The sequence below is a fragment of the Enhydra lutris genome, unplaced genomic scaffold (genome assembly GCF_002288905.1).
Source record: "Enhydra lutris kenyoni isolate GAN:26980312 unplaced genomic scaffold, ASM228890v2 scaffoldscaffold7, whole genome shotgun sequence".
NCBI classification, from domain to species: domain Eukaryota; kingdom Metazoa; phylum Chordata; class Mammalia; order Carnivora; family Mustelidae; genus Enhydra; species Enhydra lutris.
In genome coordinates, this window is record NW_019154091.1 from 36,457,969 (window position 1) to 36,530,057 (window position 72,089).

Below are 72,089 nucleotides of genomic sequence, written 5' to 3' on the forward strand. Positions count from 1 at the left end.
AAAAAGCATCTATACAAAACATACAACTGATCTCATATTTAATGGTGAAAGACTAAATTCTCTCTCCCTGTTATTGGGAAAAAGGGAATTATATCCTGTCTCACCACCAGCATTTAACATCATAGTGGAAATTCTAGGTAGTGCTATAAGACAAAAATATAAATGAACAAACAAAAATAAGCAAGACATAAAGGATAGAAAGGAAGAATTAAAACTCCTTTTATTTGCAGATCACAGATTGTCTACATAGAAAACCCAAGAAAAATGAAAACAAAACAAAGCCTTCCTAGAACTAATGTGATCTCAGCAAGTTTGCAAGATACAAGTTCAACATACAAAAATCAATCACATTTCTATATACTAACAATTAACATGTGATAACAGATTAAAAACACAATAGCAACCACAGTCATTCCAAAGAAAGTGAAACACTGATGTAAAAAAAATGAAAACATATTCAGGATAAGAATGCTGAAATTTTAATATGCTGATGAAAGGGGCGCCTGGGTTTCTCAGTAGGTTAAGCGTCCAACTCTTGATTTCTGCTCAGATCATGATCTTAGGGTTGTGAGATCAAGACCTCCATTGGGCTGCACGCTCAGCAGGGAATCTTCTTGAGATTCCCTCTCCCTCTACTCTTCTGCCCATTTGTGTGTGCATGTGTGTTTTCTCTGTCTAAATAAATACAATCTTAAAAAATAAAGTGTTGATAAAAAGTAAAAGAAAACCCAGCTAAATTGAGATACACACTGTGTTCATGGATTTGGAGACTTTGCAGGTGTTCTATAGGTTTGATGTAATTTTTATCAAAGTCCCAGTAGGATTTTTGTAGAGGTAAATTATAGACAGTCTTATTCCAGAATTCAAATGGAAAGGCACAGCCCTTAGGAAAGCTAAAAATAATCTTTAAAAAGAAGAATAAAGTGGGAAAATCCTTCTATATGATGGAAGATAATTAAAACAATATTTTCAGAGTGCTGGACACATAGATTAATATAACAGAATACAGAACTCACAAATAGACCCATACAAATATGACCAACTGAATTTTCACAGATCTACAAAAGCACTTAGTAAATGATGTTGGAGCACTTGGATATCCACTGACCAAAAAAAAAAAAAAAAAAAAAAAAAAAGAAGAAGAAGAAAAAGGAAAGATAAAAAACATCTTGAATTTTGACCTAAACCTTACATCTTAAAAAAACATTAACATAGGAGGGGCCATAGGCTTAAATCTATAATATAAAACAAGAAAACCTTTGGGAAAAAAAACATGGAATAGTTTTGGATATAGAGCTGTACAGTGAATCTTAGTTTGACACCAAAAGCATGATTCATAAAAGGAAAAACTGATAAACTGGATTAATTTAAACTAAAAATCTTTATTCTGCATAATACCCTTTTAAGAAAATGAAAAGCTGGGCTGGGAGAAAATGTGTATACCAGATGCCTGACAAAATACTAGTATCTAGAATATATAAAAGACTGTTAAAACTCAACAATAAAATCCAATTAGAAAATGGGTGCAATGACTTTTTTAAAAAAGGATTTTAGGGGCACCTGGGTGGCTCAGTGGGTTAAGCCTCTGCTTTTGGCTCAGGTCATGATCTCAGGGTCCTGGGATTGAGCCCCACATCGGGCTCTCTGCCCAGTGGGGAACCTGCTTCCCCCGCTCTTCCTGCCTGCCTCTCTGTCTACTTGTGATCTCTGTCAAATAAATAAACAAAATCTTTTAAAAAAAAAGGATTTTATTTTTTTAGAGAAGTTTTGGGAGCATGGTGCAGAGATGTTCCATACACCCCCAACCCCACACATGCATAGCCTCATTATCAGCAGCACTCACCCTAATGGAATAAAACACCAAGGAGGAACCTGCATTGACACAGGCTAATCACCCGAAGTCCGTAGTTTACCTTAGGGTTTCATTCTTGGTGTTCTGCATTCTATGAATTTGGACAGAAGTATAAAGACATCTATCCATAACTATAATATCAAACTGAGGATTTTCACTGGCCTGAAAATCCTCTTTGCTCTGCTAATTTATCTCCTTGTATCCCATCAGCACTATAACCACTGACATGTTTTCCTTTCTCTCACTGCTTTAAAAATTCTCTGTCACTACTTTTTGCCATTTTAATTATTGCGTGTCTTGGTATGGACATCCTTTTGATTTTTCTTAGGCTTTCTTGTACTTCCCGGATCTGGGTTTCTGTTTCCTTCTCCAGATTAGGGAGGTTTTCAGCTATTATTTCTTCAATTAAATTTTCTGCCTCTTTTCTCCTTTTGGGATCTCTATAATGCAAATGTTATTATGCTTGATGACTTTGCTGAGTTTTCTTAACACATTCATATTTTTTATTACTTTTCTCTTTTCCTTGTTCAGCTTGATACATTCCCATTACTTTATCTTCCAGCTCCTTGATATGTTCTTCTGCTCTCTCTAGTGTACATTTTTCCCTTTAGGGTATTTTTAATTTTAGTTATTGAGTTCTTTATCTCTGTCTGGTTCTTTTTGACTTTTCTGTCTCTTTGTTGATGGTCTCATTGGCTCTTTTGCTCTTTTCTCAAGTCTAGTGAGTATCTTTAGGACCAACCTTTTGAATTCTTTATCTGGCATATTGCTTATCTTTGTTTTGCTTAGTTTTTTTTTTTTCTTTCTGTGATTATGCCCTGTTCTTTCATATGGGACACATTCCCCTGTCTCCTCATTTTGTCTATTTCTCTGTGTCTGTTTCTATGTGTTAGGAAAGTTGACTATATCATCTGCTCTTAAAAATAGTGGGCTTATGAAGAAGAGCTTCAGTAATGCCCTGTAGTGCAATGTTCCTTGTGCATCAGAACTTGGTGTGTCAGGGGTGTCTCCTAAGTGTGTTGTATATGCCCTACTGTTGTGGTTGAGATGTTTTTGCTTTCATTCCAGTTGTCTGCAATGCTCTCTTTGTCTATTATAGGCAGAGTTTGGTCCCTGTGCTGTTAAGAGGCTAGTCTTAGGCCACCTTGGGCTGGTGTTGGGTCGGACTAGATGCCTGCCCTCAGCCCATTTCTGGGGCTATAGTCATACCGGTGTGTGTGGTTATCTTACCCTCTTCTCAGGGCAGGTCACTGTGGAGTGGTGCTGGTCATTGTTGAGGATGTTTGCAGGATAAGACCAGCAGCCACTTTAGAGGGACTCTGCTGAATTGGGATGGTTGGATGGTGCAGTTTGCGAGAGAATGCAGGGACAGGGCACACTGTTAGCAAAGCTAGGTAGAGAGTGTTTGGACCGATTCCCATAGGTATCTGTGTATATAGGCTAGTGGGCAGGGGAGAGAAATGGCACCACCCAGCTCCTTTGTTATTGGAGAAGTCTCCCAAAGGTATCTGCCCCTCTTGTGTATGCTTTGAGACTAAGAAATACATCTTCCTGGGGCGCCTGGGTGGCTCAGTGGGTTAAAGCCTCTGCCTTCAACTCGGGTCATGATCTCAGAGTCCTGGGATTGAGCCCCACGTTGGGCTGTCTGCTCAGCAGGGAGCTTGCTTCCCCCCCTCTCTCTGCCTGCCTCTCTGCCTACTTGTGATCTCTCTCTCTCTCTGTCAAATAAATAAAATCTTTAAAAAAAAAAAAGAAATACATCTTCCTGTGTACCCCATATGCTCTTCAAACTGCTGCTTTTATGCTATACTTAGGCAGGCTTGTTTGTTATACTGTTTCTTTAAGGGTTGGGACTCAGTTTCTCATCACCCTCAGGCTCTCTCAGAGCCAAGCCTGCTGATTTTTAAAGTTTCTGGTGTTAAGCCCTGCTGATGGAACCATGTGGTAATGGAACGGTTCTGTATGCTGACGGTGTCAATGTCATTATCTTGGCTGTGATATCATACTGTAGCTTTAATTAATTGGTTAGTTAATTAATTAATCAATTTTAATGCATTCTTCTTGATTCAATTTTATTTTAGGGTTGGCACAATTTCCTTTTCTATATGTGTGAATGTGTATATATAAATACTGTATGAGGTTGGTGATTTAATGTTTGTGAGATTTTTACTAAGCAAAGACATGGAAACCAAACATACTGTAGTTTTTTAAAATGTTATTCTCAGGGAAACTGGCTAAAGGGAACATGGGTTCTTTCTGTAAGATTTCTCATAACCACATATGACTCTATAATAATCTGAAAATTTAATAAACCCATTTAAGTAAAAAATGAAAGCTCTGTTAGGTGAAGTCAAAACTAATTCACCTCTTTCATGCACACAGAGTCAGGACCCACTACATAATTTGTAGGGTGAAGTGCAAAATAAAAACACAGAGTGTCTTGTTTAAAAAGTAGTAATAATTTGAAGACATTGATGGCAGCATATTAAACAAGTGGGAAGCCCTTTTGAGCATGGAGATCTGCTGCTGGACAGACAGCATGTCTGTGTAGCTGGTCCTGTGCACAGTCATTTTTCAGTCCAATTGCAATTCATCATTGACTACTTATGCTCAGTGTGTTTGCTTCCTGAAGAGGGTACTTCCTTTGCTGAGCTACTTAACAATAGTTGCTTTGCCTAGCAGGCTTCCCTCACTCCTCTCAGAGCCTAGCATAATGCACTAGGATGAAACACACCATTTCTCCTACATATCAATGAAGAAACATTGATATTCAAAGTATTTAAACGTAGGCACTGGACTATCAGAAAAATCTCTGGCCAGTGTTCTGCCCTTGAGGGAAATGGTGTTATCTGAAACTAGAAGAAAGACCAAGAAAAGTGGGGCAAAGGTCAAGTAAGACTAAATAATTTTCATGAGATTTTGCTGTTTTGTATAATTTTTTTTTTTACCAGTGATGTGTTTCAACAAAACAAAATCTGGTAAGATTACTTTTATTTTATTTATTTATTTTTAAAAAAGATTTTATTTATTTTTTTGACAGAGAGAGGAGACACAGTGAGAGAGGGAACACAAGCAGGGGTGTGGGAGAGGGAGAAGCAGGCTCCCTGCTGAGCAAGGAGTCTGACATGGGACTCAATCCCAGGACCCCGGGATCATGACCAGAGCTGAAGGCAGATGCTTAATAACTTAGCTACCCAGGTGTCCCTAAAATTACTTTTACATTACTCACTTGGAGTAGTTCCTTCTATTGACTAGTAATAGCCCTGAAGGGACTTTTTTATTTTCACAGATAATTAGTCACTTATTTCTGTCTCTTAAATATATGCCTAATTAAAAAAAAAAAATCTTGTTTCAGAAAAGGAAAAATCCTTTTCCTAAGTGAAATTAAAATAGCTCTCTGTGTCCTTTGTCCTTTCATCATGTAAAAAACATGCCAGTGTATCTTAAGTATGGTGTCAGCACAGGGTTTCATAAGAAAGTGAATAGGATCTTAGGGCTTAGAAGTCATGAAATTCACAGTTTAATATAGAGTTAATTAGAAAGTTATTTTCTCACATTTCACCCTTCACAGTTTGTATTCCAGCCATCTTAAATATCAGGAGGTTTCTCAGTTACATTCCATGTTCTGTTCTCTTTGGGCATAGATGAACACAGTTCCCTTCAACTGGAGCCCTTCTGCCATTTCAGCCTCACTGTTTTATTCAGCTAACATATCATCATGACTGTAAGAACTAAATTTTCTGTTTCTGTTCCTCATAGTGAGGAGCTGTTTCAGGAATAGAAACTGAGATTTTATGAGTGTATGACTGACTCATAAATGTCAGAGGAGTCAGGCGAATCAACATTTGACCGTTACTGACTATGTAGGGTCTTAAACTTTCAAAGTAGTTTCTAAATCAATCTAAATGATTTAGAATAATTTCTAAATCAAAGTAGTCTGTCAGTATCTGTGAACTTAAAGGCAAATTAGTCTTTACTCAAGAAGCTTATTTTAAAATAAAAGTGGTAATATTAGCCTCATTATTTAGTTGGACCAATTAAATGAGAACACATATTTAAGTCTTTCATCCATACTTCTGTATCATGGTAAGGGACAATAAACCATAGTTTTATGTTATCACACCATGAGAATAATAGTAAAAGTATCATTATTAGTTCTGTCATCTGTGTGGGAATTCCAAGATAATGTGAAATTTATCAAGGTTTACTTTCTGTCCTCTTTGACAACAAAATCATGAATAAATGCAAAATAGGATAAACCTGAAAATTTATATTTACTTCTGCCGATGTACAAGTTGAGAGTTACCAAATTTATGCTGAGAACCAGAAGAGGCATTTGCTGTAGCAAGCGGTTTTCGGCATCGTTTCTTTCTATTTCCTTTTTAGTCATGTATAACGAAAGCCAAAGCTTCAGTTAGAGGAAGTTCTAACCAGAATGTGAGTTTTTCTCGTTTTTGTCACATTCTGGAGATAAAATTGCCAACTGAGTGAGCTATCCTGTAAAAACTGAGCACAAAATGCATGACGGCAATCGATTGAAGAAAGACTGTGAACCAGTGGAATTGTTGGCAGACTCAAGTAAGAAGCTGGACTGTATGTCATGAATGTGGGCACTGAGGTGGTAAGATTATAGCAGTGATGGGATCTAGTTTCTGCACAGGGACTTTTCAAGGATGAGAGGTGGAGTGCTGAAGGTTATAAATTAGTTTATAATTTGTGTAAAACTATTCAGTTACTTAAGTGCACTTGTCCTAACAAGTAAGGAGAGAGAACTATTAGAGAAAGTTGTAAGAGAATGGGGGTCAGGTTAAATTTATGATTGAGAATAAATATTTTAAAATTAATGTCACTGAAACACATACTATTTTATTGATATTAATATTATTAATAACCCATCAACCAGCTGTTAAATATTAAAATTCAAGATATTAAATTAAACATTACATTATGAAATTAAAAATTAATAAACATTAATAAAATTAATTTTACTGAGGGGCACCTGGGCGGTACAGTTGGTTAAGCACCCTACTCTTGATTTTGGCTCAGGTCATGGTGTCAGGGTCATGAGATGGAGCCCCACATTGGGCTCCAGTTTCTGCATGGAGTCTGTTTAAGACTGTCTCTCTCTTCTTAACTAAATAAATTCATTATTTATTATAAATTATTCATTAACATTATTTTATCAACAATATTAATATTAATTCTAGTTATTATTTTAAATATTTATTCATATTATTATGAATATAAATTTATTATACACTTATTAATTATTAAAAATAATTTTACTGAAAAGAGCAATACATAGTTGAAAGTGTTATATTGACACATGGTATTATCATTATTAAATAAGGCAAAAAGGGGGACGCCTGGGTGGCTTAGTCAGTTAAGTGTCTGCCCTGGCTCAGGCCATGATCTCAGGATTCTGAGGGATTGAGTGCCACATCCAACTCCCTGTTCAGCAAAGAGTCTGCTTCTCTCTTTCCCTCTGCCCCTTCTCCCAGCTCGTGGACTCACTCTCTTAAATAACTAAATAAATAATATCTTTAAAAATAAGTAAGGTAAAAAATCTATAATGAAATCTCATAGGAAAGAAAGAATTAAAAAGGAAAGGTTAAATAAAGAGTTTAACAAATAAAAAACATAAACAGAAGTCAAAGGAAAAGCAATAGAGCATTCAAATAGAATTATCTTACTTTGTACAATAAAAAGAAAATATGTAAATATACATATGTAATCATATATATTATGCATTTATACGAAGCTTGAAACCTTTTAAGATTTTATTTATTTATTAGACAGAGATCACAAGTAGGCAGAGAAGCAGGCAGGGGGCATGGGGGAAGCAGCTCCCCACCGAGCAGAGAGCCTGATGCAGGGCTTGATCCCAGGACCCCGGGACCATGACCCAAGCTGAAGGCAGAGGCTTTAACCCACTGAGCCACCTAGGTGCCCCCAAAGCTTGAAACTTTAAAAAAAAAAAAAACACTTGTATTTGCTTGAGATCTCTTTCTGTCAAGTAAATAAATAAAATCTTAAAAAAAAAAAAACCTTGTATTTGAGGCTTTATATGATGACTTAATAAGTGGAAAAAAAAAGTATTTGGTACCAGTTGGGAAAAATTGAAGTGTCATAATTTAGGACTGAAAAAAATATTTTTGTCTTTGGTAGAAGTAGTAATCAATTTAGAGAGAAGGCATTTAAGATGAGGAAAAGATGATTCCTAATTATTGTTAAATGACTTCATTTATTTCTTTATTCATTTGGTATTATGAGTATTTCTACAACACCTGCTTTAAGGTATATGTCAGATAATTCCAACATCTGTGTCATCTCACCGTTGGCTTCTCTTGATTGTCTTTTCCCATGGAAGTTGAAATTTTCATGGTTATTCATATGCTGAGTAATTTTGGACTGTATTCTGGACATTTTGAATGAATATTTTGTTGTGAGACTTTTGACTTTATTTAAATTTTTGGTTTTAGCAGGCAATTACTCTGGCTAAATTCAGACATTCTGTTTGCTTAGATTCCAAAGTCAGCTCACTTTTTGGATTCTTTGTAGGGTTATTCACATCTTTCCTGCACGTATATCAACCAGTGGTCAATCTGGTAAACGTTAATGAAAAGCTTTCTAGTGTGGATAGAATATATTTTTAAAGATTTTATTTGTTTATTTTAGAGAGAGAGAGAGAAAGAGAGTGAAAGAGAGGGTGAGAGGGTAGAAGGTCAGAGGGAGAAGCAGACTCCCCATGGAGCTGGGGGCCCGATGCAGGACTCGATCCCAGGACTCCAGGATCAGGACCTGAGCTGAAGGCAGTCACCCAACCAACTGAGCCACCCAGGTGCCCCTAGTGTGGATAGAATGTTACAGAGAAATATGCCTGTTTAGCCAAGAACATCTCTAGATGAAGTAGCTAAGAGAGTGTGTGGTAGCTAAGAGATGGAGTCAGAAGTTCCAATGATTTAAATTTTACATTATTTTAAAATTTACAAGAGGTTTTAGGAGTACCTGGGTGGCTCAGTCCTTAAGCGTCTGCCTTCGGCTCAGGTCATGATCCAGGGTTCTGAGATCAAGCCCTGCATGGGTCTCCCTGCTCAGTGGGAAGCCTGCTTCTCCCTCTCCCACTCGCCCTGCTCCCTCTCTCAGCTGTGTCTCTCTCTATCAAATAAGTACATAAATAAAATCTTAAAAAATTTACAAGAGTTTTTAGATAATGCAGAATGTTTTGAGCTACAATGCAAATGTAGAAAATTGTACAAAACAAATACACAGCTTAATGAATTATTCTAAGTTGAGCATCCTTATTAAATACTGTCTTTGTCAGACAAAGAAGCTTGCTACCAAGTTCAGAGGCCCACCGGGTATTCTCTTGAATCAAACTAAATTGACTTTTAGGAGAATCATTATCTCACTTTAATTTTGACTTAAAAAAAAAAGCCTTTTAAGTCCATTTTAATCAAAAGATTCCCCCATATTGCTTTTTAAAATTTGCTTTTCACTTTTTTCATTAAGATACAAGATAATTAATTACGTAGAATTACGTAGAATGTTTTTTAATTGACGTGATTCTCTATCTCTTGTATTTCTATTAAATTGATACCTGGATCTGGACCTTTAATGAGATTTGTGTTTAGTTTTTGGGAGGGGTGCCAAGCTGTTCATGGGTTGTATGTTAAGATCAATTTTAATTTCTGTGAACAATTAAATCCAGAACGAAAATTGTAAATTCACAAAATAACAGGACAATTGCCCCCTCTAGTGGAAAGGAATGAAGTGGAAGTAGCATTTTGATGGTTAGTTCTACTAGTCTGATGTCTATTCTGCATTTAATATAAACAAAAACAAAAACACATTTTCAATTATATTTTTTCCAGGTAATCTGCATCCAAGGAAGCATTCTATTACCAATACTCTGAATCAAGTCTTGGTTTTATCCATAATCATATTGCTCATAATTACAGTGATTGCAATACTAGTGGGTTTTTTAGGTAAGTGAATTGTAATCTTTGTTCATCTAGAGAAGTTCAGTTTCCAAAAGAAGAGAGGACTTATAGATAATTTTCCTGTTCTTTACACTTCCTAATTTTTAAGAAATTTCACTGAGTTAAATTCTAATTACCTTGGAAGTTGGGTCTTTGATTTTAATTGTGTAATATAGAGGTCATATTATTGCAAGCTTAATAGAAGGACCAGAGCCTGCATAAGGTAGAACCCAGTTTCCAACCATATTGTGCTTTAATTTATATTATTGCTAGGTCTTTTATCATGTAGTTTTACTCTACAGGTATACATATATATATATATATATATATATATATATATATATATATATTTATTTATTTATTTATATACTCATATATTTTATTTACAAACATGTAATTATATACTTTATATATTTTATATATAAATTTACTCTCAAATTACATTTTCTTTTTAATAATTTTTCTTTGGATTAAGGATATGTGAAAAATGAGCTATAATTGACATATAAGATTATATTAGTTTCAGGTGTACAATATAATTGAAATTACATTTTCAACAAAAATTACTTCAAAGGTATTGTGTGCAGATCCTTATGGAGAACACATCAAAATAGAGCTGTATAAGCTGAGTGTGTATGATTTATGAAATTGTGTTTATGTTTGAATATTGGCCAAGAATTCAGTAATTTTAAACAATATGTTAGTGAGGACAGAGGCTGAGATGATATTAGAAAGAAGAGAGGACCTTACAAAATATAGACCTCTCTGGCCTTTCAATAATCCTGTCACTTATGAATAGGACTGGGGGGCTGTTATTTTCCATTATTCCCTATGATATCACTGACTTTATCCTCATAGGACTATTTAGACATATATCTGGTGATTTCATCTCAAAAAACCTTATTCACAAATAAGGAAAGAATCTAGAGCTCTTGAACTATCTGTTCTCTAAGGCTGATAAAATGTTGCTATTGATTACCCAGCATTAAGGAAAGGTAACAGTAGTCCAGAGTTTAAGGCATTATTAATTCTTTTTCAATCAACGCACTAACTAAGACATTAGTTGAACCTTAGCTTTGACATTTATTATGTAGTGTATGCAATGACTTTCAGAATTCTATTCCTCATTTGAAAAAGAAGGACAATACATTTAGTATTTCACATGACCATTGAAAAGTGTATTAAAAAGCACTTGATAATATATATAGGAAAATATAAAAGCAAGTTGTTTTTATTTTTAGTAACCGGTAGAAAATTGCATCGGATGTCATCAGAGTGTCTTGAAGCTGCATGCCCAGAAAGCTGGATTGGTTTCCAAAGAAAGTGTTTCTATTTTTCTGATGACTTCAAGAATTGGACATTCAGCCAGAGGTTTTGTGACTCACGCGGTGCTGATCTTGTTCAAGTTGAAACCATCCAGGAACTGGTAAGAAAATAGTTTTACCTAGAATTAAAATAAAATGGCCCCTCCAAACAAGTACTGTTTCTGTAAATCCCTTGGAAATCACTTCAGTTGGTAGGAGTTGAAGAAAAAATGGCAGCCCATCTCTGTATCTTCCCCTCAGCAATGAAAAGCAGCAGTAGCTCCTGGAACCTGTACCTAACTCTGTACAACTATTGAGCTAGCAGAAACTTCTTCAAGTAACTATTTTGGAACTCTGGAGTCTTGTAGCATCCAAGGGATAATTTAATGAAGAGGTTAGTAAATTTCACTAAATCCCAATGAGTTTCAACTTTCCCACTCAGTGGCTACCATTCCCCACACCTCATCATGTCTGGGAGCCATGGATACTTCTGGCCATGTTCCTGGTAAAACTTGCTGGAACCAGGATGGCCAATAAGAGCATTGTTCTTCAAATATTGTGGTTATGTGTTGTGATTTTTGAGTGCTGCTTTTCATTTTTTTTAAGATTTTATTTATTTATTTATTTGACAGAGATCACAAGTAGAGAGGGAGAGAGAGAGCGAGAGAGAGAGAGAGAGAGAGAGAGGAGGAAGCAGGCTCCCCGCCGAGCAGAGACCCTGACGTGGGACTCGATTCCAGGACCCTGGAACATGACCCGAGCCGAAGGCAGAGGCTTTAACCCACTGAGCCACCCAGGCACCCTGAGTGCTGCTTTTCATTGTTGAGGGGAAGATACAGAGATGAGCTGCCATTTTTTCTTCAACTCCTTCCAACTAAAGTGATTTCCAAGGGATTTACAGAAACTGTACTTGTTTTTTTCCCCCTTTTGGGAGCCAGGCATTTAAGAAAATCTTTGGCTGGTAACTGGCTGACTTTAGAAATAACAGAATAAAAATTTCAGTGACCACACAGAGTTGGGAATACATTTTTTGCAAAAATTATTAGAAAAGTCACAAACATATGGCTCCAAATCTCAATAATCAAAATTCAACAATCTTTGAAGAAAATAATTATATTCCCAGAGTTAACACAATAAAATACTCATTATATCTGGTTCTGAACAAAGAAATTGCAAAGCATAAAGATGAATAGAAAGGCATAGCCTATTCACAGGGAGATATATCTGACAGAAATATCTGTCAGAGATATATCTGACAGAGATATATCTGACAGAAACCATCCCCAAAGGAGCCCAGTCATTGGAAATATTAGTCAAAGACATAAAATCTACTGTCCTAAATATGGTCAATGAACTAAAGAAAACCATAGACAGAAAAAGTAAAAGAAATCAGGAAAATGGTATATAAATAAAATGAGAATATCAATAAAAAGGTAGACATTATTAAAGGAATGAAATAGAAATTCTGGAGCTAAAAGTACAATGATTGAAATGAAAAACTCACTAGAGGAGTCAAAAGCATATTTGAACAGGAAGAAGAAAGGATCAGCAAACTTGAAGATAAGACAATTGAATGTATCCTGTTTGGGAATAGAAAGAAAAGAAAAGAAACCAAAGATAAATGAACAGATCCCGAAGGAACTGTAGTGTCATCAAGCAAATCAATAAATGCATTGTAGGGATCTCAGAAAGAAAAGAGAAAAAGAAGTAGGAGAAATATGTAAAGAAATAATGGCCCAAAGCTTCCCAAAGTTGAGGAAGGAGATGAATATACATGTCCAAGAGTCTCAACAAATTCCTAAGCAAGATAAATTCAAAAATCCCCACGAAGACAAATGAGAGTCAAATAGTCAAAACCCAAAGAGATAAATTTGAAAGCAGCAAGAGGATGGACTAGTCAGGTACCTGGGAGCCTTAGTAAGATTAACAGTTGATTTGTCCTGAGATACTATAGAAGCCAGAAAGCAGTGGAATTACATATTTTAAAAATTCTGGGGGGCACCTGGGGTGGCTCAGTGGGTTAAAGCCTCTGCCTTCAGCTCAGGGCATGATCCCAGGGTCCTGGGATGGAGCCCTGTATCGGGCTCTCTGCTCAGCAGGGAGCCTGTTTCCCTTCCTCTCTCTCTGCCTGCCTCTCTGCCTACTTGTGGTCTCTGTCAAATGAATAAATAAAATCTTTAAAAAAAATTCTGTGGGCACCTGGGTGGCTTAGCAGGATAAGCCTCTGCCTTCAGCTCAGGTCATGGTTTCAGGGTCCTGGGATCAAGCGCTGCATCGGGCTCTCTGCTTGGCAGGGAGCCTGCTTCCCCCTCTCTTTCTTCCTGGCTCTCTGCCTACTTGCGATCTGTCTCTCTGTCAAATAAATAAATAAAATCTTTTTAAAAAATTCTGCAAAAAACCCTGCTGATCAATAATTCTGTATCTATTGGGACACCTGGTTGGCTCAGTTGGTTAAGCGTCTGCCTGTGGCTCAGGTTGTGATCCCTGGATCCTGGGATTGAGTCCCACACTGGGCTCCTTGCTCAGAAGGGAGTCTGCTTCTCTCTCCACCTGCTTCTCCCCCTGCTTATGCTCCATCTCCCTGACAAATAAATAAAATCTTGAAAAAAATAATTTTGGGGGCACCTGGGTGGCTCAGTGGGTAAAGCCTCTGCCTTCAGCTCGGGTCATGATCCCAGGGTCCTGGGATCGTGTCCTGCATTGGGCTCTCTGCTCAATGGCGAGCCTGCTTCCCCCCTCTCACTTTGCCTGCCTCTCTGCCTACTTGTGATCTCTCTATGTCAAATAAATAAATAAAATCTTAAAAAAAAATTTTGTATCTGTTGAAACTGTCTTTCAGAATGGGGAAAAATTAAAACACTTCTAGACAAACAACAGCTAAGGGATGTTCTTAGCAGTAGACCTATCCTTAAGCAACTATAAAGTCTGAAATTAAAGTACATTAGATAGTAACTCGGAGCCAAAATAATAAAGAACACTCATAAAGGTAACCACACAGATAAATTATAAAAGCCAGTATTACTATACTCTTGGTTTAGTTTGTAACTTCTCTTTTTTCAGAAAAGATTTACAAGATGAATTCATAATACAATATTATAGATCTATGTTAATGTGCATACAATGTATACATATATAATCTATGACAATAATATAAAGACAAGGTTGGAGATGTATAGGGGCAAAATATTTATATAGTATTAAAACCAAGTTCAGGGGCGCCTGGGTGGCTCAGTGGGTTAGGGCCTCTGCCTTCGGCTCAGGTCATGATCCCAGGGTCCTGGGATCGAGCTCCCCATCAGGCTCTCTGCTCAGTGGGGAGCCTGCTTCCTCCTCTCTCTCTCTCTGCCTGCCTCTCTACCTACTTGTGGTCTGTCAAATAAATAAATAAAAATCTTAAAAAAAAAAGTTCATATTATAAACTAGATTGTTATAAGTTTAACTTTAATTGCAACCCCCAAGGTAACCACTAATAAAATTACTATAATCCATACAGAAAAAGAAAGAGGGAATAAAAATGGCACTTACAAAAGCTCAACTCAATAAAAAATGCAATAATAGAGGAATTAGAGAATAAAGAACATATAAGAGGTATAAAAAATAAATATGGATTCCTCACTGGGAGTGGAACCTACTCAAAAAAAAGAAGATAAATGGTAGAAGCAAGTTCTTCTTTATGGGCAATCACATTAAATGTAAATGGATGAAACTACCTGATTAAAAGGTGGAGACTGGCAGTTGGATGAAAACAAAATGAGATCCATCTGTATGTTCTCTCTCAGAGACTCACCATAGATATAAAAACACAAGGAAGATTAAAGTGAAAGGATGGAAAAAGATACTGCATGCAAATATTTACCAAAATAGAGCTGCGTGACTATATTCTTGTTGGATGAAATAGACAAAAGCAAAAAAATTTATGACACAAAGAAGGATATTGTATCTTGATACAATTTTGATACAGTAAGATCTAACAATTATAAACATGTGGTACCCTAATAACACAGTCCCCAAATATATGAAGGAACAATTGACAGAAGTGAAATGAGAAATAGTTCTATTATAATAGCTGAAGACTTCATGATTCTACTTTCAATAATGGGTAAAACAACCAAAGAGAAGAATAGTGAGGAAATAGAAGTGTTGAACAGTTCTGCAAACCAATTAGATGTAGAAGACATGCAGAAAACTCCTCCCAACAACAGAACACATATTCTTCTCAAGTGCACATGGAATGTTTCTTTGGGATAGATAATATGATAGGCCACAAAACAAGTTAGTAAATTTGAAAAGATTGAAATCACATAAAGTTCTTTTTGCAGTCACAATGGAATGAAACTAGAAATCAACAACAGAAAGAAAACTGGAAAATGCACAAATATGTTGAAATTAAACAACCCACTGTTAAATATCCAGTGAACAAAAAAGAAATCACAAGGGAAATTAGAAGATACCTTGAGACAAATGAAAACACAACATACCAAAATTCATGATATGTGGTAGAAGCAATATAAGAAGGAAATTCAGAGCTGTAAATGCATACCTTAAAGAAAAAAAAAATATCAAAAGTCAGTATCCCAACTGTATACCTCAAGGAAAAGAAAAATAAATACGTTTATGACTTCAAAAGAGTAAAAATTTTCCTGAAGTCATTAAATCACTAATCCACTAATCATAAGGGAAAATCATACATTTAATTATAGTGAAATTAATACTTGTAATAATAAAAAAATACTCTAAGTGTTAACAAGGATGTATAGCATGGAAAACAGGCCTATAATGCTGGTGTGAGTGTAATTTCTTACAATGACATCAAAAAAGAGTTTGGTGTCATTTAGTAAAATTGACAGTAAGTCTCCACTGTGGCCTGACAGGTGCCAAGAATGTCATTACAACATTCATAATAACTTCAAACTTGAAATAATCCTGGTGGAAACCAATAATAGAATAGATAAACAAATTGTGGATTATTAATACAAAGTAGCACTACACTGAATTAAAAGTGAACAAATTATCAGCAATTTCTCTTAGTTTTAATATTTGTGTGTGTATGTTGCTGTAGCATATCTAGTCTCTATGTATTATAAAACAATATACAGTTAAAAAGGAGGAAATCATAAGAGCAGTTAAGAATATAGCATACAGGTGCTCCTGGGTGGCCCAGGTCATAATCTTGAGGTCCCGGAATTGAGCCTCACATCAGGCTCCCTGCTCAGCAGGGAGTCTGCTTCTCTCTCTCCCTCTACCTCTACCCCTTGCTTGTCGTGTCTCACTCTGTCAAATAAATACATAAAATATTAAAAAAAAAAAGAACATAGCATAGAAGCAACACTTCTTCTGGGAGAGGTCAGATAATGACAGGTTAATGCATATCATCTTTGTTTTCTAAAAGAATTTCCTACTGAGGTATAAAGGCCCTTATGACCACTGGATTGGGATCAGCAGAGAACTAGGCCAACCATGGAAATTGATAAATGGTACTGCATGGAGCAACTGGTAAGTTCTGAAAGATATGATAGCACTATTTGTATTTGAATTTACTTTGCATGAAATCAAATGTGTTCTCCAGTTATATCCCTTAAGAATTTTTATTTTAGGATTAGTTATAAAGAAATAAAGTGAAAAATTGTAGGCGGTAGAAGTTTTGAAACCTCCTCCAACCAATACCATGTGGCATGGTAGAATGATGAACTTAAAAACAGCCTCCTGTGTGTCATTGACCAACTCTTTCACGTTGAGCAAACTACACACTATCTTTAGTGTGTGTCTTACCTCTACAACAAAATTAATTGTACTTGCTCTATTGATCTCACAGGGTTGATGTGAGAATCAGAGATTTTGATGTATATGGCTGCACTACTTAAACTTTAAAATCTTATATAAATGCAAGTTAAATTATATTAAACTATCACTGCATCAGTGTTCAACCATTTATATAGGGATGAGTGATGGTAATGGCATCCGTTATAAGATCATAAATATAATGGTCAGCACAAGTATAGTTTGGCATTGTCAAATTTAATCTCAATCTTCTATCTATAGGGTCTTTATATTACTGGGAAAATTTCAGATAATGCTGGAAGACTTGGATTCAGACAGTTGTGCTAAATGTTTTCTTGTCTGAGCACATGAGGAAGTTTTGAAAAGTTGCTTTATGAGGTTATGAAAAAGTCTTCAGCATCGGAAATATCACTTTTCTTGGTGAAAAGGGCACTAGGTAGGACATTCATAGTTTTGAAAACTAGTTCTTACTTACTAGCTTTTTGATCTTAGACAGATACTAAGTTTTAAGAGTTAGAACTTATGTTTATACACTGTTGTATGTGTAGTGCCTAGCACATTGTGGAAACTTGTTAAATATTTCGTTTTAACCTTTACTTCTTCCTCAGCAATACTGAAATAATAATATTCACTTCACCTAATTCTCTAAGTGTTTAAAGGAGCAAATATATTGTTAACTATTCAGTTGCTGAAAATTATTCATCACACAGAAATGAAAAATATATTTTATTAAGGGCTAGCATGTCTCAACCATAGGCAAATCAGGTCACATGATAACAATTTCACACAGTACAGAGGAAAAACTTATAGTCTAAATGCTGACTGAGATGTCCGTGGCAGGCCATTTAAATGCTGATGAACACCACAAGAGAAAATAAAGTCCCAAGAATAGCAGCAACAACAAAAATCACCTGCAATATAACAGCATTTCTTCCCTCTTTTCTTTCTCAAAGTGAAGAAGGTGAGAATAGAATGGGCCCTATATTTTCATTGATTTAGGTATGAATCTTAGTTTTACTTGTTATAAGAATCTTGGTAAATTCTGTTGTTTTGGTTTGGTTGATGTTGTTTTTGTCCATGAAAAGAAATGATATAGATCTCAGAGGGTAATTTTTAGTATTAAAAGATGACATGTATAATGTATCTTACATTTAGAGGCTGATTTAATGTCAGTTTCCTTGTTTTCTTATCTTTATTCTCTCTGCTTTTGGAGAAATATCTGGTGGCCAGCTGATTGACTTTGCTTCTTCCATTGCAGTTTTCCTATCAGAGGAGGAGGAGAATGTGCCTATTTGAATGACAAAGGTGCCAGCAGTGCTAGGCATTACACAGAGAGGAAGTGGATCTGTTCCAAACCAGACGCGTACGTCCAGATGCAGAGACAAAGCTCTATCTGATCTTCATATACTCATCGTAACGTACTACTAAATTTTAAAGTAGCAAGAGAATGGGGGTGCCTGGGTGGCTCAATCTGTTAAGCATCCATCACTTGATTTTGGCTCAGGTCATTATCTCAGGGTTGTCAGATCAAAACCCACATTGGACTCTGTGCTGGGTGTGGAGTCTACTTAAGATTCTCTCCCTCTCAAACCCTCCTACACTGTTGGTGGGAATGCAAGCTGGTGCAACCACTCTGGAAAACAGTGTGGAGGTTCCTCAAAAAACTGAAAATAGAGCTACCATATGACCGAGAGATTGCACTACTGGGTATATGTCACAGCCAACGCGACAAATCGACCAGGAAAACATGAGGGTAAGAGGATGGTGAAAAGAAATTAAGAGACAAAGAGATGGGGGACACTGAGGAGGATGTCCAATAGTGCCAATTTTACTCCACATCTTACAATCATTTATAAGGCAGACCACAATAGAAGGAGTAATACATCCGTACCTAGTCAGATGACTGCAAGTTTCTATAACAAGTTTACATTAACTACAAGCAAACCTCGTGATGCCAGGTAGTCTCAGCTAAAGCCATTAGCAAGACAATCAACTAGGAAGTGGGTTATGGGAGGTACAGGAACAACAAGGACCAACTAAGAATTCATGACCCTGACCACATTGTTCCCTTCTGTAGGGAGAGTGTGTGGGAAGTCACGTAGGCGAGTGCACGACACATAGCACAGACCCCTTTTCTCAGTGTTACTCAACTTTCCCGTCCTTAACCCCTTGTCAAGGTGTCCAGACTTTGAAGGAGACACAAGTCAGGGCCTGGTTTGATCCACAACTCCAACTGTGCCGTGGCCTCCAACAGGTATATATCCTAAAGATACAAACGTGGTGCTCCAAAGGGGCACATGCACCCGAATGTTTATAGCAGCAATGTCCACAATAGCCAAACTATGGAAAGAACCTAGATGTCCATCAACAGATGAATGGATAAAGAAGAGGTGGTATATATATATATAAATGGAATACCATGCAGCCATCAAAAGAAATGAAATCTTGCCATTTGCAATGACATGGATGGAACTAAAGGGTATTATGCTTGGTGAAATAAGTCAATCGGAGAAAGACAACTATCATATGAACTCCCTGATATGAGGAAGTGGAGATGCAATGTGGGACCCTCCCCCAGTAACATACAATGGAAACCCTATGAGGCTATCAGCTGATTTTTCAGCAAAAACTTTGCAGGCCTGAAAGAAGAGGCATGATATAGTCAAAGTGCTAAATGGTAAAAATGTGTAACCAAAATTATCCTTTTTGGCAAGGCTATCATTCAGAAAGAAGTGGAGATTAAGAGTTTCCCAGACAAACAAAAATTAAAGGAATTCATCACCACTAACACACCCTTAAATTAAAGGGGATTCTTTGAGTGGAAAGGAAATATCATAAAGAGAAATAAAAGTAAGAAAGAAAAATATTTCACAGGTACATACAAACATAATAAAAATAGTAGATTAATTGCTTATAAAACCAGTATGGAAGTTAAAGCACAAAAGCAATAAAATTAAATATATCTGTAACAATCAGCCAAGGGATTCACAAAACACAAGGATGTAAAGTAGGACACCATGTGCCTAAAATGTGGGGAGAACTGGGGTAAAAATTCAGTGATTTTAGAATGGGTTCAAATAAGCAACCTCCAAATTAAGATAGAATAATGTAAGCTATAGTAATCAAAACAGTATGGTGTGGGCACAAAAACAGACAGATAAATAGAACAGATTAGAGAGCCAGAAAGAAACCCACTATTATATGGTCAATTAATCTATGACAAAAGAGGCAAGTATATACAATGGGAGGAAGTCTTTTTAACAAATGATATTGATAAAACTGGACAGCTATATGCAAAAGAATGCAACTAGACTCCTTTCTTATCCAGTACACAAAAATAAACTCAAGATGGATTAAGCACCTAAATGTGACATTTAAAACCATAAAATTCCTAGAGGAAAATACAGGCACTAATCTTGAAATCAGCTATAAAAACATTTTTCTAAATATTTCTCCTTTGGCAAGGAAAACAAAAGCAAAATTGAATGATTGACTCTGTACATCAAAATAAAAAGCTTTGCACAGAGAAGGAAACCATCAACAAAACAACAAGATAACCCACTGAATGGGAGAAGATATTTGCAAATGATATATCCAATAAGGGGCTAATAGCCAAATTATATATAAAAAACTTATACAACTGAACACCAAAAAACCCCCCAAATAATCCAATTAAGAATGAGCAGAAGACATGAACAAGCATTTTTCCAAAGAAGACATACAGATGGCCAATAAATACATGAAAAGATGCTTAATATCACTCACCATCAGGGAAAAGCAAATCAAAATTACAATGAGGTATCACCTCACACCTGTCAGAATGGCTATAATAAAAAAAAGAAGATGTGGAGAAAAAGGATTCCCTGTGCACTGGTGGTGGGAATGTGAACTGGTGCAACTATGGTAAAAAGCAGTATGGATATTCCTCAAATATTAAAAATAGTATCACCATATGATCCAGAAATTCTACTACTGGGTATTTTACCCAAAGAAAACAAAATATACTAATTTGAAAAGATATACACCCTGCTATTTATTGCATATTATTTACAGTAGCCAAGATATGGAAGCAACCCAAGTGTCCATTAACGGATGAATGGATAGAGAAGATGTGCCATATATAATGGAATATTACTTGGCCACAAAAAGAATGAAATCTTGCCATTTGCAACAACATGGATGGATCTAGAGGATATAATAATAATTAAGTGAAATAAGGCAGTCAGAGAAAGACAAATACTGTATGATCTACTCATATGTGGAATTTAAGAAACAAAATAAACAAAGAAATAAAGAGACAAATGAAAAAGCAGAATCTTAACCACACCAGAACAAACTTGTAGTTGCCAGAGGGGATGTGGAATAGGTGAAGGGGACTAAGAGAACACTTATCATGATGAGCACCAAGTAATGCATACGTTTGTTGAATCATTATATTGTACACCTGAAACTATTATAATACTGTATGTAATATAATACTGTATATTACATAATACTGTACGTATATGTATAATAATTACATTGTAAAGTAAAATAAACAAAAATTTTTAAAAATTCAAAATCCATGGTGATCTGATATCTTGGTTGTGGTAAAGGTAAAATTTGGTAGTACTAAAATAAACCTGTTTAGTGAGATTAAAATATGTTTACTGAGTTAGCTCTTATTAATAATCACCTATTTCTGTTGAAAAATACATTTCAGCAGATATATGGGGCTTCTAATTCTGTGTTGAACATTAAAATACCAAAGTTATGGTTTAGAAATATCTACTCAGGCACTTGAGTTTTCTCAGCAGTCTTTTGTATTGTTTTTTGTTTTTTTGCATCAACAACTATTCCCAAGTAAGGGTTCAGTTAAAAACAAATGCGGTAAGAGAATCTTATATTGAACCTGGCCAAAGCACTCTAATTTTTCCATATGCCTATTGTGATAGAGCACCTCCACACATCTGACTTCAAAAAATATTATTTTTGTCCTAGGATCCAATATTTCTTACAAGTGAGTCAACATTATATTTTAACAAAGCTCTATTTTAGCTCCATTCTACTTTTTTTGTAGAAAACTAATGGGAGAAAAAAGAAGCGCAATCATTTTGGACTTTAGATCTTAGCCTCCTGCTGAAGAAATTATGGATTATTTGTGATACAGTAGTCAGTTATATAGTTTATGGACAAAAGATTTAGTTTCCATTTTCCCTTTTTTGTATACTCTGTTCAATAGATATGAATGGGGAATGCATTCCTCCATTTCTCTTTAGTATCCCTCAGGTTACAGAAAACACCTATTTTCACCAATAATCTTAAGATATGATGGTGTGTTAGTATTTGAAGGAGTCAAATAAAGATTTACACTAGTTTACCTTTCACATTCTTAGTTAAATGGTAGAGACTTGCAAAATAACCATACTACCTGGAGGGGCCCAGAAGCCTAAAGGAGGCATCAGCAAGAATGCCAGCTTGTAGCCAGGCCTGCTGCAGTGAAGAGGGTTCAGCCATTCTGAAATTGCCTCATCAGGAAGCCATCTCATTCCAAAAAAGGAGTTCATATGTGAAATTTATCAAGTGTTAGAGAAAGATGAAAAAATTATTTGTATCTGAGGAAATAGTCCAAATAGAAGAATTTATAAAAACAAACAAATGGAAAATAATCTCATTCCCCCTAAAAAAAACTTTAAAAATGATTATATTTATTATTCCTGAGGAGATAAAGGAATAGGGCATAAAATAGGCAAAACAATCTAAAAGACCTGATCATAATCTTGAAAACAAAATTTATTGTTGAAATATACTCAATAGAAGAGCTACATCTATGAAAGGACCCAGATGACAAACAAAAGAGTGAAGGAGTAGATGGGGTTGAAGATATCACTGAGAAATCAGAATGAAGAGATGAAGAGTTGATGAATATTAAAAAATTAAGAGACACATGATTCATGGAGAAACTCAAATATACATCTATTAGGAATACTAAAAGGGCACAGCAGAGAAATGAGAATAGAATCATCTGAAGAACTTATAGGGTGTATGTAATACCATGTCTGGGACTGAACCATGGGGTTTTTTGACCAATGTTGAGGTTCCAATATGACAAGCATAGGCGATATATTTGCTATGAGCTTCAGGAGACCATCTGAGTTAAAAGAAAAACAGGGGAAAGAAAAAAGAAGAAGGAAGAAGAAGGAAGAAGAAGGAAGAAGAAGAAGAAGAAGAAGAAGAAGAAGAAGAAGAAGAACAACAACAACAACAACAACAACAACAACAACAACAAGAGGGAGGAGGAGGAGGAGGAGAGTGTACAATGGCTGGTTTTATTTTCTGTTGTAAATACCTTTGTTGGGTACAAACTGAAACATGGAGAAATAGTAACTTTTGATTACAGTAGGGGCTTACATGTAGAAATTGAATAGAATAGTATGTAGACTAAAATGCAGAATCATCAGCTACATCCTATGGAGTATGAGTGGCCAAGAAAAGCAATAACTTCTATGGCTTCACCAGTTTCAAAACAAGTACAGTTTTGTATTTCATCATTGGCTCTAATGGTACAGAAAGGGAATGAGAAACTAGCAAATATCTTGAGCAATCCTTGATGAACTTGAAATGCTGCATTATTAGCTTTTGTATACAACAGATATTCCCAGATCATAAAACAGCTAAAATCACATTCAAACTAATGCTGGGTTTTCAATACCATATAAAGCGACACATTGAAGCCATCTGTATGATCATTAAGTCCAGGCGATATGGAAGACTAGCTACCCCTAATCTTTTAACTCATAATTAAAATATTTTCTCCTTATACAAGTTTCTCCCTAACAGAGAGCAGTCACTCTCAGTTTGTGGCAGGTATCACGTTAGTGTCCTATTTACAGTTCATGCTTTCATTACCCGTTCTGCTTTAATGGGCTAGACTCTAAGCTTTTTTTCTTTTTGAAGGGATATTGCAGCAGGACAGGGCTGCTGCTGTTGCTTCTTCTCTCTGTCTCTCTCTTTCTCTTATTTATTTATTTTTAGTGACCAAAACAAAACAGATCTATAACTGCAGCTTCTGGAAAACCATTTGTTTTTGCCAGTCTTGTATCTCTCCTTGAACTTGACCTTGGCCTCTTGTTGGGCCTTGCATTTAAGAACAGGGTCTTTGAAGACATCCTGTTGATGATAGTTTTGTCCAAGGGGATATCCACAGAGTATCTCATGGGCATGAGGTGATTGTAGTTACAAACTTTCACAAAAGACTTAATCTTTTTTTTTTTTTTTAAAGATTTTATTTATTTATTTGACAGACAGAGATCACAAGTAGGCAGAGAGGCAGGCAGAGAGAGAGGAAGGGAAGCAGGCTCCCTGCTGAGCAGAGAGCCCGATGCGGGACTCGATCCCAGGACCCTGGGATCATGACCTGAGCTGAAGGCAGCGGCTTAACTCACTGAACCACCCAGGCGCCCACAAAAGACTTAATCTTTGACCTCTTGGTGATTTTCTCCTAGCCAGCTGGAGGAATGGTCTGAGGTACCATCATCAACGTTCTTCACGATGGCCACTTTGCATCCAGAGTAGCATCAGGCCAGGACCAGCACCACCTTTCCAGGTTTCATGAACTTGGGGACACAGCCACTTGAGTCTACAGCAGAAAAGAAGAAATGGCCAGAGCTTCCCTTCTTGATTCTGGTATTTCTGTTTTGTTCTCTTTTTGCTCTTGCTACACTGGGGCATGAAACTGACACAAACCAAAAATGAAACTAAACTATTAATAACCCTGTGGCAACAAGAAGAGACAAATGTGAAATTATTTTTGGAGTTGGAATATTATTTAGACATAAAAAATGAAGTATTGGGGCACCTGAATGATTCAGTTAGTTAAGCATCAGACTCTTTGTTGTACCTTAGGTCGTGATCTCAGGGTCATGAGATTGAGCCTTGTGAGACTGAGCCTCACATTGTGTTCCGTGTTCAGTATGGAGTCTGCTTCAGATTCTCTCTCCCTCTGCCCCTCCACCTATTCATTCTCTCTCTCAAATAAATAAATAAATAAGTAAAATCTTTTTTTAAAAAATGAAGTATTGATATATGCTACAATGCAGATAATCCTTGAAAACATGATGAGTGAAAGAAACCACACAAAAAGATCACAAGGTGTGTGATTCCATGTACATGAAATATCCAGAAGAGGTGACAATATAGAGACAAATGCAGATTGGTTGAAAGGGGCTATGTGTGGTGATGAGGAGTGGGGAGCAGCTGCTGAATGGTATGGGGGCTTGTCTTGGGATGATCAAAATATTTTGAAACTAGATAGAAGTGGCAGTTGCACAATATTGTGAGTGTACTAAATGTCACCAAGTTATTCACTTTAAATGAGTTAATTTTATATTACACCAATTTTACCTCAAATTCAAAAAAAATACTCTGGAGTGACCCTTCCACAATGTGGGAAAATCCATACACGTATCTAGTTCAGAGTAGAAAACCAAAAACACCACCTGGGAGAGTCAACAGAAGCAACAAACACGAAGATTATAAAGAGAAGAACCCAAAACCATGTTTAAGTAATGACATGAAACAGTATAGTAGGAATTGATGGAAATTATAAGGAAAGAACAAGACTCTATGAAAACAAGAATTTTTTTTTTTACATAACTACATAGGAATTTTAGAAATGAAAAGTATAATAGTATTTTTTTAATGAATTGTACAACTTATTAAGTTAAACTGAAGGGACAATTAGTGTAATGGAATTTAAATCTGGGGATAATAAAAAGATTAAAAATATGTAAGACATTTAAAAACTCAGAAGATAAAATGAGAATATTCCAGAACATATCTAATAAGAAGTCTAGGAGCAAACAGTAAAATAAAAAAAAAAAAGAGAGGCAATATTTGAGGAATCAATGACTAATAATTTTCCATAATTCTCATTTTTAATAAAATATACATTATTAAAATTACTTTTAAGAAAAATTGAAGTTGAAGAATATATATATGCTTGCAATCCTACTTGTACTTTTCTACTGGACAAAAGTTCTTAGAATAAGTACCTGTGTAGTGATGTACCTTGCAGGCTTATTTGTAATAGGGAAAGATAGAACCCTATTAACTGAATCATTCCCAGGATGTCTTTGACTCTGCTTTTACACATTAAGAAATCTGCATTTAGTCACTAAAGACTATATAATATTCAAGAATTAAAACATTTGATTAATTAAATTTTATCTGTGGAAAAAGTCCCATAATGGCATTTAAAATAAAATACATAAAGTAATAAGTAGAGACATAAATACTTTATGTAAAAGTCTGCTGAAACAATATACTCAAAATAAGGCCAATATGTACTATTCAGAAGAATGTCCCATTTGAACCCTGATTCAAGATCAGTTATGTAGTTATATTACACACAATTCTAATGGGTTTGACCAGTTCACAAGCTATCAATAGTAGATGAGAAGGAAGGGATGAAAATATGTCTAGAGATGAACATGAGACTGAGCAGCAAGGGATGACAGTGGGAAGGAAAAAAAAACAAGCAATAAAAAGCAGACATATTTAACATAAAAACTTACCACTTTGAGTCCCTTAGTTTGGAGGTGTACAGCCCCATGTATGTATTCTTCTTGAAGTCTTCATCATCATGGTATGGTATTAAAATCTATGGTCAAAGTGGATCCTTAGCACAAATTTCCTTTTGTTCCATATGCTCTCTTTAAGACAGTAGGTTGAGAAGAATGGAATAGAATTTACAGACAATAAACACGTGACTAAAGAAAGATAAGGGGGAAGGTTCTTAGTAGTTACACTGTCAGTCTGACCTCAAAGCATGCTGCTGGGTAGGATAACTTCAGGAGTCATGTGCCCTAAAAGGGTTGTCATTCTCCTAGAGTAACACATATATAGGGCACGGGTGAGATCAAGGAAATCAGCTGTCTGCCCAGCTTTCAAGGAAATAAGAAATGACACAGAAATAAGAAATGATGTATTTTTTTAAATGGTGTAGGCTATGCACTGTGAACTTCTTTAATGAATCTCCCTATAAATCTCCAGTAACACATGTGTTCTGCTAGTGCTTTGGAATGAAGGATTTGTTATGGTGACTGGGGATGGTGTTGAGCCCTGACCAACACAGGGTGACAGTAAAAATTGCCTGCAGGTATAGCTAAGAGCCAAGTTCTGGTCAATGCTTTGTCATGGAACTGAGGACATTCAGAGAGAAGGCCCACTGTGAAGAGCAGGTCATACTCCTAAACTTGAAAAAAAAAAAAAGCAGAATTAAATTGTCAGCATTTCCAATAGTATATTTGAGTGATTTTCCGAGTTTCTGAAAGAAAAAATCCTTTACCAATTCTCCTAATTCACCCCATGATGCCTAGGAGATAATACTTCATTACAACCCTATCTAACTGACCCATGGAGATACAAAGCCTTTGGCATATATGGGATTTTCTAGAAATGTAAAGGAACAAACTTAATTCTATGGAAGGAGATATGGGACAGGAAGAGAGGAATATGAGGGGTTGGGTTATTTGGAAAAGGAGATTATTTGGAAACCACTTGATTTTTCTCTCCCTGAAAAACCCCTTCTATACTCACTTTCTCAGATTTTCTTTCATTGTTATAGAACAGTAGCAGCTTAGGTCTGCCCTAGCAATGAGGGAGGTGACAGAAACATAGCTTCCACAACTCAGAAAACCCTCCTCCATTTCCTGCACACCAATCCACCTTGAAGTGTTTTCCAGTGAAGACTTCAATTTCATCTCAGGCTTTACCTCTTCAACTTGGACTCATGCTTACCCTCTTGTGTAAGTACTGTAGGTAGAAGGACTTGTCATGTTTCCCAGGAACAAAAGATGAAGCAACCAGGAATTGCTCAATGAATGACTCAAAACACCCTTCTGACAATAGGTTATTATTGTTTTTTGGTTATGTCACACAAAGGAATAACATACAAATATAATTGCAGAAAAAAATTCCTTTTCTAATTAGCCAACTAAGAACTGTGGACATTGCCAGGGACTGTTCAGGTCCTCATCTTTTTGTTTGGATCCTGGGTCATGACTACAGCAGTATGTCTTTCTTCACAGATTATTCTGCTGGCCAGCCAGGCATTGTTTTTCTGTGAACACCACTAGTATGTTTCCTGGTAAGGTTTCCTCTCTGATGAACAGAGTAGAGATCTAGAGGCCTGCGGTGGCAAAATGTAAATAAGATAATGAGAAGATTGTCAGCATGGTATGCCTTGGGAAAGCTCATGAAGAACATTCTGTGGTTTTCTTTTCTTTTCTTTTTTTTTTAATTTGTAAGCATATTTTATTTTAACTTTTATTTATTTTTTAAAATTTATTTTCAGTGTTCCAGAATTCATTGTTTATGCACCACACCCAGTGCTCCATGCAATATGTGCCCTGCTTAATACCTACACCAGGCTCACCTAACCTCCCACCCTCCTCCCCTCCAAAAACCTGTTTGTTTCTCAGAGTCCACAGTCTCTCATGGTTTGTCTCCCCATCAAATTTCCCCCAATTCACTTCCCCACTCCATCTCCCCATGTCCTCCATGTTGTTCCTTATGCTCCACAAATAAGCGAAACCATATGATAATTGACTCTCTGCTTGACTTATTTCACTCAGCATTATCTCTCCCAGTCCCAACCATGTTGATACGAAAGTTGGGTATTCACCCTTTCTGATGGAGGCATAATACCTCATAGTATATATGGACCATATCTTCTTTATCCATTTGTCCGTTGAAGGGCATCTTGGTTCTTTCCACAGTTTGGTGACTGTAGCCATTGCTGCTATAAACATTGGGGTACAGATGGCCCTTCTTTTCACTACATCTGTATCTTTGGAGTAAATACCCAGTAGTGCAATTGCATAAGGAAGCTCTATATTTAATTTCTTAAGGAAGCTCCACAATGTTTACCAAAGTGGCTGCACTAACTTGCATTACCACCAACAGTGTAAGAGAGTTCCCCTTTCTCCACATTCTCTCCAACACTTATTGTTTACTGTCTTATTATTTTTGGCCATTCTAACTGGTGTAAGTGGTATCTCAATGTGGTTCTGATGGCTAGTGATGATGAACATTTTTTTATGTGTCTGTTAGTCATTTGTATGTCTTCATTGGAGAAGTGTCTGTTCATGTCTTCAGCCCATATTTTGACGTGATTATCTGTTTTGTGTGTGTTGAGTTTGAGGAGTTTTTTAATAGATCTTGGATATCAGCCCTTTGTCTGTAGTGTCATTTCTGAATATCTTCTCCCATTCTGTGGGTTGCCTCTTTGTTTTGTTGACTGTTTCCTTTGCTGTGCTTTTGATCTTGATGAAGTCCCGAAAGTTCATTTTCACTTTTGTTTCCTTTGCCTTTGGAGACATATCATGAAAGAAGTTGCTGTGGCCATTGTTGAAGAGGTTACTGCCTATGGTCTCCTCTAGGATTCTGATGGATTCCTGCCTCAGGTTGAGGTCTTTTATCCATTTCAAGTTCATCTTTGTGTATGATGTAAGAGAATGGTGGAGTTTCATTCTTTTACACACAGCTGTGGTTTTCTACTGCATTTCAGCGCTACTCCTTGGGGCTCTCCTTTCCGGTTCCTACTACCCACGTGGAAACTTCCATGGTCCAGTCCTGCCTCTGTCCTCTGAGACCAGGAATAAAACAAATGGTTTTTAGCTAACTGATTTAATTCCTAAATAAGTTAACATAAACCAGGGTCTAGAAAAGCTAAGGATCGTTTTGGGTTAAATAAACAGCTTTAATCACGACTGCGTTGTATTGATTACAGTTCCCAGTTGTTCTGGTGCATAGCTCTTGAAAAGAATGTCTACAGGCCCCTCTTCACATCCCTTCCGTTCTCTCCTGAACCCATTTGGCTAAGTGTTTGCTTTTTCTCTTACCCCTTCACCCAAACCGGCCCTGTCCAGATCACCTGTGGCTTTCTTTAAGGGGAATCCAGAGCGGGTATCTCCCTCCGGGATTCCTAGGCGCCTCCATGGTCTCGCCAGGCCAGCCCCCAGCTGCTCTCAGGGGCAGTCGGGATGCCTGGGCATCTGGGCCCCCAGCTCCAGACAGGGAAGATAGCTGAAGGCCGGCAGGGGGCCTCGCAGCGCCCCAGAGATCCGGGGAACTCGCCTGACGGGCAGAGCTCCCAAGCCCCGGCCACTTCCTCTCCTCCTCCAGTTTCCGCTGCACAGCGCCACCGCAATCAAACGGGTCGCGCGGGAGGGCGGGCCCGGGGTGCGCGTCGGACCCGGGGGCACCCGATGCCGCTGCGCAGCCAGTCCGCCCCCACCCCGGCCCCTGCTCCCCTGCCTCCTGCACCCTTGCGAAGAGAAAAATCGCTACTGTGGGTGCACCACTTCCTCCAGCTGAGACCGGAGGTGTTTCTTCCCCGAAGGGTGACGATTCTGCAGAACCGTCTAGTTTATCACGGAATGGAAAGAAAACACGATAGAGCATTGTTTTTGTTTCTTTTTTTAACCGGGAATATAATCAAATCTACTGCTGGTCCTGGCGGTACCGTGGTGGAACTTGGTATTCCCCTGTGCACAATATCATTTAATCTTTATGGCTACACAGTCCATATGTTGTTGGCAGTTGGAAAGAATCTCTGTCTCTAAGGCGAAATACTCTAGCTAGAACGTTGTCCGTGGCCAAGGTACTTTTAAAGCAAACAATTTTGGATTAAAAAATAAGCTTACATCTATAATGGGAGAAAACAGAGAGAGGAATGGTCAATTTTAAGAAAACCCAGAAGTCTTGCATCCGGGTGGGTTATGGGTGTGTGTGGGGGCGGGGGCGTGCTACCTCAGGCCAGAAGGGGGACATTTTGTAATTCCTCAACTCAGAGAAGATATCTTCTAGAAAAGTACCCCCACCCCCTCCATCCCCAACCCAGGGTGCTTTTTATCCTGTGGATAAAAAGGATACCACATGACTAACTGTGGTTCTCTCAGCTCCTTGGCGTTCACAAGGATGAATCTTGGTGGTTAAATTCTCTCCAGTCATATTTGACGAGACAGCTTCAAACCGTGGGCTCCGCAGGGCTTTCCTGAAGGAAGTGCCTCAACAACAGCACCTTAAAACCAGCAGGGAGGTGAGGGACTGTGGAACCTCAACCTCTAGGGATTGGGAGGGCTCCTTTCACTTTGCTGAGGAGGTGAGTGGTTTTGCCAAAAGCTCCAGTACCACCTAGGCCCTAGACGGTAGTGTGGGATTAGGTAAGTGTAGGAATCAGGCTGCGTGTGGGAAAGCCTTGACTTTGAGCTTATTTCCTGTATGACTCTGGGCAAGCTACTCAACTTCTTGTAATTCAATTTTACCTTCTAGAACCATCCTGGGTGAAATAATAAACATTTAATGCATATGTGTAAAAAAGGTAAAAATCTCCCCGGAATCAAATTTGGGAAGGGCGACCTTGTGAATGCTGACTCTCTTCTGTAAAAAAGAGAGCTTGCAATATTGTGATTTGGGCACCAAGGGAAAGTATGACCAGGCATATGATCTACCTAGTAAAGATTGAGATATTTGGGGTAATAAAAATAGTAACATGCTCAATTTTGCTTCTTTTTAAGCTATCAATATAATTTTAATGAAAGTACATTTATTGAAGTAAAAGGGTCCCTTTTGTAATAACATATCTCATAATTAATAGAGCAGTATTGTAGGATAAGAAGAATGCTGGAAGCAGACTCAGGTACACTGTGTGCCATCTTCTTTTATCACAGCTATCTGGGTGACCAGTTAACACCTTTACATTTTTTTTCTTTTCTTTTTCAAAAATGAACTATTAGTTTAGATCAATGGCTCTATATTATGATGTGTGTCACAACAATCTGGGGATTTTTTTGTTTGTTTGACATATATATCCCTAGGGGAGCCTCAGTGGCTCAGTTGATTAAGAGTCAGACTCTTGATTTTGGCTCAGGTCATGATCTCAGGGTCCTGAGATTGAGCCTGGCATTGGGCTCCTCACTGAGTGTGGAGTCTGTTTGGGATTCTGTCACTTTCCCTCCCTTCTGCAACCCCCCCCCCCAAATGCTCTCTCTGTTTCTGATTCTCAAACAAAACAAAACAAAACAAAACAAAACAAAACTATCATTTATCTATCATCTATCTATCTATCTATCTATCTATCTATCTATCATCTATCTATCTACCTTCCTATGTACTGTCCTAAGTCTATTGGATTAGAGTCTTCTGGGTTGTGGACTAGTAATCTGCATTTTTTTAAAAGTTAAGAAGACAAATTTGGAGCAATGCTTATATTTACGATTGATTTCAGTTCCAAAGTAACAAACAACTGTAGTCCATTTCATTATCTCTTCCCACACTCAAATTCTATGATTTCTTTAGTTACAAAAGTATGTTTTATAACACTGTAATTATTTCTACATTGTTTCAATCTATATTGCCATCTCAGGGTCAACAACTCAAATTGTTTATGTTAACAGGTTGTTACCATAGGAGTTATGAGACACAAGTCTAAAAACATGTTTTAGTTTTGGGTTAGCTTAAGATTTATTTTCAGTGTCTTAAGTTTTCAACAACATGAAAAGAACAAAGGAAATTTTTACAATATATGGTGAGTTGCTATGACTATATCCTGTACAGCTTGTGACTAAGCTCTTCTTTTTTCTGGTGATCAGGTAACACAGGTTACGTGTGAACAGGAGATGCTATCTTTCCTTTTCACGGAAATTGTGCTTGATTCTTTGACAAGGGTTTCCTTTCTCTACTACTCCAGAAATCAACTCCTTCATTCAGAACTAGTATTATTTCAAAGATGACCATGTCATTATCTTTCATAAGATTATTCAGAATATATAGTAATGACTAGAGAAAACAACTGAGAATATTTGCACTTGTTTGCTAGAGAAAAAAAAAAAGCAAATTAATAGTTCAGGTGCTCACTTCTGACTTGAGACTTATAGACCTTTTTGTTTTTTCCCCAAAGTATAGTGTCAAAATGTATCAGGAATCTGAATGGACATTTTAAGTTAAAAAAAAAAAAGTGCACATATTTCTGATCTCATCCTATGTATTTCCTTAATATAGTCCAGTTATTAAAAGTAGTCATTCTTTCTATTTGTGTAATGTAAGTTAGGATTTATCCTGGAAAAATAGGTAGCAAATAATTTTTTTGAAGGTTTTTATTTATTTATTTGAGAAAGAGAGATAGCGAGTGAGAGCAGAGCAGGAGGGAGGTGTAGAAAGAGAAGCAGACTCCCCGCTGAGCAGGGAGCCCAATGTGGGGCTTGATCCCAGGATTCTGGGATCATAACCTGAGATGAAGGCAGACACTTAACCAACTGAGACATACAGGACCACCCCTACCTTCCTGCTAGCAAATATTTTTTAATAATTTTCCAAGAGGAAAGGCATTTCAGGATAAAATAAGAAATCAACAAAAAAATTAGAAACTACTTGTAAATGAACACAAACATAAAAATTTGTAAGATGCTAGTAAAGTGGTATTTACTGAAAATTTTACAGCTCTAAATACCATGTTAAAAAAGAAGAAAGATCTTAATGAGGGATTATAGTTTTCATCTTACAAAATTAGAAAAAAAAAGCAAGTGTAATCCAATATAAGCAAAAGAAAGGAAATGGTTATGATAAAACTGAAAAATCAATGAAATAGAACACAGAAGAACTACAGTAGGTCAAGAAAAAGAAAAGGAATAAAGGGTACCCAGACTGGAAAGGCAGAATTGTAGGTGATTTGTAGAGAATACTAGAGAAAATAGAAAAAAGTTGTTACCTTCAACAAATGAGTTTGCCAGGTTGTAGGATATAAGATCAATACACAAAAATAATAAACTTCAGTGTGTAATTCACATCATATACAAGTATTAACCTGAGGATAAAGTTAATTATCTCTAAATTAATCTTTAATGGGTCATAGATCTAATATAAAGCCTTAAACTGTAATAGTTCTGGAAGAAAACAGAGGAAAAATCTTTTGAGCTTGAGATAAGTGAAGATTTTTTAAGATACAATCCCAAATGCCTGCTACATAAAAGAAAAAAAATATAAATAAATTGGACTTCATCAAAATTAAGAATAGGCTTAGAAAGATGCTCTTAAAGAAATGAAAAGACAGGCCATGGACTAGGAAAAACATTTTTTTTCAAGTCACACTTCTCATAAAGGACTTGAAGAAAAAATATATTTTACATTCATTATATATAAATATGTGTATTTATATTTATTATATATATCACTCAAACACAATGATAGTAAAACAAGCAATTGAAAAAAAAGAGTTGAATGGCACTTCACAAAAAAAGATATATGGGTGGTAAATAAGCACATGAAAAGAACCTTATCATCATTAGTCATTAAGAAAATGAAAATGAAAATTAGAGACCAGGACATGTACAAAATCAAGGAGGTTGACCACATTGTGTCAACAAATGAGGCAGCTGTTGGAACTCATATGATGTTGGTGGGGGAACAGAAAATGGTACAGCCTCCTTGGAAAACAGTCTGGCTCTTTCTTAAAAAGACAATGACATTATGTAATACATCTAGAATAAACAAATCTGTAGCGACAGTAAGTAGATTAATGGTTTCCTATGGTTTGGGGTAGGTAAGGACTCAGGTGGAAGGGGTATGAGTGATTGCTAATGGCTACAAGGTTTTATGTTTGGTTGTACAACCCTGTAAATATGCTAGAAAACATTTTAAGCTGATGGACTTTGTGGTATGTAAATCCTATCTCCATAAAGTTATTTTAAAAAGGTAGCATACGCATTTCATATAACTGAACAATTCCGCTCTTAGGTTTTTATTTAGGAATAATGAAACATATGTTCATACAGACACTTGTATACGAATATTCATAGCAAATTTATTTCCAGCAGCCAAAATTGGAAATAAGCCAAAAGTCCAATAACTAGTGAATCGTTTAAAGAAATTGTGGTATATTCGGATAAGACAATACTATTCAGTGATAAAATAGCAATGACATCTGACATATAAAATACCACCAATCAGGTTTAAAATAATTGTAGTGAATGAACTAAGTCTGTGAAAAATAAGTGTATACTTTGTAATTCAATTTATATAAAATTCCAGAAAATTCAAACCTAACTACAGTGATGGAAGACATAATCTAGTGTCTGAGGTGGGGCAGAGAGATTTGGGAAGATCACAGAGGAGCAGGAGTAAACTGAAGATAATAGATATGTTCAGATGCATATGTATATCAGATTTATCAATTTGTATTCTTTAAACATGTATATTTTATTTTATGTCAATTATACCTTAATAGATCTGTTAAGAAATTTAAGTATAAGAGAAAATGTAATCAATCAACTAATATACAATAAGTTGTGTTTCTGTCACTAGATGAGCCCCAAAGAGCTCCAGAATTTTTCTAAAAGGTGGGTGTTTTTCTAGTATATTCCCTAGAGGTGTTCCTGCTCAGATAAGACTGATGTCAGACCACAAGAAACTAAATCGAACCAGACAGGCCCAAGATGACAAAGTGGGCCAAAGTTCATTATATTCCCTCATTATATTACATTAACTTACCAAAATCTCCTCCTGAAAGGCATTGTGACAGGAAGTCCTTGACCAAATAAGGAAGAAAAAAGAATGTGGCCTACCTTCCTAGAAATCATGTCCTCCTCCTGCAATCTGGCCAACATTAAACACTGCTGTTTTGCCCCCCAGCCCTGTCATCTATGCTCCTCCACCTCTCAGAAGAAGGAGCCCTTAGAGCACCTGTTCCCCTTCTACATTCTCTGGCCATTGAATAAGTTATCTGCGTGCCATCAAATAATGCTTTGTTATTTGACTATTTGGCAAATGGCATTGAATAGGGAAGGAAACTTCTAGCTCCTTAATAGTCCATGCAGTTTTATGGCTCTTTTTCTTTCATTTTTGCTATGATGTACACGTTTCACATTTGATTATCAGTAAATCTATCCATTTTTTCATTATGATTCATGTCTTTTCTAGATAATTATAGAAAATAATTTTCTATATAACTTATTTCTCCCTCTTGAATCTTTTGGTCAAGCCTCCACAGGACTAAATTGTTTAATGGTTGTCCAAAGACCACTTTGCTCTGCTCTCTTCATCTTGGAGACCCTGAAGTTCCTAGTGCTCATTTTGATTATTTTACCCATCAAATGTTTCCTTAATAACAAGTAATTAGGAATATGGTAGTACTCTTGGTTGAATCAAATGCACAGTAAGTGATTGAAAAGGTGATTACTCACACATTAGTAATCACTGGTAAAATTTCGCATAGGATCAAGAGAAACTGAAGACTTTGAGATGGTATAGAATAGATGTCTTTGGGAAAATGTGTGTGTGTGTGTGTTTGTCTGCTTGTTTTGAGAAATGTTATAGTCATGTGTTTAAGAGACTGTAGAGATCCATTCTTTTCTTTTTTTTTTTTTTAAGATTTTATTTATTTATTTGTCAGAGAGAGACAGCGAGAGAGGGAACCTAAGCAGTGGGAGTGGGAGAGGGAGAAGAAGGCTTCCTGTGGAGCAGGGAGCCCAGTGCGGGGCTGGATCCTAGGATCCTGGGATCATGACCTAAGCTAAAGGCAGATGCTTAATGTCTGAGCCACCCAGGCGCCCCAAGAACCACATTTTTGATCCAGTTCTACATTAAGTAACTTGTTCTCTCTGCCTCTTAGTTTCCTCATCTATAAACTGGAGATAATAGCTGTCATAAAGTGGCTTGAATGGTTAAATGAAACAAGGTGTCCATTTAATACCACAAATACTCAGAACAATTTAAAAATAATATCTACTATTTAAATGAGTGATATAAATAATAAAATACCTGTTTTTATTATTTCAAAATAAGTGAACACTTACCTCATCTTTTTCATTTTCTGCCTCCAATCATAAGTGTGTTTGTGTAAATGAACTGCACTTTGTACCAACTGGGCTTTGTCAATCCCACTTGTGTATTTGTTTACTCAACACATACATATTTTTAAAGCTACATTCATCAAGTGTTCTACTAGATGATGTAAATCCAAAGACAGAAAAGAAATGATCTCTGCTACTTACACAGAAATGATCTCTGATAAGCATAAGAATACAAACAATTCTTAGTTACTGAATGATCTTGAGGTCAATCTTAGCTTTTTATTTTGCCTTTTTTTTTTTTTAAAGATTTGATTTATTATCCATTCGTCCATTGAAGGGCATCTTGGTTCTTTCCACAGTTTGGTGACGGTGGCCATTGCTGCTATAAACATTGGGGTACAGATGGCCCTTCTTTTCACTACATCTGTATCTTTGGGGTAAATACCCAGTAGTGCAATTGCAGGGTCATAAGGAAGCTCTATTTTTAATTTCTTTTTTTTTTAATTTTCTTTTTTTTTTTTAATAAACATATAATATATTTTTATCCCCAGGGGTACAGGTCTGTGAATCTCCAGGTTTACACACTTCACAGCACTCACCTTAGCACATACCCTCCCCAATGTCCATAACCCCACCCCCCTCTCCCAACCCCCTTCCCCCAGCAACCTTCAGTTTGTTTTGTGAGATTACGAGTCACTTATGGTTTGTCTCCCTCCTGATCCCATCTTGTTTCATTTATTCTTCTCCTACCCCCTTAACCCCCATGTTGCATCTCCACTTCCTCATATCAGGGAGATCATATGATAGTTGTCTTTCTCTGATTGACTTATTTTGCTAAGCATGATACCCTCTAGTTCCATCCACGTCGTCACAAATGGCAAGATTTCATTTCCTTTTATTTTTTTTTTGATTTTTTAATTTTTTATAAACATATAATATATTTTTATCCCCAGGGGTACAGGTCTGCGAATCGCCAGGTTTACACACTTCACCTCACTCACCATAGCACATACCCTTCCCAATGTCCATAACCCCACCCTCCTTCTCCCAACCCCCCTCCCCCCAGCAACCCTCAGTTTGTTTTGTGAGATTAAGAGTCATTTATGGTTTGTCTCCCTCCCAATCCCATCTTGTTTCATTTATTCTTCTCCTACCCCCTTAACCCCCCATGTTGCATCTCCACTTCCTCATATCAGGGAGATCATATGATAGTTGTCTTTCTCCGATTGACTTATTTCACTAAGCATGATACCCTCTCGTTCCATCCACGTTGTCGCAAATGGCAAGATTTAATTTCTTTTGATGGCTGCATAGTATTTCATTGTGTATATATACCACATCTTCTTTATCCATTCATCTGTGGATGGACATCTAGGTTCTTTCCATAGTTTGGCTATCGTAGCCATTGCTGCTATAAACATTCGGGTGCACGTGCCCCTTCGGATCACTACGTTTGTATCTTTAGGGTAAATACCCAGGGGTGCAATTGCTGGGTCATAGGGTAGCTCTATTTTCAACATTTTGAGGAACCTCCATGCTGTTTTCCAGAGTGGTTGCACCAGCTTGCATTCCCACCAACAGTGTAGGAGGGTTCCCCTTTCTCCACATCCTCGCCAGCATCTGTCATTTCCTGACTTGTTCATTTTAGCCATTCTGACTGGTGTGAGATGGTATCTCATTGTGGTTTTGATTTGTATATCCCTGTTGCCGAGTGATATGGAGCACTTTTTCATGTATCTGTTGGCCATTTGGATGTCTTCTTTGCAGAAATGTCTGTTCATGTCTTCTGCCCATTTCTTGATTGGATTATTTGTTCTTTGGGTGTTGAGTTTGCTAAGTTCTTTATAGATTTTGGACACTAGCCCTTTATCTGATATGTCGTTTGCAAATATCTTCTCCCATTCTGTCAGTTGTCTTTTGGTTTTGTTAACTGTTTCCTTTGCTGTGCAAAAGCTTTTGATCTTGATGAAATCCCAATAGTTCATTTTTGCCCTTGCTTCCTTTGCCTTTGGCGATGTTCTTAGGAAGATGTTGCTGCGGCTGAGGTCAAAGAGGTTGCTGCCTGTGTTCTCCTCAAGGATTTTGATGGATTCCTTTTTCACATTGAGGTCCTTCATCCATTTGAGTCTATTTTCATGTGTGGTGTGATGGTGGGGAGGGGGGAGCAGGCTCCCACTGAGCAGGGAGCCCCATGTGGGGTTTGATCCCAGGACCCTGAGATCATGACCCAAGCTGAAGGCAGAGGCTTAACGCACTAAGCCACCCAGTCCCTCTGTTTTAGCTCCAACTGTCAAAGTTCCTCGAGGGACAGGACTCAGCCCGCTTTAAGCACTTTCTAGAGCTCATTCTGCTTCGCGTACAGTTCTTTTTCCTGACTTCCTGGTACAAATATCTGTCTGCCTATATGACATTTCCCTCTGGATATCTAATAGGCATCTCAAACTTATGTCCAGAATCAGATCATTCTTTTTCCAATTATGTCTCCTCAATCTTTTACTCCCAAGTCTTCTCTATTTCAGTGGAGTACAAGGGATTTAAATTTTAGGACAGTGAACTTATTCTGTATGATATTATAATGGTGGATTCATGACATTATGTTTAAGTCAAAACCCACAGAACTTTATGGCAGAGTGAACCTTGATGTATGAAAATTAAAAAAGTAATTTTGGAGGCTATGGTACTTCAGCATGAAATGCAAAAACTGCTAAAAGACTCTGACTGTATTGAAGAGGTATGAAGTGGCCTCACTGAAGGGTGTGGAGATAAAGTCTATGTAATCTTAGAAATGTGTCGTCTTAGCTTGTAAGACTAGTAACAAAAGGAACTGTACATAGCACTGTCAATGGTAATTTCCCACAGGGTATGGAATAAAAATCCTAAAACCACAAAATATATATACTGGAATTGAATAATTAAGTAAATGAATGGTGATGGTGGTAGCCATGCTTCTCATTACTGGAACAGGAGGTAATAGAAATGCAAGGGTAAGGGTTAACATGATCCATGTTATAATTTATTAAAGTTGGAGACATCAGTGTGAAATCATGGAACCAACTGAAGGAGTTCCAATGGCCAAAGCTGGGACAATGGGAATAACAAAATAAATAAAGTAGTATTGGATTATAACAGAAAATATAAAATAAATATGAATCAGTTTTACTGATATAAACGCTTGATAAAGAAGTAAATGGGAGATTAGACAAAAATCACCTGTAGAAGATTTCTAAATAATTCATGTAGAAACTCTGTTGTGAAAGAGAAATAGTATAACTCTATGCTTCTTTTTTTTAAAGATTTTATTTATTTATTTGACAGAGAGAGACACAGTGAGAGAGGGAACACAAGCAGGGGGAGTGGCAGAGGGAGAAGCAGGCTTCCTGCTGAGCGGGGAGCCTGATGTGGGGCTCGATCTGATCCCAGGACCCTGGGATCATGACCTGAGCCAAAGGCAGACACTTGACAACTGAGCCACCCAGGAGCCCCTAACTCTCCACTTCTTAAATGTGGGCTGCACATATTAACTTCCTTTCAAAGGGTACAGTATGGAAATGGAGGAAAAAAGAGTAACATTATAGTACATAAACCACAAACACTACTACAGTCAAGTGATCAAAATTAACAGCAGTGATAAGGCATGTTGGTAGTTTGCACTCTTTATAAATTGTGATAAGAATGTCAATTCTTCTCTGTGATCTTCCTCCAAAAAACTTTACCCTAAGTGTAATGATGAGAAAAACATCAGACTACCCTGATTTGAGAATATTCTACAAGCTATCTGACCCACTTTTCTTGAAACTGTAAAAAAAAACAAAAAACAAAACAAAACATCAAAAAACAAGGAAAGAGTGAGATACTGTCAGCCAAGATTATCCGAAAAGACGTGAAGAATAAAGGTACTGTGGTATCCTGAATGTGGTCCTTGAATAGAAAAATGTATTCAGGAAAAACTAAGAAAAGGTGTTAGTTGAAAAATGAATTAAGTAAAGACTTTAATTAATAGTAATGCATGAATATTGATTCATTAATTTTGACACACCATACTAATGTAACATGGTAATGATAGGAGAAGTTGGGTATGATGTATATGGGAACTTTCTCTACTACTTTCACAGTTTTTCTGCCAGTCTAAAACTATCCTAAAAGGAATAGATTATTTAAAAAAGATGAAGCTCAACTCACTCATGAATCACATCCTTTGTGGTTTTCAGCATTGGGTTTATTTCAATGCCACAGTTTGTAGAGACTGACTCTGCTTTTGATCAGGTAATGTTTCTCTTTCCATCTCATTCAAATATGGATTATTCTATTTACAGGATGTTTGGACAGATGCAGAACACAGAGAGATCAATGATGCAGAAGCCAAGAAAGCATTCCTATCATTGCCAACACAAGTGGGCATGCAAAGGTAAGAAAGAACCCATAACCCTCCATTAGACCACAGATTGTAATACAGTTAGAATTTTCTGTGGGTCTTTTAATCCTAGACTTTTAATGAGAACTTTTAAGGACTTCAACTAGAATCTGTTAATCAGAAAATGTTTTATCTTACTTTTAAATGATGTTTATATAGATCTTGTTAAATTGAATGTAATGGGTCAGATTTGATTTGACCTGGGTTGAAGATTTTGAAAGTGTTATAATGCTATTTTATTAAAGCAAAGTATGTAATTATAAAGGTTAGGATCTGAGGTTTGTTTCATGAATTGATATAAATATAAAACTCCTATTTCAAATAAGGTTTGAGAAGATGGCTGCAATACTCAGTCTTGCTTATGTTTCTCTTTTTGGCACTCATTTTTACTATTATTCAGTTATTTTGGCATTACTTATATTTTGCCTTCCCAGGCTTTATTCCCATTGAGTAATATGTGTGTGATTCAGAAAAGACCTAAATGAAGGTAGTTGACAAATTTCAGTGGCAATTGTTTGAATAACCAGCTGATCAACTAATAATCCACCAATTTCACTGTTTGTGAATTGTAGTTTTTGAATGGAAGTGTTATATAAGAAGGATATTTAATAAATAGGAAATAAAACATATTAACCTCGTAGCATCAATAAATCCAATTCTTTAAAGATAATTAAGTATGTGTTCATCTCAAGGTAATTTAAACAGAGATTGTATGTTTCTTCCTCTACTTAAGAAAATGTGCACCCTCAGAATTTTACATTTCTATGATGCATTTCAAGTTTGTTTTAAATGCCTAAATGTTTCAGAAGGAAAAATTGTTTATTACAGATTACCCTAAATGTCCCAAGTGGCATCGCACTGCTCTGAGACTAAGCTGTGCTGTGCTGGTTATACTCATTGCCACAGTAATAGGACTAACTACTTGGGGTGAGTAAATTGAGAGCTGTATGTTCAACTAGAGAAGTTTACCTTTATTTCTCGAACTTTTCCAGAATCATCTTTCACACTTACCTAACCTATCCTTTCATTATTACTTAACTACATTAGTAATAAATGACACAGTTGATAATTTGTAGTGAGTACTTTTTTATATGAGTACTTTTCCCCCCTATACAGAGGAGACAACAAACTTACAAATTTAGAAGCCTATTCTGCTTATAATTTTAATTAATTCATAAATCGTGTGGGTTTGGCAGTCGCAATTCTATGAAGTGAAGTTTTATATTTTGGTAAAAGCACTTACTTTTATGGAAGTTGATTATTTGGCCCTTAAATAAAATTTTTGGACTTTGGAAGTAATTTGATATTTTGAAGTTTTGACAAAATTTATCGGTTGCTTGAAAATTTAAGGCCAATTTAACTTGAATCATTCCTAAAATGAGCTCTACTTCAAGAAGAGCTATGGGTAATTATATGTTATTGTTTCTGTTTGTTGTGACCTTCTTTTTTCTTTTTTCAAGGTGGGAGAGGGTTTCAGAGGGAGCGGAAGAGAGAGAATTTTAAGTAGGTTCCACACTCAGGACAGAGCTCTATATGGGGCTTGATCTCACAACCCTGAGATCATGACCTGAACGGAAATCAAGAGTCAGACACTTAACTGATGGAGCCACCCAGGTGCCCCTCTTGTGACCTTCTATGTGTTAGAAATTGAGATAAACATTTTACATACGTTACTTTTTAGTCTGGAGACAACTCTAAGTTTGTTAAGCATTTTCCCCTTTTATATGTGAGTGAACTGAGAAACAGAAAATCTACGTAACCTGTTCAAGATCATGCCAAACAGACACAAATTTCAACGTTTTTTAAATTTTACTTAGATGATTTTTTATTGTTTTTTTCTACTTACTTTTTCATAACTAGAAATCTACTGAGTTTCTAGTTTATTCATCTTTTGTTAAATTATAGGGTTGAAATCCTATAGACAGATTCATCAGCCACCAGTGTGTGCATTCATTTGTAGTTTTGTTTTAACGGATAATTAAAAGGCACAAGCTTATATTTGTAGAAATCTAATTAGTGTTACTACTTTCCTTCACTTAATAGTAAGTCGCCTAAGTAGCGAGAATGGAACCAAAGATTGCGATTGTATAAATATTTCTCCCAGGAAACAGCAGAACAATACAAACTTCACAAGTAAGTGGTTATATTTCATTGTATTGTAGAGGAGGAAAAACTTTTCCTCTACCCTCTTAAGTTTCATACCAGGGTGCCTGTGAATTAAACTGTCAAAAGATCAAGTAATAGGAAGAAAAGGTTTATTTGCAAACAAAAGAAGTAGCTTGCTCTACCCGGTTTCAGTGAAAGGTTTATACACCTAGCTTAGAAGGAGAAAGTGAAGGGGAAGAAGTGGCTTCTCTGGGAAAAACAAATATATTTCTTTAGGAAAGAAAAATGGCCTCTTCAGGAGAACAAAGTGGAGATAATAAAGTGAGTAATAGTGTCTGTATACACAGGTGCGCATAGTCTTTCCTTCTTTGTAGTCACAAAATTCCTCCAGAAAGGGGATTTATGGTAGAGTTCTTAGTCATCTTTTTTTTTTTTTTCTGGGAGTAAACCACTCCAAAGAGGAATTTATGATAATCTCCAATTTCAGAAGATTCTATTTTTAGTCAGATAGGGAAGCTTAGAGGAGATTTCTTCCTGAACCTGTTGATTATATTAGGCATATACAAAATATAGAAAGTCACTAACTCCTAATACTTTCACCAGTTATAGGAGGTTTTCAGGCAAAGCACAGGGTGTGGTTGTTGTAAAGATTTAAACCCATGCCTTCTCCTTCAATAAGTTTTCTAGAGATTTTGGTCATCCTCTTCTTCTTGTTATGAGTGGAAGGACACTCTTACAAATGGAGATTTCCCTTGTAACTGTAACTGTCTCTTACAAAGGATAATTTCTACTAGGCTTTTAGAACTTCTGTGTCTGCATTTTCTTAAAAACAACCATCTCAGCATAAACCTCATGCCAAGGAGAGATATTTCGGGGTGGTATATTTTGCTCTCCTTTGGCACTCTTGGGCTTCAGACTCTCCAGTGACTTTCTATAGTCTAAGGGCTATAAATCTCAGGACTATAAATCTAAGCATTTTAACATTATCTCCGTCTGAGACTTGATTTCCTACAATAGCAGTCTCATTTCTCACAATGCAACTCTCCCCTTTGTGCTCCAGGCTTCAGCAAAACAAACCTCAATATGGTAATAAAATGCAACATAGTCTCTCATCCTCAATTCTTTGTTCATTACTGATCCAATCCATTTCTATTGGATATTTATCTCTCTGTTGCGACTTCGTACTCTCTGAACCCTTCTAACACACACATAAACACACACACACACACAGAGTTCAGACTATAATGCAGATATAATCTGGTAAAACTACACATAGTTGGTTTTAGTTACATTTCTTATATAATAGGAAATTAAAAATAAAATCACATACATTGGATATTTATATGCTTTAAAGTAAAAAGTTTGTAAACTGGTTCTCACTTTGTCCTTTTATAAAAATTAGCGTTTATTTTTTTCTTACTTATCAATGCTTATTGTAGAATAAGAAAATTAACTTCTTCTCCCAAGTTACAACTATTTTCTAAGTAAAAAATTACCCCAAACTATAAACTTTCGCATGGTCGAAATACCATGAATTATGCCAAAATATATGTTTAGACCTTAGGTTAAGTTTGGATAATTAATAAATGCATTCTGATTAAATATTGATGGTCATAGAGAGTGATAGAAAATAGCATGAAAAATATAACCAATGTGCATGCTTATGTTGGCACTTTTCCTTTAAGACTTAAGTATTTATATAACATCTCTGTAATAGGTCAACTCATTGCTTCTCCGTATGGACATTTCTATATTGCTCCCCATACATTACTCTTCTGGGTTTCTCTAGACCACTTGGAAGCCTTTCTACCATGAGGGTCCCAGAACTAAAGAACTCAAAAATTATTTGCTGTTTTCATCTCATTGTCTTTGGCATATCAATAATAGTCTCCCACATTCTAAATAACCATACTTTCCAGTGGATGAATTTCTTTCCACTTTACTGCACTGACAAGAGCCTGGGTTTCTTTATTGCTGTAGTATGTGAATTTCAGGCAAAAAAAAAAAATAGAAGAGTGAAGTAAATGATTCATGTTTTGTTTTAGAGAACAAATGCTACCACAGCAAAAGTCATATCACAATAAACATCTAAATAAGCACAAGACCTTAAAGTCATTTATTTCTGTCAATAATTTACAATACCAAATTTCAGTAAAATGAAAATTTGTCCCTAGCTTTAGTCTGAAGTGTGTTTTGAAGTATTTTTCCTGACCAGTGTAGTTAAATCTAGTTCATTAATATTTTAACGCCCATGTTGTTATGATTTATAAAATAAAATGCTCTGGGAAGAGTGTTGCAAAAATCAGGGTAGTTTGCTGATTCAAAACAGAAACTTAGTATATGAAATTTTCCCCAAGTAATATGATTCCTCCTACCATCCCTCAAAAACCTTTACCAGTGATAACTAACTTTTGTACAGAGTATTTTATAATTTACATTTTCATTTCATTTTACTTAATATATCAGACAAGTTTGTACACAAATTTGTGGGTATTTTAAAATATGCAATACTTAAGATATACAAAAGTTTAAATATTTATTTATTTATTTGACAGAGATCACAAGTAGGCAGAGAGAGGAGGAAACAGGCTCCCTAAGGAGCAGAGAGCCCGATGCAGGGCTCGATCCCAGGACCCCGGGATCATAACCTGAGCCTAAGGCAAAGGCTTTAATTCACTGAGCCACCCAGGAGCCCCAAAAGTTTAAATAGAATGCAATCAATACTTATGTACCTATCACTCAGCTTAAAATATAAGAAATTATTAGTTCACTTGAAACCTGTGTGTACCTAGTTTTGAAGATAAGTTTATTTTAATACCTATTTCAAGTTTTTCCTTTTCAGAGATACATCGCAGGTTATTGGGGTCATGGTGAACAGTTTGCTTTACAAAGTTACTAATAAAACATATTATAAAATACATATATTTTTTGCACCAACAAGGGACTATGAAAAGGATATATATGTATTATTTTTTTCCACAGCAGTTTTCTCCTGATGCCTTTTAGAATCTCCTTTATAGTTTAAATTTCCTTATGTCTTACCACTTACTATATTGGCAGTATTAGTTATAACCTTGAGTAAATTCCTTAACCTTTACATTTGTCTCCCCCTTTATACTTAAGTTTACTTCACCTTAACTTTAGTATCTTTATTTACAAAATGAGGAATACAAAATTAATAATTTTATGTATCTTATACATTTCTTCTAAGGAAAAATATTTCACAAATCCGTGAGCATGACAGGAAATTATTTGACATGTCGTAATTACTCAGTAATTATGAATACTACTGGCATTTATTTCTTCTAAAGACTATTCATCAATGGAAAGGGAGTTCTTTTTTTAGAAGTGGGATAAATCTTTACTTTTAAGGGAAAAGTTTACAAGATTAGTGCAAACAATTTTTTGATATTCAAACCTTGCTTTTCTCCTATTTCTTCCTGTTTTTGCATTTCAGCAAAACCAAAGCTAAATTTATGTCCTAATAACTGGCTGCAGAAAAGAGGGAAATGCTATAATTTTTTAAAAAACTTTAAATCATGGACCGATAGCCAAAAATCCTGTTTAATAATGAAATCACATCTCTTGATGATCCAAGACAAGGCTGAACTGGTAAGAGCTAATTTGCTATGAAAATTAGCCTTTCTAAAGCTGAAAGAAATAAGTAGGTTTTTAAAAAGATTTATTTCTTATTTATTTGAGAGTGAACTAGAGCAGGGGAGTGAGAGAGAGAGAGAGAGAAAGTGAGAGCGAGCTTGAGCAGGGAAAGCGGCAGAGGGAGAGGGAGAAGTGGACTCCCCACTGAGCAGAGAGCCCGATGAGGTGCTCAGTCTCAGGACCTTGGGATGATGACCTGAGCTGAAGGCAGAAGGTTAAGGGACTGAGCCACCCAGTTGCCCCCCAAAGTAGGTTTTATAATAAAAGAATTATACTGCTCATAATTATGACCATTTATTGAATTCCTAGCAGATGCTAGGCACTGTGGTAGGCATGCTATGAATGTTATCAAATTTAGTGCTCACAATAACTTTGAGATAAGCAGTATTTCCCCTATTTCCAGAAGAATCTTCAGAACTTGGCAGGTTGTAAAACTTGCCTGTTTCACTCAGCATATGAATGACAAAGCTGGGATATCAATGCCATCCTTCCACAAGACTTCTTGGAAAGAAAGATTCTCTTGGCACATTTTCAGTATCTGGCAATATCCTGAGTAACTTGGGTAGGGAAGATGGGCTCTTTAGTTTTGCTCGTGGGTAGGATACCGTAGGTACCAAGTTTCCCCAAGACTGCTCATTGGCAACAGCACGCTGGGAATAGTTCTTGCTCCTTTAGCCGACCTATTCTTCCCTAGATTTGCTTTTACATCCTCTTTGAGCCCCCTCAGCAGTTGCTGTTCAACTACCATCCCCATGAATTCCATTAAGGACCACATGCCTGCACATAATATATGAGTCATAAGTTGTGAAATCCATCCTATATTGGTTTCCTTCCCTAAATACATAGAAACTTCTTAAGGCTTCTTAAGATTTTCCTGAATAAGGAGATAAATATCAAGACTTAAGTTTGGACCAAAGTCAGAAGAGGCTATTTTAATAGGGTTTAACTCCGTCTTCTCTTAGGATTTCATGCAGAATAATATACAAGATGGAATCTATTTTTGGATTGGGTTGAACATCACACACCCACAAAAGACATGGACCTGGCTGGGTGGCACTCCATTGAATCTACAGTTGTGAGTATTTAACATTTGAGTCACTCAGCAGCCAGTTTCTCCTGAGAGTTGCCTAAAACCCCAGATAGCCAAATGGTTCCATAGACTGCAGACTTTGACCTTTGTTAATGTGTGTACGATTAGGAAATTTGCCTTAGAGAAATGAAGTCTGCTAAGAGAATTTATTTTCTTATTTGAGCTTTGAATTTATCTCTAATACTAGAGGTAGAAATGGAAAATTGTAGGTAATGAAAATTCTCCAAATTTCATTTCTTTGAAGTATTAAAAGTTTATCAAACAATCCTTATTTTGATTAGTAGGAAGACTTCAATTATTGGGAAATATTATGGAATATTTTGTACATAATACAAATATCATTTGACTCTTTTTAAATACAGTCACCCAGTCAGCATTATGTGTATCTACTTTTATGTACTTCATTCATTTCTGTTTGAATTCCATGGATAGAGAGTGCTAAAATCTTTGGAGGTTAGGCATTAATCCCCAAAACACAGACAGAAGCTCCTGGGGGTCCAGGGTGAAACTTTCTACTCTAGGCATCCAGGTTTCAGGAATTATCAAAAGTTAATTACAGGGGCGCCTGGGTGGCTCAGTGGGTTAAGCCTCTGCCTTTGGCTCGGGTCGTGATCTCAGGGTCCTGGGATCGAGCCCCGCATCGGGCTCTCTGCTCAGCAGGGAGCCTGCTTCCTCCTCTCTCTCTCTCTGCCTGCCTCTCTGCCTACTTGTGATCTCTGTCAAATAAACAAAATCTTAAAAAAAAAACAAACAAAACTCTGCTTCCCTGACAAATCAACTTTGTAAAAAAAAAAAAAAAGTTAATTACACTTCTTGAAAATGTGGAATTTTGTTGTGTCTTTCAAAGAGATGTGAAGTTAAGGGGATTTAGGAAGACTATAGATGCTTTGGAGTGATAGACTGGGTGAGAGTAGGGGGAAAAATGCTCTGAAACAGAGAAAGTCACCCTACAAATGAATATTTTTATCCAGAGACTACTTACAATATTTCTTGTTAAAATTTAAACTCCATACCCACCCATGTCATCATACTCTTTGTATATCAAACACTAAATTAATTTTAAAACTTACCATACTTAACATTGATTCTTTTTTTTTTTTTTAAAGATTTTAGTTATTTATTTATTTGGCAGAAAGAGAGACAGAGAGAGAGCATAAGTAGGGGGAGTGGCAGGCAGAGGGAGAGGGAGAAGCAGGCTTCTCAATAAGCAGAAAGCCCGATGCAGTACTCGATCCCAGGACCCCGGGATCATGACCTGAGCTGAAGGCAGAGGCTTAACTTGAGCCACACCCAGGCATCCCAGCTTTGATTATTTTTAATAGAAATGTATCACCATATTTTTAAAGTGATGCTGTCAACCCACTTGCAAACTTGCTTAGAATTATTAATTTGCCAGTCTTGTTTTTAAAATTGAGGGTTTTTTTTTTTCTGATTTTTTTAAGGTGCCTTGTGGCTTATTTGTTTAAGACAAGAGAAGTTGGCCTAAAATATGGAAAAATAAACAAAAAATATGGAAAAACAGAACTTAGGGGAGTTTTTCTTCTTTTGTGTACAAGGTAAAGTATTTGGATACAACCACATATATACAAATGTGTGGAAATTCCCTTGCTGAGGTGTCTATATGAGTTTAAAACATTTAAAAGTGAGGAAGACTTTAACTCCTTCACTCATACTGTCTGGAGTTACTGTTGCCACATTTAACATGTACAGTGTAGATATACCATTCTTTCTTAGGATCTCTTATAGAAGTAAGGAGGCTTCTTATAGGCAAACAGTGAAGGAATATATATATTTTTAAAGATTTTATTTATTTGACAGACAGAGATCACAAGTAGGCAGAGAGGCAGGCAGAGAGAGAGAGGAGAAAGCAGAATCCCTGCTGAGCAGAGAGCCCGATGCGGGGCTCGATCCCAAGACCCTGGGATCATGACCCGAGCCGAAGGCAGAGGCTTTAACCCACTGAGCCACCCAGGCACCCCATGAAGGAATATTTTTAAAAGGTGTGACACTTGGGATTTGGGTCAGGAAAATGAAAAGGGTAATAGTTTATTTTCTACAGAAAATTGATTTAATACTTTTTGAAAAACATACATATTTTTAGATGTGTTGATATTTCTAAATCTTAGAATGATAAATATGATATTGTCTGTTATAAAGTTGATATCATTCCATTGTTGCAGATATTCAAAAAATTGAATCGAGAATCTTTGGAGTAATAAAATGAATTTTTCTCCTAAAAGGGCAGGACTGTCCTCTGTCTTAATCCATTTGGGCTACTATGACAAAATACCACAGATTGGGTAGCTTACAAGCAACAGAATTTTATTTCTTACTCTTCTGGAAAATGAGTCTCCAAGATCAAGGCCTCAGCATGGTCATGTTTTGGTGAGGGCCCTCTTCCTGGTTTGTAGCCATGTGAGAACATAGTGGAAGGGGTTAGGGATCCCTCTAGAGTCTTTTTAATAAAGAATTAATGAGGGTTCCACCTCATGATTTAAATGCCTCCCAAAGGCCCCACTTCCTAATTCATCACTTTTATGGGTTATGATTTTTAACATATGAATTTTGGGGGGAACACAGACTTTTAGACAATACCAGATAACAGTCTTCTAAGATCTTTAATTTTGTATGATCACATGGAACTGGGAAATCAGTGCTTTTTATTCACATTTTTATTTTAATTCCATACAGCCTTTCCATTTAAAAATGACCATTTTTGTTTAAGAAACTATTTGGACCAACTACCTTCATTAAAGAAGTCATTTTTTAACAGGTGTTCTTTGTCTGAGAGAAAACATACAAAATACACACAGTTATGTTTTCACCTGAATGAGAACAGAATGTTTGTTAACTTCTCCACAGATTTCAAGTCCTGGGCCAGGCTGAAGATAATGCCTGTGCTGTGATAACAAAGAAGGGTGTGTTTTCCAAAAAGTGTTGCAATCAGAGTTACTGGATTTGTCAACGCGTGCTTTCTGCAGAAACTGACCTCTAAACTGATCCCAGCTTATCCTTCCTGTAAAAACCATTCACAAGGACTTTTTAATTTATGTATTTTGTTGAAACACATTATTTTTACAACAAATATGGTGATAATGATGATAATGGTGTTGATTTGTGTCACTCTCAATTCGGGCAATCAGCCTCAACTCATCGCCCTAGCTCTACCCGGTCACTGGTGCTATATTTCCATAGTTATCTCCTGTACATTATGGTGGCTATTTTAGACACAGCTGTCCCTTTGTCTACTCAATAATTCTGTCCCCGGGGCACCTGGGCAGCTCAGTCTGTTAAGCTTCCGGGTCATGGCATTGAGCTCTGTGCTGGTGGAGGGAGGAGTCAGCTTGGGATTCTTTCTTTCTCCCTCTTCCTCTGCCCCTCCTCCCACTCTAAAAAGTCGATTAATTAATTAATTAATTAATTAATGTAAAATATTCCCTACACTTCTCATTCACCATTAGCAAAGGAGTTTTTTTTTTTTTAAAGAAGCCATCAGATAGATGATATATTTATTATTCATTGACTTTCTACTACTGAGTTTACACAATTGTCTGCATCTTATTTCTTTTTCCTCACTCCCTATTTCCAGACAGGGTATCCCTCTGTCTGTCTAAATAAAATTTCTAAGTGCTACATTTGGGATTGCCTCTCTTTTCATTTTTTTCTAGGACAGTCCTCTATCATCTCCGTTCTGGTCCCTCTTTTCTTCTATCTCCTTTTCTTTCAGCAACAAAACATGCAAGAGCACAAGAAAATTCTCCCTGAACCACATGTGGCTTCCAGTTTCTGCCCAGTTTCTCCCACCTCTTTTAAGTCAAACTTCCTAGAAATTGTTTCTACTTGTACTTTCCTCTTTTCACCTCCTACTCCAGGTTCTTCTAAAATCTGGTTTCTGCTTTTCCTATTTCACTGTTCTCACAACGTCATAAATGCCTTTCCTCTGGCAAAACACAATGAAGATATTCTAGGTTTCATTTTAACTCTCAGCAGTGTTGCTCATTATCGACCTGTTCTTTCTTCTAGAAATATTCTCTAACCTCAGCATCTATGACACAATGCTCTCTTGAACCTGTATCTACGTTGCCTGCCGTTGCTCCTCAGTTTTTTCTGAAGGATCTCTTCTCTCTTCTGATCTCTTCAGTACTGACATTCCTCAGAGTTTTGGGTGTATTCTCAATCATACACAATTCTTGGCTAAACTCACCTACACTGTAAGTTCTATTGTCATCAATTTATTAGTAACTCCCAAACCCATATTTCTAACCCAGAACTTATTATAGGTTTTGGCCACTGGACATCTCTAACTGGACACCTCAAAGCCCCTTAGCTTTCACATGTTAAAATGAAACTCACTAGCTTAGTGAATGACAGCAACGCGCCCATTAGTCCAACCAGAGTCCCTGGAGTCAACCATGACTTCTTTCTTTTCACCCATGATATTCAAACTCTCATTTCAACCTGTCAATTTTACCACATAATTATTTCTGAATTCATCTGCGTATCTGCAGACCGGTCCTGTGGTCATGGATTCCCTCAACACTTGTTTGTCTGTTTCTAGCTTTGCCTGCCAAAGTCCATTCTCCACATCATGACCACAGTGATTGTCTAAATCTGATATCATGCCACATTACTCACTACATATTTCTGTGTAGGGGTTTTTCCTTGCTTAAATCTTTGACCATCTCTGACCAGACCCTTTGTGTCTTGGTTCCTCTTCATTCTTCCCCCCACCACCATGATTGTAATGATGCAGATAACCTAAACTTTATTCATTTTCTCAAATGTGTCATGCTTTCTCTTGCCTCATATCTAATCGTATGTTTGGCTTGGCTTGATATTCTTCCCTTTCATTTCTCCTGTTTAACTCTTGCTTATGTTTGAGAAGGCTAGTTAAATGCATTTGGTGGAAAATATTTCCTTAACCATTCTCCACTCCAGACTAAATTATATGCATTTGATGTATATTCTCATAGTGTCCTGTACGTATCTTAACATTTAATACCCTATTTTTTGACCATTGTTTAATTATTTGTATTTATTAACATACTGTAAGCTCTGGAAGGACATGATCCTCATTACTGTATGGGAGAGACAAGGTGCCTGATGCATGATGGATGATAAATAAGTACTTGTTCTGTTTTTGAGATTATTTGTAACATTTTATTGTTTCCCCAGCACAACTTCCTATTTGTACAAAGCTTCCCTTAGCCTCGGTGATCATTATCTGCCTACTCTTTTTTGTTTTGTTTTTTTCAATAAAGGTCAGTGTTAGGTATACATGAGCTAATAAATGACATTTTCCAGGTTTATTATTTGTTTGTTTTTGTTTTTGACCTAGAACCTACAATGAGACTTGGAGCAGATAGATTATTACAGTAATATTTGTCAATATTTGTCAATATTCCAATGGGAAACCTACTTTAAAGTCTTAGATCCACGAAGAGAAAAATTTAAAGGTCATACATGAATTTAAAAAAATTATTACAAACTGGTATGTGTGAACAGAAGTAATTATAGTTTATAGGAAATGAAATATAAGAAGTTCGACTCACTTAAAAAATTAAAAACAGAGGACACAAGTCTATATTTAGTATAATAAATGCAAACATGTACTATTTTTTAAATGTGTACATTTGAGAAATGCAGGAAGAGTGTTAGGAGAGAATTTGCAGTTAAAGAAAAGGAAGGGAAAAATGATGAAAGATTAAGAAGTCTGTGGATATTTTTAAAATTCAAAGCTAAGTTATCAATGCTCTTTATAACTCAGATTTTGATTTAAATATTTAAGCATTCAATTAGATATTAAAACCTAAAACAATTAGCCTAGCTGGATTTTTAAAAAAATTTTGTTCAAGGATTATTCTTGAAATATTATTTCCCATTAAGTTTTAAAATTTGCATTTGCATCTAAGGAAATATTTTATGCTGAAATTTTGATACATGAATTCTAAAAACTACTGTGAATTTAATTAGTCATGTCTAAAAATCCTTCTAGTAATCAAAGTTTGTCTTATTGTTTCTACTATAGACTACATATATATATATTTCTAAGGGGTTAGACTGCCTGAATCATAATAACTAAAGTTACTTTTAGATTACCCAGTTCTCCAAATTAATATTTTTCATTATACAGTGATTCTAATTGTTGGGATGGGAGAATATTAAATGACATAAATCAGAAGATCTCAATAGAAGATCCTTTAAGAATAAATTTATAATTTATGGCACTTCCAAAGATTTTATCCTTAAACTTTAGACTTCTTTTGATACATATATAGGTTTATGTGTATATATGCAGTTGGGGAAAACTGCTGCTTCACTATTGCTTCACTAAAGACTTTGATGAGACCACGTTCAACTTCCCATTTATACTTCTATTAAAGTTGAGTGCTAAGACTGCTTCCCTTCCCCCGGAAGGGAAGACCTGCTAAGATTCTTTTTCTCCCGAAGTCTTATTATGTCATTTTTGGCTCCTATTGTTCCTTGACCCTTTTTCACCTTCTTTGAAAATTTTAACACTTTTTCACCTCATCTGATGCATTACCTCTAATAACCAAAAAAGAGCTAACATTAGGTAGATAGGAAATGTGAAAAAGATATAAGGACCAGTTGTACCGCCCGCTTGTCCCCTCAGCACGTTTCTCTCTGACGTTGTTAACACAGTAAGGTGGACCTCAGCGCATGCTCCCTTCACTCTGGTTTAACTGAGTAGCCAGTGTCCCAGAGTGGACCTGTTGGAACACCCTTAGCTAAGGAACTCTCCATACTGCTTTTCTTCTTTACTCTTGAGGGCTTCCTTCATTATCCTTATTTTCCCACTGAACTTTTTTTCATTCCCAGAAACCAGTTGGATTATTTCCCAAAAACAAAGAAGAAAAAATGGGATTATTTTAGTAGTTAAGAGGTACACTGGATGGTATGGCAACTCAAAGGTGGTGGGTCTGAGATAAATGTTGGGTATGGCATTAGGCCAAACCCATAGGAGAACTCTCAAGGAGAAAAAAGAATTGTTCAATAAACCCTTAACAGTAAACTGTCCACACGTATTTTTTAAAAGACTTTATTTATTTATTTGAGAGAGAATGGGGGGGGGGAGTCAGAAGGAGAAGCAAACCCCCTGTTGAGCAAGGAGCCGGGTGCAGAACCCCATTCTGGGACTCCAGGATCATGGCCTGAGCTGAAGGCAGTCACCCAACCAACTGAGCCACCCAGGCGACCTGTTCATATGTATTAAATTACTATTCTGGAAACATGCCCGTAAATACTGTATAGCAACTGAATTAGTATTCCCATTTTCAAAAAAACATTTTTTCAAGTCAAATGAAGAATCATATATTCATTCTTACACAGTGATAAGATTATATTCCTAAACATCTCCCCCTGCCTCATTTATTCTCAATTGCTTTGAATGCCCCAGCTTTTCCGCTAATCATTGTGTAAATTAACATGTTACTTTCATACTTTGTTTATACTTGCTATATATAAAATACACACACATATATATTATATATATACTATAAATATATACATACTAAAAATAAATACTTAGTTGTTCTGCATATATATACATAACATATACATATGTACTTAAACATAAGTGCAAATACATTATACTTAAAGGTATAATAAAATTTTAAATCAAATATAAAAAATGTTTTAACTTTCATAAATTGTCTTTCCAAAATTTTATGGATATGCACTTCCAAGCATAATTATTCATTGTTTTCTTGCAAGACAGATGTAAGAATATTTTGATTTTATTTAAAAAACACCAAAACTCTTAATTTGCTTCTAAAGCAACAACTTTATTTTAGTACTAATTAGTACACTTGAGGCAGACAACTTCAAAATCTATGTTATTAAGTATGCAATAGCATTAGGTGCTGTAAAAGCCACAAGTCATACAAAGGGATTCTTGACATTACTGCTCTATTATTAGAGAGGGCTGATACAATGATCATATAATTTTTAACGCCATACATTGAAAGGGCAAAGAAAGATTAGTACATTTTCCTACTTGATTTCGGACACAATTCAGTATTAGAAGTTTTGTAGATTTACTACTTCCGAGTATTTCAGCATCTGTCTTCTGAAAAATATGCACTTCTCTCATTTAAGACTTCTGTAAATATGCATGAACTAATTTATTTGTCTAAAGTTGCACTATTGTTCTACTAGTGCTCTTATGCACACAGATTCAGTTCTGGGACTAAAAATAAACAACCTAAATTTAGAGCTTACCTAAAAAAAAAAAAAAACAAAAAATCAGGAAATAAGCATTTATAAAAGATTATTTTTTTATTGAGCAAATAATCATCTGCTCTTTGCTCCCAAGCACTTTGCATCTTTTGTCATGTCAGCTCACCCCTCAGACCTCTGCAGCTCTGTTTGTGTCCATGTCATATATCCAACCCAGACTTGCTCATGAGTTCCAGAACAGTACAATAGACATCCTACTAAACATCACCTGAATTTCTCATGGGCTCCTAACACTCAGTAATCTGAAAATATCTTTTACTTTACATTATCAAATAAGAGCACCACGATTCATCTACCTAACCTGGGATTTATTCCTGCTGTCTATTTCCCCTTCATCCCCCTCATCCTATATTTTCTAAGATTTTCTCTCTGAAAGAGTTCCTGAATCTACTCATTTGTCTCTGTTCTTCTTGACACTGTTTCTGGCACTGTACTTATCATTTCTTCTTCTAATCAATTGAAAATCCTTCTAAATAATTTCTTTGTCTATCAGACGTATCTTATATTGCCCTGAGAATTATTCTAAATTATATATTTGAAGATATCAGTATCCTATCTGCAAGTATTCAATAACTTTGGACCAACAACCTAGAGCATCAATGCTAACCCTCCCCTGACATGACATAGAATTTCTCCTAAACTCGGCCCTAGCCCTCCCCTCTCCTCCCCTTCCTCCTCACTCCCAACCTCAGCTTCTGCTCTCTCCTATCTCACACCTCTCATCCCAGTGCTTCCAGACTAGTATAATCCCCAATGGAGCAACATCAGTGCTTTCCCCTCTGCTGGCAATGTTCTTCCTGAGAATTTTCTTCCTGGAAAACCCTTACTTTATTTGTCAATTTAACAATAGTTTCCCTGTAATGATTTCCCTGGGAATGTCTTTGTCAGACTTTGGACACTTTCTTTTCTTATGCTGCCACTGAAACTTTTCATACATCATCTACATTTGTCTGTGCACTCCTTACACTGTTTGGTAAGGACCTGTTGAAAGTTCCTCTAGACCATCTCTGATTTTCTAAAGAATGGGGGAGGGGGAAGTACAGGGAGGAAAAGGAAGTGAAAATGAGGGTGTGGAGAGGGGTTGAAAAGATGGGAAATGTGGCCTGGCTTGTAAAAGATACAAGAATGAGACCTTCTTAAGTGATTTCCCTAAATTCTTATTCATCCCATTCTCCAGTATGTGCTCTATTACAAGTGTTCTAATTTCTATCAATAAGTATAGATTGCTCACCCATAGGATGTAGATTACAGATTTCACTTTTAAGAAAAGGATGATATTTAACGAAGAGATCTTGTTAACCTTGAGTAAACATGAAAAGTTACACATTCTGACGCAGAACCCAATTATCATTTTCTCAACTAGAAGCTTGAGCCTCAAAGTGCAAATTGCTCCCTCACCCATCTGCTCCCCAAATTTGTACCATTCATATTGTTCATTATGCAACAGCCTCGTGGCATTCACTACTAGAAGGCTGTTGGTTCAGCCTGTTCACTCAGAATCTTGATGCCCTTTGCGTGATGGTCTGAACATGATTTTTTTTTTTTTTTTTTTTTTGCTGCGAGTTTGGTGTATGAAAGAGATTCAGTTCACTAGGAAATCAACACATTTAAATACAATGCTGAGTTTAATTTACACTACATTCATGAGTGGATCTCATCTTGCCAAACTGAAAGAAAATCAACAACTAATATTGATAATATAAGTAAGGAGATGGGGCAAAAATATTATTAGAGTTCTTGAAAAAAAAAGTATCTTAGTCTGAATTCATATGAGTAAATATCTTAAAATATCATTTAAATTTTTCATTTATATTTTAATGTATCAGAAATTTTACTCCATAGGAGGTTTGGGGACATATATTGGGCATATATTTCTTGAATACTAAGTATTTAGTAGATCTATAAAAGTGGTTTAGAGATTTGGGAATAACAAGCACCAATGAAAATTTCTAAACATGAATTTCATGTACTTTATATTAATATAATATATGTATCTTAAGAGGAATAAAAACTACATTTTGTGTAAGATATCTTAGAACTATGATGTCTTAACTTCTGGGTATACATGTGTCTGGTTTGCTGCAAATCCATTTCCTAACCAAGTGCTTACTGGCACTACTAATCCCAATTCTGTGTAAATAGGCACATTTTCCAATTCCAATTATTTTAAACCTGAAACAAAACACAGAAGGAAAAACGAAAGGCAATAGATTGGTGAGCACTGTTTGGAAGAATTAGTGAAACAAATTTTTTCTGCCATGAGTTTTTTTTTTTTTTTAATTTTTAAAAGATTTTATTTATTTATTTGACAGAGATTACAAGTAGGCAGAGGCAGGCAGAGAGAGAGGGGAAGCAGGCTTCCTGCTGATCAGAGAGCCCTATGCAGGGCTCCATTCCAGGACCCTGCGATCATGACCTGAGCTGAAGGCAGAGGCTAAACCACTGAGCCACCCAGGTGCCCTTTTTAAATTTTTTTTTCTTAAAGATGTTTCTGCTGTGAGCTTTTATCTCACCCAACACTGCAGTGTTTGAATACAAAGCAAAGTGAATTCATATGCTTTGATCTAAAATGTGGCTTTATAAACTTGAGAAATCTATAAGCTATATGATGGAGACGTGCGGGATTTATTGCCAAATACATTTTATATATGTGTTGTAAAATAGTGTAGGTCTTCACAAACGTGAACAGCAAGTAAAGTGGCGATAAATATACCTACTTCCCACAGTTGTTGTGCAGGTCAAATGAGATCACAATTATGAAGCACTGTTTGGAATACTGTAGGTATTAATACTCTGTACAGTAATATTTACATTACTACTTTTCTCTGGGCTCATTTTATTTTCCACCACAAAGGAAACTTCCAGGAGAATGGTGCATATGGACTGTAACTCAGATCTTTTTGTGGTGGCAAAGGGCTCAGAGCCCCGACTTTAGGTGTATAAATTATATACCCAGGACTTACCAGCCACTGTATATGGTTCCATCTATCCACTTCCACGTCTGTCCTGGTTCTCGACTCAGTCCAATCCAATACTGAGAATGGTCAGAATATCTTTTCAGGAAATCCTTTAATAGAGTATATTTATAGGATGAATAGCAAATGCTTCATTCAGTTGCATTTTCTTTTGTCTCAGTATACTCTTTATAGAAATACAGACTTTTATATTTGGAAGTGATCATAGAGGGGACAGCATCCTTATCTGGTTCACAGTTTAGTTCAGGGTTGGGTTACTTCTCTAACAATTATCATAGTAAATTGCATTGAGTAGCTTTCTTTTGTATTTTCCAAAGAGTTTTTAAAAGACAGAAATGGCCTGTTCTGTGATACCTTGCTCCTATTTGCCAGTAAATCCTAGTTTTGGTGTCTTTTATGATGGGAGAATCTTAACAGTAAGATAGTTGGTTCATCCAGGTTTTTATATATCTTCATAATTTATTCTGATACATTATATTTTCTGATGTATTACCATTAACCTTGCTTTTTTGTTTTGTTTGGATTTGGTTAATAATTGGTTTGCATACTCTTCCTTTCATTTTCTAGCGCGCGCGCGTGTGTGTGTGTGTACACGCACTTAGGTATGTCTCTGTAAGTAGCATGTTACTGGACTTTGTTGTTTTTTTAAAAAACAGTCTGATAATTTTTGTCATTTAAGAAACAAATTAGAACATTCATGTTTTATCATGATCACTGTTATATTTGGATTTATTAAGGTTGTGTTTTCTGACTACTAGTTTTTCTTTGTTCTTTTACCTTTTCTGAATTTTATAGGATTGACACTTTTTCTACATCTTTAATTTATTTGAACACCTTCATTTGTTAGGACATTTTTTACTCCTTGGTGTTTACCATTTATCTAAAAATAAATGCCTGTCTATACATATCTCAATATAGGTTGTCTAAACAATTATTTAAATAATTGTGGAGGCAATTATCCATTTCTTCAAAGTTTTCAAATTTATCGACATAAAATTATTTGAAGATTTTATGCTTTTAAATACCTACTGTTTGTATTTATTAGGTGCATGTCTTTTTCCCTTTTCTGTGATCAATCCTGTCTATGCACAGAACCAGTTTTGTTTTGTATATCCTCACTATTTTGTTGGACTTTTTTATGTTTATTCCCCAAATTATTTCGATTACTGTGCTTTTAGTTAAAATATTTCTTTTGTTTTGTTTTAATATTCATTTCTCATTTTTTCTCTGCTTTGGTTTTTCTAGATTTATTATTCTATAGGATGGACTATATGACTTCATTTATATTTTTCAGCCATCCAAATGTACTTATCTAAAAATCTTTGTCAGAATGGTCTACCAAATTAATATCAATTTGGGACAATCCCTCTTCTGTCCTTTCCTCGTAGAGTATATGGTCAGTAAATGTTAAATATATCCCTATGCTCCTTGAGGTCTTAACTCTTCTGCCTCCTAACACTTGTTGTTCTACATCTCTATTATTTCAGGTTTGTGGAGATTTGTACTGTGTGGTTGGTTTCTCCATTGATCTTTTTCTGTGCCAGAAGCTCCAGACCTTCTAGGTTATAGTGACTCATTTTAAGTCCTTTCCAGTATCTTTGACAAGTGGTTTGCCATAACTTTCTGCTTATTATGTTTTTGAATATAGTGCCCCCAAAGGCAACTTTAGTTTGGTGTAAAATAGGTAGGTAATAATAGTTCATTAATGAGGGCTTTATTATGGCTTCATGGGCCTGAACTTCGTGGGAGGTGGTTTTGGGTTTTCCCTGGATTTTGGTGCTGTATTCCAACTTGAAATGTAGAGCTGGGTAATATGTAGTTGAACTTCTTTGGACAATAGTTGGGGTCTTTCTAGTGGGTAGTAGTATATAAATTGCTCTATACAGAGTATAGGGAAAATGCCTACTATGTAACTTATTTCTAAATTCTTTTTACTCCCACTTGAAAAGTCAAGTAGGGCAGTCATCTCCTGATAAGTTGTACTCTAAGGGTTGCTCTGACCTGATGTGAGCTCTTTCTACGATTAAACTGATGTGGATAAAAAGGGCTTTGAGGCTGGGTGAGAGGGTCTTTTCTGGCTCTTTCCATTTCCAGTGCCTTCTCCACAACAGCTATGATCTCTGAAAACATAATTATAATTCAAAAGAATTGCCTTACTAAGTTGAGAGGCAAAGTGGGAGGTTTTGGGGGTAGGGAAGGAAAAAATGAAACAAGATGGGATCAGGAGGGAGACAAACCATAAGAGACTCTTAATCTCACAAAACAAACTGAGGGTTGCCAGGGGAAGGGGGATAGGGAGAGGGTGGTTGGGTTATGGACACTGGGGAAGGTATGTGCTATGGTGAGTGCTGTGAAGTGTGTAAACCTGGCGATTCACAGACCTGTACCCCTGGGGTTAATAATACATTATATGTTAATAAAAAATAAAAAAAATTAAAAAAAATTGCCTTACCAGTTCTTCTGTGGTGTTGAAGACAGCAAGAGTGGCTAAATGAGAGGCACAGAAGTTCTGGCTTGCTGCCCAGGTTCTTGTACTTTCAGAAAAATAGAAGCACTTTCCCAGGTAACCAATCCAGCCATTCGAGCATGGCATAGGTTCAGTGGAATATCTGTGTTTTTCGACTGAAAGTGATTTAATAACATATTAACTACTGGTGGCATAACCTGAATGTCCTGTTCTGAGATATAATAGAATTTAATTTAAAACAGTTATCTTATCCACATCAGTGAAATTCATCAAACTAGCTTGGCCCTTTGATCTGAAGGTTTTGGACTTCATTAATCATTCTTTATTTTTCTCCAAATGAGGTCAACTCCTAAATGTTTGTATTTATTTTTCTTGCTAAATTGAAAGAAATCCTTGGGAGATGGCACTCATGTATATGTTGTTATGGATCAGATTCAGGGGTGGGTGTCTTCTCAAGTGACACACTCACCTAGGAGAACATAGTCATTCTCATGACGTTATATCATGTTTATACAGATAATTACTAAAGTGATATGCCCAACCCAGCCTCTCATCAGAAATTTCCCATATACAACTATCTAATGGACACCCATTCATTGAATAACAAAGTATTTGTGAGTACACACTCTGCTAAACACTGTTGTATATGTTTATTAGAGACATAGTCCCTGCCATCACTGTGCTGAGTCTAGTGGGGCAGATAGATATTCAACAAATAATTACAAAATCAAGGAATGGTACAAGCGGAATAGCCACAGGTACTGAGAGACAATGAGTTGAGGGGAACTGGTCTAGTTCAAGGATGGGAATTGGAGTAGACATTTCAGCTGACACTTTAGGGATGCAGAGAGCTGGATCGCCAGATGAAGAATGAGGAAGGCACGTTCTCAGAAAAGAGGAAGTGAATGTGTAAAGGCCCTGGGCTGAGTGATCTTTTCACTTGAGAAAGGAATATCAATCCAAGTGGAGTATAGAGAGAAAGAACAAACATAACAAGAACTGAGGCCAGAAGAATGAACAGGAACGAGACGTTGCTTATGTACACGGTAAAGATTTTACAACTTATACTAAAAGGATTGTTCCAAACTAGAGATAGGTGATGATGTATGGGCTGGATGGATGGCATGTTGATTCATAAAAAAAAACTGTCAGAAGAAAATCAGATTTGGGAAAAAGACAAGTGTTCCATTTGAAGTGTATGAAAACAACTAAGTGGGATATATCTGATCCAGTTCTACCTATGCTTCCACTAAGCTTAAACCATGTTTAAAGTCTAGCTTTTCTTTATTTTTGTTTTAATTTTTAAAAAAGATTTAAAAATTTTACTTTATTTATTTATTTGAGAGTGAGCAAGAGAGAGAACACAGAAGACAAGAGCACAGAGAGAGAGGGAGAAGCAGACATCCCACTGAACAGAAAGCCCGATGCGGGGCTCGATCCCAGAACCCTGAGATCATGACCTGAGCCAAAGGCAGCCACTTAACCAACTGAACCACTCAGGTGCCCCTAAATTTTTCTTTAAACTATAATGAAATGTGCATCAGGATTTGATCTTTGTTTACATCTTTGGCTTTATTTTGTCTTATTTTTCTGTAGGCACTTTGTTTTCCTCTTCATTTCCTTGTATACCAAGCTTGTTGTAGTTCCTAATACATGTCATGTTACTTTTAGGTGATATATGGGCCTTTGTTCATGCTGACCTGTGTTCCCCAATGCCACAGCCCCACCCTAACTTGCAGTAAAAAAGTCCATCCCTGTCCAACTGGAAAGTATCTACTTGCATTTCAATAATCTATTATGTTAAAGCTAATTTCCTCTACAAATTCCCTCTACTCTATCCCAGTGGAATTGATCATATTCTTTTTTCCATGCTTTTGGCTTCTCATAGACCATCAGATTTAATACATTCTAGTAATGACTATAAATTTTGCCTCTTTTTTCTCTATCCCAGCACCTGAAAATTGTCATGTCTGTTTGCTGTATAAATAAACAAAATATATAACTGTCATATGTCTCTGAGAAAAATCTATGTAACCATTCTCAAGCATACCTAAGAGAAAGAAAAATTTTTATTCTAGACCTGATTAGATTTTTGACTTATGTATTGCAGACTATTTTAACCTAAGCATTAATATCTATTATGTACGAAAAGTCTAGTTTTATGCCAAAGCCCAAAATCAATCATCTGATCTGGCATAGGAGTTCAGCATATTTATTTCTCCTCTCCTAGATTATGTTAAATAACCCTTATTTTTACTTAATAACTTTAGAAAATCAGAGTTTCAGCACTACAAGCAACACTAAAAATTATCCTGTCCAGTCCTGTGTTGTATAGATAGGGAAGCTGAGATGTTAGACCCTAGAAGACTTATAACCAATGACAAAACCTCGAGATGGAATTCTGGCCCCACATTTCAGTATCACTGCAGGATAAACCATATTAACCTTTATAAACTGTCTAGAGTGTAATGTAATACAGTTTATAAAATAGTCTTTTGAATATAACTTGAATCAGAGAACAAAATGAGAATTCTTAGGAATTCCATTGACTAAATTCCACTGAGGGAAAATTAAGAGCCTCTGGTAAGGATGGCCTGCACGGACTTCAGCAGGTGGCCTAGAAGAAACTCTTTCTAATAACAGGTTGAACATATTTTATTTCCTTTAACAAATTACTGGGTGCTTATATTATATAAACTGTAGGAAATAAGCTCATTTAGGAAGACAGAACATTGTAGACGTGGTAAAGAACAGTGAATAAAGTTCAGAAGACTTAGATTCAGTTTGTAACTTTACTTAGCTGTGTTTAGATAGTCAGCTACTATCTCTGAAATTCAAAGTCGTACATAACAAAAGACAATAAGGGAAATAATACTTCATTACTTCTCTGGGTCACTCAAAAATGCAAATAAAATATTATGTGTTAAAATATAAAGCATAAAACGCTTTTTAAATATATAGCTTTATCAAAAACCTTTTTCCTCCTCCTTTTCCTCCAACTCTTCCTCCTCCTCTTCCAACTCCTCTTCCTCCTCCACCTTTTCATTATCCTCCTTTTTCTCCAGTTGAGTAAGTCCCATGAGGGCAAGAATCATTGGTCAACACCTAACATAATGCCCATTTCACATAATGATTTTTTCTCTATCTCCTTATCTATATATCTATCTATCTATCCATCCATTTATATATATACAGTTTACTTACATATTTATTCATTTCTATACATATGTAAATATAGTCAAGTATATGTACATAATCATGTATATATGCAAGGCTTAATGCCTAGTTGATAGTATAAGCTTGGTCATTATAGCTACACTATATAAACTCATTTATACATATTTATGTACACATTTATGTATACAAATGTATATAATACATATGCACATTAATTTCTACAAATTACATATCCATGTATAATATATACATTTATAATACATATATTCATGTATAAACCATATACATATTTTTATATGCACATCTATATAAACATATTCTTGTGTATATTTTTAAACATCTTGTTAAAACTGCTTCAAGTTATTTTTAGCATACATGTGCATATTTTGCCATCATGAGGGGGAGATATATCATTCTAAACGTGCTTTTAGAGGCTAAAAGTAATCTATATTTTGTATAAAAAATATGGTCATTAGTATAGTAACAATTTTTTCTTGTCCAATTCTCTATAGCTCACATGTAGAGCTATGAATTATGATTGGGACTTGTAAATCTGACTGCATCATTGAAAGCTGCTCAATCAGAGAGAGAGCAGATGTTTTACACCTTTAACTCAGTTTCCCAGTCTTGTAAAAATAGTCATTAGCTAAAAGCAGCTTGAAAAAAGATACCAATATTTATGTAAAAGTTTATGGTTTAGGGAAAGGTAATCCATGTCTAGATAATGTTCTATAAACTGTTTGCTATTATATGGTTTGTAAAAGAGTCTCCAAAGGGAGATAAGGACCTTGTGGCACATTGGTAACTAACTGTGTCACCAAATATACTGTACAGTGATTTACATTTTTACCATGATCCCCTTACCTTGTAAGGACTATAGCTAATACTGGTTTAGAAGGAAGTTTCATATGTATTAAATTACTATTATCCTTACAATATGCAGTATAGATATTACCTCATTTTATAGAAGAAACATATATTCATCCCATGTACAAAAATGTCTGAAATTACCCTTAATCTTGAGCTACAGTGTAAAAGGCACACAGATGATGTAATATTTTGTAGTAGAGTTAACATGAGAATATTTGGGAAGTGGGCAACTCACCTGCTAAAATTGTGGCCAGTGTAGTTATCAAAAGCACCAGGAAGAAGATGACAGTGGTGATAATTTTAGAGCTACAAAGGTGCTTTTTATCCCTTTTTGAGGGTCCTTGTGATTTTCTAGTAAGGTTGAAAGTAATAACATCTCCTATAAAGAAATCAATTTTTAGTTATTTTTAGTTACAATCAGTTTTTAGTTACTAAAATGGGAGTTTAGAATGTTGTAGGAATAAGGTCAATATATACAAACTGATTATATTTCTATATGCTAGCAGTGATCAATACAAAATTAAAATATACTATTTACAATAGCATAAAAATATTAAATACTTATGGATAAATCTGACAGAAGACGTGCAAAACTTGTACATTGAAGACCAGAAAACATTGCTGAAATAAATTACAGACATAAATACATGGAGAAAGATACCATTTAAGTGAGTCAGAAGACACAATTTTGTGAAGATGTCAATTCAACTCAAATTAATTTATAGTTTCATCACAATTCCAAACAAAATTCCCAGCAGGCATTTTTTTTTGGAAAGTAGAAATTGGCAAGCTGTTTCTAAGCATTTTAATGTATGTCAATTTTATCTAATAAAGCTATTAAAAATCATACCAAAAAAGTTACCTTTTATCCACAGAGTGTGGATCTTTATAAGATACTTTGGAAAGATAGCTAAAAATAATATGACACAGAGAGAAGAAATGAAGAGAATGGAGATACCAACTCTCTCAGGAGGGTTAGCACTCAGAATTGATAACAGGTGCCCATCAAATGTAAATTTATTTACTTTACAAATAGTGCATAAAGCCTGGCATACGTGTGCTTCTTACCTGAGGACTGGGAATCTCCTGAGTTCGTCAGTGTTCTGTTATCATCCATGCCTCCTTTTCAGCAAAGCAAAAATACAGATTGGTTGTAAGGAAAGCACTGGATTCAAGATCCCTGCCCACTGTTAGATCTCCTGTCAGTAATATAAAGACAGTCTAAAATAAGGATATAGAGTTAAAGACTAAAAGGAGTTAAAGAGTTAAAGTCTAAAAGGAGAACACAGTGTTACAACATCCTAAACTGAGAATACCACACTAATATAAGAATTATGATGAATTACCTCAGAAGTCTGATCAATGACATAACTCCTGCCTTTTTGCTACATTTCCGTCCAGATATCATTCTATCTCACTGAAGTTGGAGGAGCCACTGGAGGTGATGGGAGACTCTGACATGATTCTTCTGACTGTTGGGGTTGGCAGAAAGGAAGTGAGATCCAGTAGTTTAAGAAGCCAGCAAACTGAGTCCTCACACTATCACCCTGACCTACCAACGTTTTTAGTTAATTTTGGCCATTATGAATCCCAGTCATGAGCCAGTTCTAAAGGATTTGAACATGAAATAGCAATTTAGATTGCAGTGAAAAGAACATCAATTGTCTTTAATAGTAATAATAACAATAATAATAATAGGAACAATCATATCTCCTATTTGTTGTGTGCTTACTCTATGGTAAGCCTAGTTCTGAGCTTTTAACTTTTGTGATTTAATTTACACTCATAATCACATGAAATAGGAGCTAATTATTATCATTAATTTATAGATGAGGCAAATTCCTTAAAGTAACAGAGAGGTAAAAAGCTTTTCCTTAAAGTAAGATAGCCAATATGTGGTCAAATTGAGATATTAGTTGGCTCTGATCATTTAACCACTCTGCTCTACTGTCCTGCTTCTGTCTGTTTGGGACCTTGCTGTGAGTGTTCTCATAAGTTGAACTCCTACTTCCAGATATAGAAAGCAGACTTCAAGCTCAGCAATAACAATAAAACTATAGTGCCATTGGTATTATGCCAAAATCATTGTAGTCATCTAGTATCATTTGATATAGGTTCTCATGTATTCATGACAAACATGACAGCCTATATTTCAAAGTCCCTTCCATGAGAGACAAACAGAAAGTAATGGGTTGACATTTTTAAAAACTGGATTATAAGGTATACAGTTCTTCCTAATTTTGTATGTTGATGTCTTTAATATATGGATATTAATTCACATCTCCAAAAAACCAATTACTTCAGGAGCCATGAGTGTGTGTTAGAGAGAGACAGGCAGAGAGAGAGAGAGAGAGAGAGAGAGAGCACAACAGAGACAGAGACAGAAACAGAGAGAGAAAGAAAGATTGGGAAGACCCCTGGCTAGACACTTTTATCTGAAGCAAAAATTACCCCCACACTCTAAATGCTATTCAAAAACCATAAATTTTGCTCATGTACCAGTTAGTTATTGCCATAGTAATGCTATTTTACAAACCATACCCCAAACGCTGGCTCACTCACTAGTCTGTGGTGTGTTAGCTGAGTCGTCTGGGTTGTCGGGTTGAGGCTCAGCCTCAAGCTGTGAGTCTGTGTTCTTGTCTCTTTGCTATCCTGGGGTCCAGGCTGAAGAGGCAGCAGCTACTCCAGAAGCTTTTCTCACAGAGGTGTCAGAGTTGCAAGAGACTAAGCCCATCAACTCAGCATATTTCAAGTCTCTGGTTGACCTCAAAGTCAGGGAGTGGGGAAGTACACTTTACAACTAGTAAGAGGAATTGCAGAGCAATATATATATCTATAAGGAGTGAATCAAGGGCCAACACGTCACAAGCCTCAACTTGTTGTGTTCCTTCTTGAGGACTTCCGGTCAAATTTTCGATTGGTCTTTTAAATTTATTTATTTGTTTTTGGGATCCATCTCTTAGATCTTATTTGTTTTGTTTTGCTTTTTAAATTAAGAACTTTACCTAAGATTGCTACTTTCTGCCTCTTCTTTTTTTCCCTTATGGTCAATAGCATCGTTATTCTAAGTCAGGTCAATCTTTTTTCAAAATGAGTTCCATATAAACTTTTCTTATTTCTCCTATGTATTTTCACTTTCCTTTTTCCTTCACTCCACTATTATGCTTGCTTCATGATGGTTCTGCTATGTTTTCAAAAAGATGTGTTGCAGATACAGTACCATAACTCTGCCAGGATAAAGTTGTATAGCGATGCAAAACTAATCCACACCAGTAGTCATGATTTAACAGATGAAAGGCTGTGTTTCAACCACTGTGTTTTATCAATGAGGAAAATGAATCAAACATAAATGAGTAAATTACTTAAGGTACTCAGCTGATTGGTAAAGGCTTCTGGTTCTTTGTTTGCCAATTCATTTTCTCTCCAACATCTATGTCCAACTTTGTAGATAAACTTGCCTGGGATTTGAAAGCCTATTCTCACTTTCTTAAGACAGTCAAATCATAGACTGAGAACTAGTATTCAAATTGTTTAATTCTTTGACCCACAAATAATATTGGTCACAATTATACATCAAAGTCTAATTTGTTTCTCTCCCACCCCAATTTTACTAAATATTTTAGTTGCTTATCATCTCTCAACCAGACATTTGTGACAGCCTCTAACTAGTTACTTCTCCTCCAGGCCAGTTTCTTCCTTCTCTTTCAATCCAACATTCACATCACTGTCAAAATCTTTTTTTTTTTTTTTTTCCTAGATCACTAATCTATTCATAAGTCTCACTGCTTAATTTTTGTCAGTTCTTCTCTATCGTCTCCAAAATAAAAATTAAGCACCTTAGAATAACCCTTAGAATAACCCTAAGCAATTCAATTGTCGAATTACATTATCTGGGTCATCTCTTTTCCATCTTTTCTGTAGTGGACTTTGCATCATTTTCCAAACACACATTCTTTCACTCTGTTGCCTTAGCTCAGGCTCTTACCATTATCTGATGTTCCCTCCTCCACTTGTCTACTCAGCTCAAGAGTTGAAACCAAATTTACAATCAAATAAACAACCTACTCTTTCTCTCTCTCTCTTTTTAAATATTTTATTTATTTATTTGACACAAAGAGATTACAAGTAGGCAGAGAGGCAGGCAGAGAGAGAGAGGTGGGGGGAAGCAGGCTCCCTGCTGAGCAGAGATCCCAATATGGGACTCGATCCCAGGACCCGGAGATCATGACCTGAGCTGAAGGCAGAGGCTTAACCCACTGAGCCACCCAGGCACCTCAACAACCTACTCTACTAAATCTTTTGGCAGAGTTAGGAAACTTCCCCATCAATCTTATGCTTCTATTTTGGGTTGTATATAACTTATTATAGAACTTGCTATATTAAATTATATTTATTTGTTCATATCTATCTTTTCTAATGGACTATAAACTCCAAGATGGAAGGGACTCTTTTCATCTTTGTATCACCACACAGTCATTGACCCAAAATAAAGTGCTAAAACCAGTGTCTGATGAATGAATAAATAAAAGTTCTAGATCCCTCTTATAGAGGCCAGTTCAGCATAGTTGGACTCATCTGCACTTTGTAAAAATGAATTTCTTTTCATTGGGGAGGGTATGTGCTATGGTGAGTGCTGTGAAGTGTGTAAACCTGGCGATTCACAGACCTGTACCCCTGGGGATAAAAAGATATTATATGTTTATGAAAAATAAAATTAAAAAAAAAAAAAAATGAATTTCTTTTGACAAATTACAAAACAAGCATTCGTTCCTCCCTATCCTGTTGGTTTCTGGTTTTATTTCATGTCACTTTCCCTAGCGTAGCTAAGTTACTGATGATATTTCCCCAGGAGACAAAATAGTATGACTCTCATTAAAAACAACGTAGGTCTAACACTAACATGATTTTACTTGTCCCCTCTTGCCTGCAATTTCTCACACGGGCACCTTCGTCTTCCATTGACCTGTTGCTTGCTACCATCTCCCAAGTTGTATTTCTTTAAGAGCCAGAAAATCATCTTTTGTTAAATAAAGAATAACCAGAAATACTTAATAATTGGCAGATCACAAGCTTAATTGTGTCACTGAATTATCTCACAATATCCAATTATATGCATTTTGAAATTCTCCCTTAATTTTTTTTACTTTGAAATTGTTTGCTAGAATAGCAAGGTCATTCATTCAACTCAGACTTTTGATAATGAGCACTCTAAAAGAAAACAGGAAAATTCTCTAAAACAACTTTTTCTTTCTAGTTCTCTCCTTGCCTTGGGGGAACCTCATACTCAGAAATTTTCTCTATAGTCCTTCCAGCTCTGTTTACATTACATCTAGTTCATTGATATCCTTGTAGGTATTCAATACCTACCAGGGACATTTCAGAGCACTGACCCCCTACAAAAGCAATATGACTAACCCTCGGAAACTATGCTAGTTCTCCAGCTTAACTCCACATATTCCTTGTCCTCTGTAGGAGTCAGGCCTGAAGCAACAATAAGACATGACCCATGTTTTCAGTCCTACTAGGGAATGGAAAGGGTTGAGACAATAACTAGCAGAGCTTGAAAATTTTCAAACTTAACCATGGGTCTGTGTCATGAGGGGAAAAAAATACAGCAAAAACGTCACCTAATAAAAAAAAAAAGTACCAAAGCCAAATGCATGGGTGAGAAATGGGGAGACATAAGGAACTGCCCAAACTGGAAGTACCATGCAAGGCTAAAGCATAAACTGTAAATCTCTTCCATCCTTTTGATAATGTCATTCTCCATTCTATTTATTCTATTTATTCTATTCTATTCTATTCTAATCTGCCTTCAGAATAGTTATCCTTTTCAGTGTGTTGATACAACTTATTTGGAACACCTCAAACATGCATTTATTATTAGTTATATTTTTATATGAGTAGCCTCCTTTCTTTGATGAAATAAATATTGTTTGAAAGAATCAGCATGTCAATCTTTCAGGATAAAGTATTTTAGTACATGTCAATGGAAAGGAAAGACCAGAGTTCCTCAAATTCTTTTTCATTGCCCTCTTCCTCTTACAGTTAACCATAAACATACTAGTTGCTGAAGATATTTTAATATTTTAATATTTCTAATTGATGAGATTAATTTCTTAATTCTATATGGGAATTTAATTGATTAGTGTTGGATATAAAAACTCTATTCAAGACCAGAAATTTTTGAGTCCACACCACTTAATATTGTACTAGGTGCTGTCATTTTTTTTAAAGGCAAAAGATACTACACTGAAAGATATATTATAAAGTAAGTTCTTGAACTTCAAGGGATTTATGAACCATTTTGCAAAAATCCAGAAGTGTGGGTG

At 36.1% G+C, this 72,089-nt stretch overlaps 3 protein-coding genes across 6 annotated transcripts; 2 read left to right on the plus strand and 1 right to left on the minus strand.

Annotated features, from left to right (window-relative positions):
* The first annotated feature begins 6,222 nt into the window (after positions 1-6,222).
* LOC111141996 (C-type lectin domain family 2 member D) lies at positions 6,223-24,739 on the plus strand. 4 transcript variants are annotated; one of them, XM_022494913.1, is made up of 6 exons: positions 6,223-6,430; positions 9,727-9,840; positions 11,076-11,260; positions 16,528-16,631; positions 18,175-18,279; positions 24,405-24,739. In XM_022494913.1, the coding sequence occupies exons 1-6, from the start codon at positions 6,370-6,372 to the stop codon at positions 24,508-24,510; spliced, it is 675 nt and encodes a 224-aa protein (XP_022350621.1). In that variant the 5' UTR covers positions 6,223-6,369; the 3' UTR covers positions 24,511-24,739. The 4 variants fall into 4 exon arrangements, with proteins under 4 accessions (XP_022350621.1, XP_022350622.1, XP_022350624.1 ...); XM_022494914.1 differs by having other exon boundaries at positions 6,225-6,430; positions 24,401-24,537; XM_022494916.1 differs by lacking the exon at positions 24,405-24,739 and having other exon boundaries at positions 6,240-6,445; positions 18,175-18,411.
* Positions 24,524-51,313, plus strand: LOC111141995 (killer cell lectin-like receptor subfamily F member 2). The gene is made up of 7 exons (XM_022494912.1): positions 24,524-24,581; positions 41,059-41,150; positions 41,985-42,083; positions 43,200-43,289; positions 46,720-46,874; positions 47,882-47,994; positions 50,872-51,313. The coding sequence occupies exons 2-7, from the start codon at positions 41,060-41,062 to the stop codon at positions 51,002-51,004; spliced, it is 681 nt and encodes a 226-aa protein (XP_022350620.1). The 5' UTR covers positions 24,524-24,581; position 41,059; the 3' UTR covers positions 51,005-51,313.
* Positions 51,314-58,316: 7,003 nt separating this feature from the next.
* LOC111142015 (C-type lectin domain family 2 member A-like) lies at positions 58,317-66,874 on the minus strand. Its single transcript, XM_022494937.1, has 5 exons — positions 66,826-66,874; positions 65,993-66,136; positions 61,696-61,865; positions 59,232-59,335; positions 58,317-58,440 (listed from the first exon to the last, which is right to left on the minus strand). The coding sequence occupies exons 1-5, from the start codon at positions 66,872-66,874 to the stop codon at positions 58,317-58,319; spliced, it is 591 nt and encodes a 196-aa protein (XP_022350645.1).
* Between the last annotated feature and the right edge of the window lie 5,215 nt (positions 66,875-72,089).

Coding starts and splice junctions, on each gene's coding strand:
- LOC111141995 (XM_022494912.1), top strand. CDS start 41,060: ATGTTTGGACAGATGCAGAACACAGAGAGATCAATGATGCAGAAGCCA. Junction 41,151..41,984: donor ACACAAGTGGGCATGCAAAG/GTAAGAAAGAAC, acceptor TGTTTATTACAG/ATTACCCTAAATGTCCCAAG. Junction 46,875..47,881: donor TCCAAGACAAGGCTGAACTG/GTAAGAGCTAAT, acceptor GTCTTCTCTTAG/GATTTCATGCAGAATAATAT.
- LOC111141996 (XM_022494913.1), top strand. CDS start 6,370: ATGCATGACGGCAATCGATTGAAGAAAGACTGTGAACCAGTGGAATTG. Junction 6,431..9,726: donor GGAATTGTTGGCAGACTCAA/GTAAGAAGCTGG, acceptor TATTTTTTCCAG/GTAATCTGCATCCAAGGAAG. Junction 9,841..11,075: donor AATACTAGTGGGTTTTTTAG/GTAAGTGAATTG, acceptor TTTTATTTTTAG/TAACCGGTAGAAAATTGCAT.
- LOC111142015 (XM_022494937.1), bottom strand. CDS start 66,874: ATGGATGATAACAGAACACTGACGAACTCAGGAGATTCCCAGTCCTCA. Junction 66,137..66,825: donor AGGAGATTCCCAGTCCTCAG/GTAAGAAGCACA, acceptor ATTTCTTTATAG/GAGATGTTATTACTTTCAAC. Junction 58,441..59,231: donor GGAACCATATACAGTGGCTG/GTAAGTCCTGGG, acceptor GTTTTGTTTCAG/GTTTAAAATAATTGGAATTG.